Source organism: Schistocerca cancellata, chromosome 8, assembly GCF_023864275.1.
Source record: "Schistocerca cancellata isolate TAMUIC-IGC-003103 chromosome 8, iqSchCanc2.1, whole genome shotgun sequence".
Lineage (NCBI taxonomy): Eukaryota > Metazoa > Arthropoda > Insecta > Orthoptera > Acrididae > Schistocerca > Schistocerca cancellata.
The window spans coordinates 85,885,412-85,957,500 of record NC_064633.1 but is presented as its reverse complement, the minus strand read 5'-3'; the positions used below and the strand labels follow the sequence as shown (position 1 = coordinate 85,957,500).

The 72,089-nt window shown below is 45.5% G+C and overlaps 1 non-coding gene across 1 annotated transcript; it reads right to left on the bottom strand.

The window, feature by feature from the left end:
* Positions 1–5: 5 nt before the first annotated feature.
* On the bottom strand, positions 6–80 carry Trnar-gcg (transfer RNA arginine (anticodon GCG)). The gene has a single exon. It is a non-coding gene; the product is annotated as a tRNA-Arg (tRNA).
* Positions 81–72,089: the final 72,009 nt, after the last annotated feature.

The following is a 72,089-nucleotide window of genomic DNA, read 5'->3' as shown; positions in this document are numbered from 1 at the left end:
AACTGTGTGTCGGACCGAGACTCGAACTCGGGACCTTTGCTTTTCGCAGGCAAGTGCTCTACCAACTGAGCTACCCAAGCACGACTCACGCCCCGTCCTCACAGCTTTACTTCTGCCAGTACCTCGTATGGTTTGTACCACTGTGCATAGTTAGTTTTCTTACCTGAGAATGAGTTGTGGGTAGCACTTGCGATGCACCACAAATTGCTTCATCATTAATTCTGACACACCCACACACATACTATACGTATTAATACATACTCAATATCATTTTGGAAATTTGGGGTAATTTTTATTTCACCATCGATCGATTATTATTAGGAGAACAATAATATAAAGTGGAATGAAACGTGTTGCAATATATTGTTGGCACAAAGAGGTCAACAATTCCTGATGATATAAGTAGAGAAATAAACAATTAATTATGGGTTACTATTTCAGTCTAATTCATCGCCGGCCGAAGTGGTCGTGCGGTTAAAGGCGCTGCTGTCTGGAACCGCAAGACCGCTACGGTCGCAGGTTCGAATCCTGCCTCGGGCGTGGATGTTTGTGATGTCCTTAGGTTAGTTAGGTTTAAGTAGTTCTAAGTTCTAGTGGACTAATGACCTCAGCAGTTGAGTCGCGTAGTGCTCAGAGCCATTTGAACCATTTTTCTAATTCATGCACAAAATATCAGCTCAGAATAATATTAAACCACGTAAAAAACTCGCTCGTGAAGTTGTCATCATAGTCATCACATCTAGCTCACGGTTCATGAGCCCAGCGTTTTACAGCGCCGACATCTTATCTACCCAGTCTTTGCCTGCCATTTCAGACTTCGTCTTAACGATGTAGTATTATGTTGCGCTCTGCCAAACTGAATGCTAATCGCCACTGTTCATTCGCTGTAGTTCCATAAAATTGCTTTTCTACTTCAAAAATGTAATTAAGGATTTCTTACTCTTGTTCTTCACGGAACACTGCCCTTAAGCTGCCTGTAACCTTTTTACTGCCAACTGCATCTCTATTTTTCCCTGCAACTCTTCGTTTTAGCGCGTGACCTGGAGCATTGAATTGTTTTACTGATGCTGAAAAAGACATGTTATCATTCTTACTGTTTGAATATCTTTTTCATCGCAACAGGGTCTCACGTTTATTGCTCCGTTTTCTGTGTGTGTTTTCTTGGCATCTTGAAGCTCTTGCAAACCCTTGCAGAAGATCAGTATGACGGAAATTAGTTTTGTGTATAAAACGATGTTTACTGTTTTAATTTCAATTGCTATAATGCGCATAAAATATGGAATTAGCTAATTCTCACTGGGATAAACAGATTGAAAATAAATTGTCGGGACTTGTGGCCATCTGTCGCGAAAAGTGGCCGCCTTGGCCACTTTTCCCGACGTGTAGCGTGGCCAGTTTTCCCGATCGCACGCCATGTCTGTATCAGTGGCTTACACGCGAAAAAATAAAACCGAATGAAACGACAGTGACTTACATCTGTAAGCCAAATGGCATTGCGTGAACCCGATATCGCCAGAACCTATTGCTCTACATAAAAGGGAAGCAACTAAAGTAATATGTCTCACCTCACATCACACGATAGAGAGAACTAAATGTTTTCACAGAAAGATAGCAGAGAAAGATTCCTTCGTCAACTTTACTGACAACACTAATGTAGCGTCGATTGCAGCTAGGTTGGCCACTTCTCGGTAGGAAGTGCACTGCTGAAGACATCAAATAAGCGGTGGCCACTTTTCCCAACCTGGCAGCTTTACCTTCTATCCCCTACATGCTTTCGAAATACGTATATTCTTTTAGTAACACCGTTTATTTTCCAGAGTATAATTATTTTTGTAGGTGTTGCACAACCGTTATTACTACTAACACTACTGAACTCACCGAACAGAACACCGGTCACCCCCTGAGAAGAGCACACTGTTAGCTTTGGAGACCTGGTCCAGGCAGTCACGTGACCCTCCATCAGCGACGCAAACCAATCTCGCGAAGTGGTTTGCACATGCAGGTGTGACGGAAAGGCACAGAGGGCCTACCGTGTTTGGATGTGCCCACGACCTTGCCATGAATGGAGCTGAGCGATCTGTTGATGTGTGAAAGAGGCGTGTCCAAAGTCTCTACAAAGAATGATGTATCACTCACAGCCACCTGACACGTCCTGCGGAAAATAAATGTAAAAACGTTCACACTCACATGGAGCATAATACTTTCACTGCGCGGTAACACTGGTGATGTTACCGACGACAGCGCCACTAAAGATGAGTTACTAAACAGGATTTTCCGAAATTCCTTCACCAAAGAAAACGAAGTGAATATTCCAGAATTTGAACCAAGAAGAACTATCAACATGTATAACTTAGAAGCAGATTTCCTCTGTGCAGCAACGTCTCTCGTCCCGCCTGTATACCAATTAAGTTCCTTTCAGAATATGCAGATAGAATAGCTCTATACTTAGCAAATATATACAACAGCTTGCTCGTCGAAACATTCTTATCTAAAGGCTGGAAAGTTGCACAAATCACACCAGTACCCGAGAAAGGAAATAGGAGTAAAATGGCTCCGAGCACTATGGGACTTAACATCTATGGTCATCAGTACCCCAGAACTTAGAACTACTTAAACCTAACTAACCTAAGGACATCACACAACACCCAGTCATCACGAGGCAGAGAAAATCCCTGACCCCGCCGGGAATCGAACCCGGGAACCCCGGCGCGGGAAGCGAGAACGTTACCGCACGACCAAGAGCTGCGGACGGAAATGGGAGTAGTCCGCCGAATTATTACCCTCGATTTGCAGTAGGAGTTTGGAAGATACACTGTAGTCGAACATTATGAGTTACCTTGAAGGTACTGACACGAAGTCAGCATGGATTCAGAAAACACATTCTTGTGAAACACAACTAGCTGTTTATTCTCAAGAAGTAATGACTGAAATCGACAGTGGATGTAAAATTGATTCCATAAAGTTCAGATTTCCAGAAAGCTTTTGACTCTGCTCCTCAAAAGGGACTTTTAACGAAACTGCGAGTCTATGGAATATCGTCAAAGTTACGCGACTGAATTTGTGATTTCCTGTCAGACGGTCAAAGTTCGTAATATCTGACGGAAAATCATTGAGTAAAACAGAAGTAATAACAACTTGTAACCATTTGAAAAAATCTTGCAACGTTTGAATTTTAAGTGCAAAAAACAAGGTGTTCTGGGAGATTTTTGAAGCGCACCACTTGTATACCTTAAACTTGTACGAATCGGTTCAAACTTTACAAGAAGGTAGATAAATGCATAAAGTCAAAATTAAATTTCTTTATCCAGTGATCTTTATGTGTTGTCGAGATACGACGTCTTAACTTTTTTGTGGCAGGTCTTCAAAGGGCGTCACTTCTATGCTTTAAACTTGTACGAATCTGTTCAGATTTTGCACGGAGGTAGATAATTGGATAAAGTCAAAAGGAATTTTTTTGTCTAACAATGTTTATCCGATGTCGTGATACGATGGTTTCAGTTCGCGCTAAATGTAGCACGTAAAATTCGTTCTTACGTGAACTGAACGCGCGGAAGCTGTTTAAAGTGAAAAAAAAATGCATTCATACGATAAAATTGAAAACTCGCTTTCAAAACTACAGCTTCATTCGGATTTTAAGTACAAAAAACACTGTTTTTTGAGGGTTTTTTCGCCACTTGTATGTTTCAAAATTGTAAGAAGGTACACAGATACATGTGATTAGTGGCCATCCTGTTGTTTTGTGAAAGCTTTAAAAGTTATTACGACATAAGCAACTTGTTTCGAAAGACAATAAAAAAACCTATACCGAATATATTTTAAGAAAATGAAACACTTACAGCCGTCCTTACAATGTCATTTATTGTGAGGCTACCAGTTTCGGCGCTTCGAAGCACCATCTTCAGATCTTAGCTGGTGCTGAAGGGGCTAGCACTCTCTGTATACATCATGCATCCATCGGTGGTCAACGTAACTGATCTACGCAAACTGTAAATGTGATATCAGTCTTCGCGCGAGTCAATAAAAATCTACATCGGTTGCCAAGCCATGGCGGCCTAAAGTTAAAATTATGGAAGTGTAAAAGTGTAAAAACTGTGAATCAGAATGAAGAATGCTCGTGTCGTAGCGAAAGAAAAAATATAAAAAGAAAGAAAGGCGAATATGTTCTGGGTAGAGTTAGGGATGTAAAAGAAGGGAAGTATCTTTTCGAGTTGTCTGGCAGTTTCAAAGACATTTAAAGCAAAACATCTTGACAGATTGACGCTTTTTACGAGTTAACCCTACTAAGCCAGCACAGTGCACTCTCTTAGTCCCATCCCTGTTTCACGTATGGTGAGAGGTGTAAGAACATACAGACACAAATTACACAGATTTATCTGTTCTAGAGAATGAGATGCATCTATAATAGGAAGTATCTCAGAGAGGAGACGCAAGCATTCTAATCTTTAATAACACATTATATTATATTGCATGACATGACCAATGCGATGCTGGAATACACGATTGTATGTGTCATGTTACATCACATAACATCATGTAACGCAGTACTTTATTTGACACGATGCACTATAATTCACGATATGGGTACTAAAACTACACTGAAGCGCCAAAGAAACTGGTATAGGTCTGCATTTTCAAATACACAGATATGTAAACATGCAGAATAGGGTACTGCGGTCGCCAACGCCTCTATAAGACAACAAGCGTCTGGCGCAGGTGTTAGGTAGGTTACTGTTGCTGATATGGCATGTTATCAACATTTAAGTGAGTCTCAACGTGGTGTTATAGTCGGCGCAAGAGCGATGGGACACAGCATCTCCGAGGTAGCCATGAAGTGGGGATTTTCCCGCACGATCATTACACGAGTGTACCGTGCATATCAGGAATCCGGTAAAACATCAAATCTCCGACATCGCTGCGGCCGGAAAAAGATCCTGCAAGAACGGGACCAATGACGACTGAAGAGAATCCTTCAACGTGACGAAAGTGCAACTCTTGCGCATATTGCTGCAGATTTCAGCGTTGAGCTATCAACAAGTGTCAGCGTGCGAATATCATCGATATGGGCTTTCGGAACCTAAGGCCCACTCGTATACCCGTGATAACTCCCCTCCCCCGGTAGCCGAGTGGGTACCGGCACGGTAGCTCAGCGTGTTGGGTCAGAGGGCTGCGTGCTCTCCGTAATAAAAATAACTGAGTGAAGGACTCAACGGTCAACTTCAACGGACGTCTTGTGACATCCGCCCAGACCAAATGCAACGAACTATATGGAACAAAATAATGAAGAACAAGAAGAAGAAGAAGAAGAAGAAGAAGAAGAAAGGAGAAAAAAAAGTGGTCAGCGCGACAGACTGTCAATCCTAAGGGTCCAGCTTCGATTCCCGGCTGGGTCGGAGATTTTCTCCGCTCAGGGACTGGGTGTTGTGTTGTCCTAATCATCATCATTTCATCCCCATAGATGCGCAAGTCGCCGAAGTGGCGTCAAATCGAAAGACTTGCACCAGCCGAGTGGTCTACCCGACGGGAGGCCCTCGTCATACGGCAACTGCACCACCCAAAGCTTTACGCCACGTCTGGGCTCGTCAACTCCGTCATTGGACTGTTGATGACTGGAAACATGTTGCGTCGTCACACGTGTTCAAATGGTTCAAATGGCTCTGAGCACTATGGGACTTAACATCTGTGGTCATCAGTCCCCTAGAACTTAGAACTACTTAAACCTAACTAACCTAAGGACAGCACACAACACCCAGCCATCACGAGGCAGAGAAAATCCCTGACCCCGCCGGGAATCGAACCCGGGAACCCGGGCGTGGGAAGCGAGAACGCTACCGCACGACCACGAGATGCGGGCCGTCGCACGTGTCTCTTTTCAAATTATGTCGAGTGGATGAACGTGTACTGGTATGGAGACAACTTCATGAATCCACAGACCCTGCATGTCAGCTGAGGACTGTTCAAGCTGGTGGAGGCACTGTAAGGATGTGGGGCGTGTGCAGTTGGAGTGATATGAGACACTTGATACATCTAGGTACTACTCTGACAGGTGACACGTACGTAAGCAACCTGTCTGATCACCTGCATCCATTCATGTCCCTTTTGCATCCCGTCGGACTTTGGCAATTCCAGCAGGACAATGCAACACCCCTCACGTCCAGAATTGCTACAGAGTGGCTCCAGGGACACAGTTCTGAGTTTAAACACTTCCGCTGGCCGCCCCAGACATGAACATTATTGAGCATATCTGGGATGCCGTGCAACACGCTATTCGGAAGAATTTCCACCCCTTGTAGTCTTACGGATTTATGGACAGCCCTGCAGGATTGATGGTGTCATTTCCGTCCAGCACTACTTCAGACATTAGTCGAGTCCATGCCACGTCGTTGATGCGCTACTTCTGCGTGCTCGCTGGGGCCCTACACGATATTAAGCGGGTGTGCTAGTCTCTTTGGCTCTCCCGTGTGACACGTAAAAAATTTGGAAATTTGTGGTAAGTTGCTAAGGGACCGAACTGCTGAGGTCATCGGTCCCTAAACTTACACACTACTTAAACTAACGCTGAGGACAACAGACACACCCATGCCCGAGGGAGGACTCGAACCTCCGTCGTGGGGAGCTGCGCGAACCGTGCAAAGCGCCTGATAACAAGTAAAAAAGCGCCAATATATCAAGATGTTTTTGGGGACATATTTGCCTTTTTTGTGCTACTGTAGGAGCATTTTTCATTCTGGTCATTTAATACCCGTTTTGTCAAGAATATCTCCACAATATTTGAAAAAATGTTCGTGGTGTAACATTTTCCATCCCGGTCAGCGTATAAGTAAATCTGAACTGTCACTAGTGACTAATCTGAACTACACATGACACTACAAACGCTCACGAGAAGGAACACGTCGCCGCTTGCTGCTAGACTGGAAATCAATGCCTGGCGTACCTGCAGCGCTGGCGAAGCCCTCTCGGTGCAGACTCTGTCAGCACAGAGCCTTACTCGCAATCGTGGTAAACGACTGGGTTCAGTAAACGCCGACTTCTGCCGAGTCCTCGGTGTGGCCGCTACTTCGCTACCGACTGAGTCAGCAGGTGCGTGCTGCACGGTTTACAGCGTACTATTCTCCCGCCGAACGGTCTCTTCAGACTTTCCAAACCGTTTATACGTCACCCGTAGCGGTGTCTACAATAATGGCGAGGCGTACACAAACGCCGCGGGCTATTTCAGGAATGCGGAACTGCTTGCTTCCAGCGCTCCTTAGCATTCCGCTAAAGGCGTATTTCATTCGCGCCGCTCTAAACACATCCACCTGAATACATGTTATCTCTAAGTCTTATTATTGCGATATTCATGAGGTATGTAATGGTTCAAATGGCTCTGAGCACTATGGGACTTAACATCTGTGGTCATCAGTCCCCTAGAACTTAGAACTACTTAAACCTAACTAACCTAAGGACATCACACACATCCATGCCCGAGGCAGGATTCGAACCTGCGACCGTAGCAGCAGCGCGGTTCCTGACTGGAGCGCCTAGAACCGCTCGGCCACAGCGGCCGGCAGGTATGTAATGCCGAGGACTCGATAACCAAATGGTTCAAATGGCTCTGAGCACTATGGGACTCAACTGCTGTGGTCATAAGTCCCCTAGAACTTAGAACTACTTAAACCTAACTAACCTAAGGACATCACACACGTCCATGCCCGAGGCAGGATTCGAACCCGCGACCGTAGCGGTCGTGCGGTTCCAGACTGTAGCGCCTTTAACCGCTCGGCCACTTCGGTCGGCGACTCGATAACCATATGTAAATGCCCATAGCTACGGTTAATTTATTTCCTGCTTACATTCCGAAACCCAAGGAACTTAAAGATATGACACACGCAGTGAAAAACAGCCCTCGCCCCAGTGTTACAGCAGGCCGCTATTTTCTGACGAAAATATATGGATCAGCGCTTCGGGAAGGAATTTGGATGAAGAGGCTAACTAGAGAGAGTTACGAAGACATAGAAACACCATTAGAAAGAGAAGGATGAAATTTTACGGACATATCAGTAGGCTGAATAAAAGCAGGCTCACAAGACAAATCTTTGAGATAGTAAACAAGAGCAAAAACAAGACAAAGTGGATCACTGAAGCAGAAGAAGACATTAAAGAAGTGGGGATCACACATGACAACAAAAACAATATAGAACAGTTTAGAAACACCATAAAGAAACACACACTTAAACAAGAACATGCGGAGAACAGAACGGGAAAAAGATGGTCGGAAGAACGCAAGAGAGAACACGGTGAACGTGTGAAGAGAATTTGGGAAGAACGAAGAAAGAAAAAGAAATCATGACTACTCAAGTTCAATCGCTCTCTCAAAAGGGAATAATCGAAAATAATAATATAAACTGAAGAGCCAAACAAACTGGCACACCTGCCTAATATCGTGTAGGGCTTCAGCGAGCCGGCCGCTGCGTCCGAGCGGTTCTAGGACCTTCAGTCCGGAACCGCGGTGCTGTTACGGTCGCAGGTTCGAAGCCTGCCTCGGGCATGGATGTGTGTGATGTCCTTAGGTTAGTTAGGTTTAAGTAGTTCTAAGTCTACGGGACTGATGACCTCAGATGTTAAATCCCATAGTGCTTGGAGCCATTTGAATTTGAACCCGGTGTTACTGGAATGTATGAAATAAGTCTCGGTGTAATTGGAATGTATAAAATAACTTGCGAATGTGGTAACAGCTGCTTTCGTCAGTCAAAAAGATCAATTTCAGAACGCCACGTTAAATATTGCTATTTCGAGAAATCTGCTGTTGCCGAACGCAGCGTCACGAACAAAGATATGATGATATTTGGTGAAACAAAAATAATATCCGATTCATCTACCTAATGGGATTCTGTAATCAAAGATGCCATTGAGATCAGAAACTTTAACAGAAGATTTAACTGGGACAGTGAATGCACCCTTATTAGTACCTGAAAAAACGCGCTTGATGCAGGATGGCAGCAAAGAAATCAACTGGATCATCCACAATCTATGGAAATCAGAATCGTTACCTATCTCTGGTAGCATACGGAAGTTCCGTGACTTTATGACGTCGCCATGACAGAAGTCGACCAACCAGAAATTTATATTCTGAACGAGAATACTCGTTCTAATTGAAATGAATATTTCGGGTTTCATTTTCCATTTTTTCAAAAATTGCTGTACTGAGATGTAATCTCCTGACGACGAGAACGAAGGAAGTCGTCGAAAGATTTAGGCTGAAAACAAATGTGACAGTGCAAGAACTTCCTGAAGCATTTACTAAATACAACTGTGTTGGTTGTCGTGTACGAAACTTGTTTCGTCAAATATTAGTAAGTGATATTTTTCTGCAAAAACAAATTAAAGTATTCACCAAACCAACTTCATGGTACAGCTATCTCACGATTATCTGGCTGCGGATCCGATTTGTGGATTATCCTTGCGCAGTTCAGCAATTTTTGAAAAAATGAAAAACAAAGCCTAAAGTATTCTGCTACAATTAGAACGACTACACAAATTTCTGGTTGTAAAACATGTAGATAATGGAAACAGTGATGTCTATCAGAATTTGAAAGTTAAGTGTTGCGAATATTTTGAAGACAGAAGAAACCGAAGACATAGCTATCGAAGAATCCATTACCAGGCACACTGGATCTCTGAAATGTTTTCATTTGCTGCCTCTCTAAAATTGAGAACCGTCGGATGGATAAAAACAAATTAAAAACAGAAAAAGTTGAACGATTATTTCCAGAAAGTGATCTGGAAGCAAGTGATACGAAATGTGTTGCTGTGGCCTTTAGTCCGAATACTGATTTGATGCAGCTCTCTATGCTACTCTATCCTGTGCAAGCATGTTCATCTCGGAATAACTACTGCATCCTGGGTACTACATTCACCTCTTGGGCTGATTCTACGCTTTTTTCCTCCCACATTTCCCTCCAAGACTAAATTCGTGACCCATTCATGCCTCAGAACGCCCTACTGTCAATCAATCTGTGACAACTTTCTTTTCTTCCCAGTTCTATTCATTGGTTACATGATCTTTCCACCTACACCTAAGTATTCTTCTGTAGCACCACATTTCAAAATCTTCTATTATCTTCCGGTCTGAACTGTTTATTGTACCCGTTTTACTACCACACAAGGCTATACTCTAGACATTTTCAGAAAAAACTTACTGACATTTAACTCTGTATTCGATGTTAACAAATTTCTCTACTTAGGGAACGCTTTTCTTGCCTTTGCCAGTCTACATGTTATATCCTTTGTGCTTCGGCCATTATCAGTCATTTTACTGCCTAAATATCAAAACTCATCTATTACTTTTCGTGTCTCATTTTCTTATCTAATTTCCTCAACATCGGCTAATTTAATTCGATTACATTCCGTTATCCTTGTTTTGCTTACGTTGATGTTCATCGTGTATACTCCTCTGAAGACACTGTACATTTCGTTCAACTGCTGTTCCCAGTCTTTGCTCCGAGAGAATTACCATTCATCGGCAAACCTCAAAGCTTTTAATTCCTTCTCCACGTTTTTCTTTGGTTTGTTTGACTCCTTGCTCAGTGGACAGGATGAATAATATCAGGGATGGGCTACAGTCCTCTCTCACTTCCTTCTCAACCAGTGCTTCGCTTTCATGACAAGAAATGGCTCTGAGCACTACGAGACTTAACATCTGTGCTCATCAGTCTCCTAGACTTAGAACTACTTAAACCTAACTAACCTACGGACATCACACACATCCATGCCCGAGGCAGGATTCGAAACTGCGACCGTAGCCGTCGCGCGGTTCCACACTGAAGCGCCTAGAACCGCTCGGCCACTAGGCCGGCTATCAAAAGTTACAGACGATTTTATGAAATACAGATACACAAACGTGCCATGGCCATAAATCCTCGACAAGTTACATATAGTATGAAGGCAGATGAGTTACCTACTTCTTCCCCATCTAATCATCCCAGATAACAACCACAAACTTTTAAATATTTGAACAATGGACCTTATCGTTGGTGGGGAGGCTTGCGTGCCTCAGCGATACAGATAGCCGTACAGTAGGGGTATCTGGTGAGAGACCAGACAAACGTGTGGTTCCTGAAGAGGAACATCAGCCTTTTCAGTAGTTGCAGGGGAAACAGTCTGGATGATTGACTGATCTGGCCTTACAACATCAGCCAAAACAGCATTCCTGTGCTGGTACTGTCAACGGCTGAAAGCAAGGGGAAACTACAGGCGTAATTTTTCCCGAGGGCATGCAGCTTTACTGTATGGTTAATTGAAGATGGCGTCCTCTTGGGTAAAATATTCCGGAGGTAAAATAGTCCCCCATTCGGATCTCCGGGCGGAGACTACTCAGGAGGACGTCGTTATCAGGAGAAAGAAAGCTGGCGTTCTACGGATCGGAGCGTGGAATGTCGGATCCCTTAATCGGGCAGGTAGGTTAGAAGATTTAAAAAGGGAAATGGAGAGGTTAAAGTTAGATATAGTGGGAATTAGTGAAGTTCAGTGGCAGGAGGAACCGACTTCTGCTCAGGTAAATACGGGGCTATAAATACTTTATCAAATACTGGTAATGCAGGCGTAGGTTTAATAATGAATAAAACAAAAGGAACGCGGATGAGCTACTACGAACAGCACGTTGTTGTTGTTGTTGTTGTTGTTGTGGTCTTCAGTACTGAGACTGGTTTGATGCAGCGCTCCATGCTATTCTCTATCCTATGCAAGCTTCTTCATCTCCCAGAACTTACTGCAACCTACAACCTTCTGAATCTGCTTAGTGTATTCATCTCTTGCTCTCCCTCTACGATTTTTACCCTCCACGCTGCCCTCCAATGCTAAATTTGTGATCCCTTGATGCCTCAGAACATGTCCTACCAACCGGTCCCTTCTTCTTGTCAAGTTGTGCCACAAACCCCTCTTCTCCCCAATTCTATTCAATATCTCCTCATTAGTTATGTAATCTATCCATCTACAGCATTCTTCTGTAGCACCACATTGCGAAAGCTTCTATTCTCCTCTTGTCCAAACTATTTATCGTCCATGTTTCACTTCCATACATGGCTATACTCCATACAAATACTTTCAGAAACGACTTCCTGACACTTAAATCTACACTCGATGTTAACAAATTTCTGTTCTTCAGACACGTTTTCCTGGCCATTGCCAGTCTACATTTTATATCCTCTCTACTTCGACCATCATCAGTTATTTTGCTCCCCAAATAGCAAAACTCCTTTACTACTTTAAGTGTCTCATTTCCTAATCTAATTCCCTCAGCATCACCCTAGTTAACTCGACTACATTCCATTATCCTCGTTTTGCTTTTGTTGATGTTCATCTTATATCCTCCTTTCAAGACACTGTCCATTCCATTCAAGTGCTCTTACAAGTCCTTTGCTGTCTCTCACAGTATTACAATGTCATCGGCGAACCTCAAACTTTTTATTTCTTCTCCATGGAGTTTAATACGTACTCCGAATTTTTCTTTTGTTTCCTTTACTGCTCGCTCGATATACAGATTGAATAACATCGGGGAGAGGCTACAACCCTGTCTCACTCCCTTCCCAACCGCTGCTTCCCTTTCGTGGCCCTCGACTCTTATGACTGCCATCTGGTTCCTGTACAAATTGTAAATAGCCTTTCGCTCCCTGGGTTTTACCCCTGCCACCTTCAGAATTTGAAAGAGAGTATTCCAGTCAACACTGTCAAAAGCTTTCTCTAAGTCTACAAATGATAGAAACGTAGGTTTGCCTTTCCTTAATCTACTTTCTAAGATAAGTCGTAGGGTCAGTATTGCCTCACGTGTTCCAACATAGCATAGTGAACGCATTATTGTAGGCAAGATAGACGCGAAGCCCATGCCTACCATATTAGTACAAGTTTGTATGACAACTAGTTCTGCAGATGATGAAGAAATTGAAGAAATGTAAGGTGCGATAAAAGAAATTACTCAGATAGTTACGGGAGACTGTTCCGGCGTAGCGTCAAGCTCCGGCACGTCGGCCAGGAACGTTACAGCAGAGAGGGCTGTGAGGCGGCGTCAGCCATAAGCGAAGAGGATATACGCGCCGCGCCGCCCGACCGCGGCCCGAGATCCAGTCTAGGCACTCAACGGGTTCGACAGCAGCGACTTAAGGAATAAAAAAGTAAACTTTTTATTAGTTCAAAAGTAATCGCCATGACTGTTAACACTTTTTCCCCACTGTGAGACAAGAAGGTCAGTGCCACCACGGAAAATGTTTGCGGTTGCCCACGGAACAACCACGATTGTACCCAGCTGTGCATCTCTTTGTCCGAAGCAAATCGACGGCCATGAATGTCTTACTTAGAGCTCCAGAGATACAGAAATCGCATGAGTAGAGATAGGGACTGATGTGTAGCCGGCCGGGGTGGCCAAGCGGTTAAAGGCGCTACAGTCTGGAACCGCGTGACCACTACGGTCGCAGGTTCGAATCCTGCTTCGGGCATGGATGTGCGTGATGTCCGTAGGTTAGTTAGGTTTAAGTAGTTCTAAGTTCTAGGGGACTGATGACCTTAGAAGTTAAGTCCCATGGTGCTCAGAGTCATTTGAACCATTTTGAAATGATGTGTAAGGGCTTCCCATCGAAACTTCTTCACCATAGTCAAAACAACGTTGGCAACATGTAGGCGGGCAATTTCCTGCAAAAGAATGCCGCCCGCCAACATTCCTGTGCGTCTGCATTTGATGGCGCGCATTAGTTCTTGCAAAGTGTCCACGTATCGATGTGCGTTAATTGCGGTACCGTGTTTCAGAAAGTTAATGAATGTTGGAGCCTTACGATCAAAGAAAAAGGTCATCGTGACTTTCCAGGAGCTGGCAGGCCCGTTGTTTCGACTACGCTGCAGCAGTTGCGCTAGGAACCCCTTACACGTCCTCCAGACAGTGCCGATCCGGAACCATGCGATTTCCATATTTTTGGTGCCCTGAAGAAAGACATTCGATTCCTACGGACGAACAAGCTGGGTACAATCGTGGTTCCCTAGGCAACCGCAAACATTTTTCCATGAAGGCACTGACCGTCCTGTTTCGCAGTGGGATAAATGTGTTAATAATTATGACGATTACTTTTGAAATAACAAACAGTTCACTTACTTTTTCTCATTTGTCTCGTTATCATTTGAATGCACCTTATATATTAAGTATGGGGATATATAGAAAGACGTCAACAATGTTAAACTCTTGGAATTACAAGCTGAGGATGAACTGCGTTGAGAGCAGCATTCCAGTAATTTCCTAAAAGGAGTGAATAAATTATTATTTTCCATACGTAATTCGTTACAGGTAAGTGAAGCTAAGCTTTTGCCAGCTCAATAGCGTTTAGTGAGACATATTTTTAGTTAGCAGTAACACGTCCGTATAGCGGAGAACTCTAACGCCCGCGCTTGCAGCATATAGTGGAGGGAGGTGGGAGGTGACGTTGGGGAAGCAGCCAGTCAATTAAAGGCGAGGGTTGGTGAACCGGGCAAATGGGATGTCGTTTGTAGGCGTTTTACCAAATCCAACTAGACAAATATTGGGTCGGTACGTACGTCTCATCTCACATACACACTACGCAAACACTTTGAATACGGTATCTCACTTGATCATGCAAATAACACTAGGCAGTTGGGGTGCACATATCACAGATGATTTCTTCGCTGTGGGGTTGAGGGGAAAGGGGAGGAAGGGAGTGCTGGCGTCAGAAATGGATTCTGATCACGAAATGCCGCTAACACTACTAAAACATACATATAACGATGCCGACGCCATAGAGAAATGGGAAAAAGGCCAAAGGAAAAAAAAGACTGTGGTGTTTATTCAAGAACTTCCTGTAAGTGTTTGTTAATTCAACTGGGTAACCTCTGTGTCGAATAAACAGGTCTGTACAAGAAATTAACATTACGAATCTCCTACAAGGAGACTTACAATCATTTATTTGGATCCATCAAGAAGTCCAGTTTTATGAACAGATGTTTTCAGGAGCTTGACAGCAATCATAAAAAGTTTAGCTCTTAATTGAGCACAATTTAAGAGGATCTTAAAGATTTTATCAGTCGTCAACACCTTTTACTCAGCCGACGAATTTATCAGAGGAATCAGTCGAGACGTACATTGCTAAGAATATCTTATAACGCGAGTTCCGTGCAATGTCCCATTTCTGCTCGTCTTTAGCACGGAAATGCGATCTGCGAAAGTGAACCGTGTGAATTGAGCTTTCTTTTCTATGATGCTTCGCTACGGCAGACTGTGAATTATTTTATGTGCTTGGCTAGAGTAGACTCTGAATTATTTTATGTGTTTTAGTATGTGCACATCTGCATGTTTGTGATTTTCATCTTATGTGCAAAAATTACTATTATTCAATATTTGCTACTGGATATTTTTAGTATTATTTTTAATCACATACGTTGCACCTAATTCGTTTTATGCATAGTCAGTGGCTTTCAGAGAAATGAAATAAATAATTGTTTCCTTAACGACAGGTGTTTTGTGTCGAGACAAGGAGCTCTTTTAGGTTATCTTTGTATCTACATTACTTAAAAGTAAAAGGTGTGGATCGAGCACTGTCTGTTATGTGTGCTACGTTTTATGTTTCCCCCTTGGGTTCCGTGTAAGTTTGTATCCACAAGTGCTTTGCCGGTGGCAAAGAAGTTAATACCGTATAAGAATATGTCATTTCAGTTACACAGTTCTTTAGTAAAGTTCCGTTCTAATCCTAGAGGTCATATTTCATAAAATCTACATTGCACATTACCGTATTTATTTCTGAGTAGAAGAACAACAGCACTTAATTTACACACTTCCAGTATGCTGGAGTAACTGTGGATCAGCAACTTCTGTTAATCAGTGCGGCGAAAAACTAGTCCATAGTTGCAAATTTTACTTTTTTATTCACTCGATGACCATTTTCGGGCCGAGACCCATTTTCAGATCATTTGACACGGTTGTCACATCTTCGGAAATACCATTTTTGACTACGTTACGATGATTTGAGAATGGACTCGACCCGAAACTGGTCATCGAGTGAATAAAAAAAGTAAAATTTGCAACTTTGGACTGGTTTTTTGTTGTACTGAATGCCACTTACGTCACTGAACAGGCACAGTGCACGAACGCGTGCAACCCTGTGTGGGCGAACGATGTAAAAGGAGAGTGGAACATTACCGTCCGCAAGGCGGTGAGCCGATGTGCGCCACGCCGCGCTGGCAATTACCTGCAAAAAATGAAGAATGTATGAGGTCAGAGTTTTAGATCGATCTCGTCACCATTATGATACTCACACTCCTCAACGCTGAAGGCGTTTTACACCATCCTTACATATTTCTCACATTCGTGATTTGCTCACCGTGCAACACACAAAACTGATGAGGTATATCAACGGCTGAACTGCATTCTGCAACCGAGTTTGTAAGCGCTGTTTTCACGCCGATCTTTCTGGAAAACAACTGCAGCCGAGCTAATGTACCAGTTAGTACAGCTGGCAGGGAAACAAACATCAAATTGCCACGGAGTGTTCTATGTGCTCGGACAAGCATACAATTAGCATTTAAGGACAAGTGCACAACGCAGGTAGATGGCCCAGTCTGCATTTTGCATACAGCGGAAGACTAAGCAGCGGGTTTCTATTCAGAAATACCATTTTAATGTTGCTTGTTTGTGAGAAGATCGTGTTATCGCTCGAGTGAAAAGGCGAAACTTCTGCCAGGTCGTGTCGCAATGCAATTCGACAAGTGGCAGGTCTACCATGGCCCATGGAGACTGAGGTTCAGCGTTCCGCCATACCACTGCTCGCATTGTTTCGGATCCCACGACTGTAAAAAATGAATACGGAATCTATCAGTTCAGGAGTGACTTAATCAATGCTATGCAGCATCTCAATGGCCCCACTAAACTAGCGCCTGAGAGGAGAGACCTGATGTTGTGAGGTAACAGGCGAGTTGTGGCGCCCTTAAAATATTAAGTTGACTGTTGGCAGCCACCAGTCGGGCCACTCAGCAACCCGTGGCTCGTTAGCAACCGCGTGATGCCGCACAACGGCCAGACCACGTGGTCCAGGGACCGCATGGCTGGGAACTCCGTGCTGACGCTGTGTCGATGAAGGAGTCATGCCGGGAGTGCCAAAGATGGCTGACTCTGTGAAACCTTAATGGCAGACATTTCACAGTTCATATAAAAAATAATAGTAGCCAGAGGAATCAAGATACCTCAAAAAGAAACATGTACATACCATTATTTGCACGACGATTCTGATGGTGTTCAAAAATGGCTCTGAGCACTATGGGACTTAACATTTGAGGTCATCAGTCCCCCAGAACTTAGAACTACTTAAAGCTAACTAACCTAAAGACATCACACACATCCATGCCCGAGGCAGGATTCGAACCTGCGACCGTAGCGGTCGCGCGGCTCCGGACTACGCGCCTAGAACCGCTAGACCACCGCGGCCGGCACCTGCCATCGAGTGCCGTAGCATAACAAGACCATCTCGTGCCTCTACAGCAGTATTTTGGATTTACCAAAAGGAAATATTTCCGCTTAGGAGGTGTAATAGAGCAGTCTCACTTACTTCTAGTCTCTTAAACTTCAGAATGCTGTAACGATAAATCCGGAAGCCCGCTTTTAGTCCATCGACACTCTGCTCTGCGAAAATGTTAAAAATATTCTTTTCTTCCAGAACAGCGAGACAACAAGAAACCAGTGGCAGAAGGGATCGGCTTCACCCCTGCAGGAACAAACACAAGCTACAGTAGGAATGTGAATGTTTTGTGACTAACTCGACTAACGACATTATGGAATGTCTTGCTTGACTGACTTTTGGGACAACGGTTTTTCACGTCGTGACCAAACTGAAGGCTTGTTTGAGTCTTCATGTATTACATTTGAAGCACTGCGGAGGGTAATTGTAAAGTAATCACTCCTGAGTTCCAGAGCGCTAACTGTAGACCAGCTAGCACAATGGCTGAGCATTGGGTGTTGAAAAGAATAGGGTTCAATGCCGAGCAGCTCCTCACAAGCCACACCTTTACGTATCCAATGCTTGAAGTCATGTAAAGAACGACGGACCTGTACAGTGCATGACTGGAAACGAGTGACATCGAGTGACGAATCATGCTGTATCCTGAGTCTGGGTTTGGCGAGCATCGAGAAGGTCGCGTTTAGTTCCGACAGTGAAGTATGACGAAGGCTGTGTTCCGGTGTGGCCCTGTGAGGGGCTTTTCCGAGATTACGGTGTGGTCGCCTTATTGCGCTCAAGAAAATGCTGAATTCGGAAGGATACGAAGATATTTTGCATCGCTGTGTACTCCGTACAGTAGAGAAACAGTTCGGAGACAATGATCGTTTGTATGAGCATTACAATGCAACCTGTCATACAGCAACGTCTGTGAGGTAATCGTTTGTGGACGATGACATCCATGAAATGGTCTGGCCTGCTCAGAGTGCCGCCTTAAACGAATTGGATTCCTTTGGGATGAGTTATAACATCGACTTCACTCCAGACCCCAGTGTCTCACATCACTATTCTCTCTGGAGGAAGAAAGGGCTGCCATCTTATACAGACATTCAGACACCTCGTTGAAAGCGTTCCCAGTAGGGGAAGTTGAGGTATAATCGGACGTGGGGGTGAAATCGGGAACCCTTCTATTTCCCTTCACGAGTTGGAAACGTTGCTTTTCGGCCGTTAGACCATGAAGACAGCAGGCAAGTTCAGCATCGCCTTGAGACTTGGTAGTGTCAGACGCGTTGTTCTTTCGCGAAACAGTTTGCTAGATTTTTGTTGTTGTGTGTCTTACTTTGTGATATTTTGTGTTCAGTAAGCAACTTACTCTGTGGTGTTACAAGCCGGAACCTGTAATACAATAAATAATACTTTTGACAGCCTTTATGTTCATATACCATGTTCAACGATTGTTGACCTCCTTTCTTAAGTATAAGCAATTTCACACAGAAGGTACAATTGCGGTAAAACCGGTTAGAAGCAATAGGGCAAAGGCGGGACTACCTGATATTACTCCATGACTTCGTTACATATAACTTACATGTGTAACTTAACAAGTATATCCTTTTAACGGTACGCTACTAGTGTTACATGTTTTAATAATTACAATTTAATAACAACATATATAATTTACGATTACTTTGCTCCAATTATTACAATATTCTGTTACTAATGATTTGATATTTTGCGCCAATTTTTAGCTTATTTTGTCGTTAATAATTTGATTAATTATCCCTTATTGAAGAGGCATATTTTCATTTGAGATGTTACCACTAAACGCTTTATACGGTCCGGAAATTAAGACATGGCTTAACAGGCATCCCGGAAGAGTGACAACCCAGTGTCAAATAGCTTAGTTGTTCGGACTTGCATATAGTAGAACACCAACAATGCAAAATGACCTGTCTGGGTTTAAAAAGACGGGCATTTTTCCTCTCAATGTAGGTGCATTTGGCGAAGAGGAATTTCCACCATCGGATACAACAGAAATAATAGTGCCAGTTTCCCAGAACACAATAGAATCAGTTACTGCTTCTTCTCCGCATCCTGATGCGTCGACTGATGTATGAACACAGTCTTCATTCACTGTGTCACCGGAGAGTGTAAAGCCAGTTCCTCATTACGAGAGACTATCATGAACGCGGCAGGCTCAAAAAATGTCATTGGAGGATTACGGGTCTACACCATAAAGAAAGAGTCAGAAGAGTGTGAGGAAGTGTCAGACAAACAGATCTTCTGCAGATGAGAATGAAACGCCTTGCCTTCTTTGCAAAGAGACCCACTCGTCAACAAGAAAATCAGATGAAAATATATGTAAACGTAGGCTTCCGCGGCCGTTGTCACGGTCAATAAAATTCTTCTGGGTTTGAGGCCGCATTGTCATCTCCAAAATACCTACGTTTCGGCGACTGTTACAAGATGCCTTCCTCAGAGTGTGTTACTAACTGCTGAATGAGCACTAATTTGGATACTTATATACTATGGATGAGTGCTGTCATTGGATGTGATGGCGAGGAGGAAGGGTATTAGTTGATTTGATTGGTCTTTGCATTACGAGTTGTCATTGGCGGAAATTTGCGTTTTCCATTGGAGTTTGCTTTAGTGCTTGCCATTGGTGGGAATCGGCGAATCCGCCAATGACAATACGTAATGCAAAGACCAATACAATGAACTCCTAATGCGCTTCCTCCTCACCATCACATCCAATGACAGCACTCCTCCACGGTATATAAGTATCCAAGCTAGTGCTCATTCAGCAGTTAGCAACACACCCTGAGGAAGGCACCTTGCAACAGTCGCCGAAAAGTCGGTATTTTACAGATGACAATGCGGCCTCAAACTCAGAGGAATTTTATTGACAGATGAAATGAGTTATAGTGTGAGAACTGAGCCCATGAGAATTGTACAGGGTGGACTGAAGATGACTTGCAGGAGAATCAGGGTCACACACCTCACACGAAAAATGTAACATTGCCCGTTTGCGCCCCACAAAGTACCTGCTTTCATCGCGAGGTATGTGGTAGAACTGTATATCTCACAGCGCTTAATTACATTAAATACAATTCAAACTATCAAAAATAATTCCTCACAGTTCGTATACTCTGTTCATGCCTTGTTTCTCTTTCACTGAAATAAATTTGAATTCCCAGCAATGAAAATTGTCATTGTTCTCTAGCTTTCTTATTGGCTACCCCATTGCACCCCAACTTCCCCTCTAGTTCAAGGTGGCGAAGTGTGGACGCACCTCATACTAATGGTCGCTATTAGACATCCGCATACTTTTCATCACATAGTGCTTACAACGTCAGGATTGAAATCCGAATGGAATAATTACGAGGGTGAGTCAAATGAAAACCTTAAATATTTTTCTAAAATATTATCTATTGTGCAGAAGTGGTACAACGCTGTATAACTTTACAACATAATCTCCCCCACGCTCAATGCAAGTCCTCCAGCGCTTACAAAGTGCATAAATTCCTTTAGAAAAAAATTCTTTTGGTATTTCGCGCAACCAGTCATGCACCGCGTGGCGTACCTCATCATCAGAACGGAACTTTTTCCTCCCATTGCGTCTTTGAGTGGTCCAAACATATGGAAATCACTTGGGGCAAGGTCTGGTGAGTATGGTGGATGAGGAAGACACTCAAAATACAGGTCTGGCATTGTTGCAACTGTTGCACGGGCAGTGTGGGGCCTTGCATTGTCATGTTGCAAAATGACACCTGCTGACAGCAGTCCACGTCGCTTTGATTTGATTGCAGGCCACAGATGATTTTTTAGGAGACAGTTGACAGTGGCCCATCTAGGCATGTAATGTTCCAAAATAACGCCATTCTCGTCCCAAAAGAGAGTCAGCATAACCTTCCCTGCTGACGGTTCTGTTCGAAACTTCTTTGGTTTTGGTAATGAGGAATGGCGCCTTTCCTTGCTCGTTCTCTTCGTTTCCGGTTGGTGGAAGTGAACCCAGGTTTCGTCCCCAGTAACGATTCTTGCAAGGAAGCCATCACCTTCTCGTTCAAAGTGCCGAAGAAGTTCTTCACAAACATCAACACGTCGTTCTCTCATTTCAGGAGTCAGCTGCCGTGGCATCCATCTTGCAGACACTTTGTGAAACTGGAGCACATCATGCACAATGTGGTGTGCTGACCCATGACTAATCTGTAAACATACTGCAATGTCATTCAGTGTCACTCGGCGGTTTTCCTTCACTATGGTTTCAACTGCCGCAGTGTTCTGTGGAGTCACAACTCTTTGTGCCTGACCTGGAGAAGGAGCATCTTCCACTGAAGTCACACCGTTTGCAAACTTCGTACTCCATTCGTAGACTTGCTGCTGTGACAAACATGAATAACCGTACTGAACCTTCATTCGTCGATGAATTTCAATATGTTTCACACCTTCACTAGGCAAAAACCAAATAACAGAACGCTGTTCTTCTCAAGTCGCAAGTGGGGCGGCCATCTTTATACTGATACTGCGACGGTATGCGTGCATCTGCACTATGGTGCCACCTACAGGCCATTCTGGAAGCTGTTTGTAGCAGCCTTACCAACTTACAGGGTAACGGCGCGAAATTTCGATTTGTTATTAAAAATGTAAAGTTTTCATTTGATTCTCCCTCGTACTTCTGTGACTAGCTGTCTATCTCGGCGTGGGAAAGAAGCATTAAATATCGCTTTTGTAGAGCTCGGCGCATCCTCGAAACGCGGCACGTGTTTTCACTGAAAGAAACGTACGACAGTACTTGCAAAGCGTAGAGCAAATAGCTGTGCGACACGTGTCGGCTCTCACACGTGAAAGGCACCGAGGCTGCCTGAGCCGCCCACACACTCCTCGTCGTACCGGGCGCGTTCCAAGAACGACTGCGCTGCGACTGTGGCCGCCGTTTTCTCTGAACGGCGACTGCGCCTGGAACATAGCGCCGAGCAGCGCCACGGAGGCGATCTCTGTGACGTCAGCAAGCAGTGACGTGTGGCGAACGCACACCGGCGTGAACAAACTAGGTCTGTGCATTCTTTTAAAAAAATCGCGAATCCGATATATCGATATTTAAAAGAGGGCCATTATACGTCGTCGGTACATCGAATAAGATTACCGATATGTCGACGGAAAATATATCGACACAGCAGCCCATAAATATCGACTGTACATTCTTAATACACTGCCAGTTTTAGAGCTGTGTACTTAAGAATGTACATTCTTAATATACTGCCAGTTTTAGAGCTGTGTATTTAAGAATTGATTTATTATTAGATATTCTGTACCTTAACAAGATAGCAGCCTGCTTATCCCCCTCAGAGCAAGAACTGAAAGATAAACGATGCACGTTCACGCTTGGCGATAACCACTTTAATAACAATGGTAACTACAAGTAAGTGGCACAATAAAAGGTGCCCGATGGGTCTGTCGTTCGGTTTCATCACATATCGGATTTGGGCGAAGCACTTCATGCCGACTTCCCTGTTTTTTCATTTCTGCAAACGCCAGCGACTTAGCAGTTCTACTAGTGAAGTTAAACGTTACAGTTTCTGCTGGTAGCGCCGATTGCACCAGTATTTCCCCTCACACGAATCTGCCCACCGCAGAGACAAATCTGGTCGTTTGGATTCTTGTTCATCAGTTTCAGCAACTGCTTTTGAAGATGCCGATGTGAAGGAATAGCACACTAGTTGCGATAAAAATAGTTTTTAACATTGGATCTCTTGTTATTCCATTCACACCGCCACCCCCAACTGCAATAGGACTTTTCTTTGTGCCATCTATACTTGCTTCACACAATCAAAGAGAAAGACTGGACGTGATGAAAGTTCAAACAGCGGACTGTTCAAGCTGGTGGAGGCTCTGTAATGGCGTTGGTCTTGTGCAGTTGGAGTGATATGGCACCCCTGATACGCCTAGACACTACTCTGACAGGTGACACGTACGTGAGCATCCTGTCTGATCACCTACATGCATTCGTGTCCATTGTGCATTGGCACGGACTTAGCAATTCTAGCAGGACAATGCGACACCCCACACGTCCAGAATTGCTACAGAGTGGCTGCAGGAACACTCTTCTGAATTTAAACACTTCCGTTGGCCACCAAAGTCCCCAGACATGAACATTATTGAACGTATGTGGGATGCCTTGTAACGTGTTGTTCAGAAGGGATTTCCACCCCGTCGTACTTTCACGGATTTATGGACAGTCCTGCGGTATTCATGGTGTCATTTCCCTCCCGCACTACTTCAGACATTAGTCGAGTCCATGCCACGTCGCGTTGCGGCACTTATGCGTGCTCCCGGGAACCTGACACGATTTTAAGCAGGTATACCAGTTCCTTTGGCTCTTCAGTATATGTGTGGTCCAACTTTCATCGAGCTATGTTACTTGGTAGTAACACATCAAGCGATAGTTAGATTCGTTCTTATGTTTTGCAGACCACTGTACTTATCCAAACATATTTCGACAACTATGTGTCATCTTGTGTGGGCCTCGACTTGCTTCTGCAACTACCTTAGTTCTGAACGTTTATTTGTACAGGTCGACATGCCTTTTTGCCGTTTTATTGTTTTATGGCATGTCATGTTTTTCATCCTGTTGTGCATCACTTGTGTGTTTTAATGTTTGTATGTAAATACAATAAGGAAAGGCAAACCCACGTTTCTAGCATTTATTGGCTTAGAGAAAGTTTTTGACAATCTTGACTGGAATACTCTCTTTCAAATTCTGAAGGTGGCAGGGGTAAAATACAGGGAGCGAAAGGATATTTACAATTTGTACAGAAACCAGATGGCAGTTATAAGAGTCGAGGGACATGAAAGGGAAGCAGAGGTTGGGAAGGGAGTGAGACAGGGTTGTAGCCTCTCCCCAATGTTATTCAATCTGTATATTGAGCAAGCGGTAAAGGAAACAAAAGAAAAATTCGGAGTAGGTATTAAAATCCATGGAGAAGAAATAAAGACATCGAGATTCGCCGATGACATGGAAGTGCCGATGTATGGAAGTGAAGCATGTCAAATTGTCAGAGACAGCAAAGGACTTCGAAGAGGAGTTGAACGGAATGGACAGTATCTTGAAAGGAGGGTGTAAGATGAACATCAACAAAAGCAAAACGAGGATAATGGAATGTAGTCGAATAATGTCTGGTAATGCAGAGGGAATTAGATTAGGAAATGAGACATTTAATGTAGTAAAGGAGTTTTGCTATTTGAGGAGCAAAATAACTGATGATGGTCGAAGTAGAGAGGATATAAAACGTAGACGGGCAATGGCAAGGAAAGCGTTTCTGAAGAAGAGAAATTTGTTAACATCGAGTATAGATTTAAGTGTCAGGAAGTCGTTTCTGAAAGTATTCGTATGGAGTGTAGCCATGTATGGAAGTGACACATGCACGATAAATAGTTTGGACAGGAAGAGAATAGAAGCTTTCGAAATGTGGTGCTACAGGAGAATGCTGAAGATTAGATGGGTAGATCACATAACTAATGAGGAGGTATTGAATAGGATTGGGAGAAGAGAAGTTTGTGGCACAACTTGACTAGAAGAAGGGATCGGTTGGTAGGACATGTTCTGAGGCATCAAGGGATCACCAATTTAGCATTGGAGGGGAGCGTGGAGGGTAAAAATCGTAGAAGGAGACCAAGAGATGAATACACTAAGCAGATTCAGAAGGATGTAGGTTGCAGTAGGTACTGGGAGATGAAGAAACTTGCACAGGATAGGGTAGCATGGAGAGCTGCATTAAACCAGTCTCAGGACTGAAGACCACAACAACAACAACAACAACATGGAAATACATTTACGTCTTTGACACATTTTACCCACCACCCTTACTTCTCAAAACACATTCTCATGTACACAACTACACTGGAAGTACATTCGTATCGCTATGCTCAACTGACAGCCACTGTGTTCAATATATCGTCTCTCAATTGAACGAAACAACAGCGCAGGTGACAACGGCGAACGCACACTGGAAGGCTGGCAATCGGAGTTTTCAGCCTCCCCAGGAAGCGGTGCGCGACAACAAAAGCGGAGGCCAGCGGCAAAGTCACCGGCCGGTGAGCGCCGCTGTAGAGGACACCGTTACACGGCGCCGTTCTCCCACTTCCGTCTCCTGCAGTAAAGCCTTCCCGGGAAAATTATCTTTACAGCGCCACTGTTTACCTGCCGCGTGGCTCCGTGGAGTCAAGCGAAGCTGCACGCTCACTGCACGCGGTGGCCGACGGCACCGTGTGTGTGTGACCGGCACCGAGCATCTGGCCCCGAAACCGTGGCCAGCGAGGAGTACGGGCCCGACCGCACGTCTGTGACGTCGGCAGTGCAGTGTTCGTTGCCAACGACGAACACTTGTCAAAGCACACCTGCCAAATATTTGACAGTGTAGATGGGAAGCTTTTATCAAAGATAACTTTGATCAAAGATCGCCAATGCATACATGTGGCTTCGCTTGTTTTAGTGCATTTAAGGTTGTTGTTGTTGTGGTCTTCAGTCCTGAGACTGGTTTGATGCAGCTCTCCATGCTACTCTATCCTGTACAAGCTTCTTCATCTCCCAGTACCTACTGCAACCTACATCCTTCTGAATCTGCTTAGTGTATTCATCTCTTGCTCTCCCCCTACGATTTTTACCCTCCACGCTGCCCTCCAATACTAAATTGGTGATACCTTGATGCCTCAGAACGTGTCCTACCAACCGATCCTTTCTTCTGGTCAAGTTGCGCCACAAACTTCTCTTCTCCCCAATCCTATTCAATACTTCCTCATTAGTTATGTGGTCTACCCATCTAATCTTCAGCATTCTTCTGTAGCACCACATTTCGAAAGCTTCTATTCTCTTCTTGTCCAAACTATTTACCGTCCATGTTTCACTTCCATACATGGCTACACTCCATACAAATACTTTCAGAAATGACTGCCTGACACTTAAATCTATACTCGATGTTAACAAATTCCTCTTCTTCAGAAACGCTTTCCTTGCCATTGCCAGTCTACATTTTATATCCTCTCTACTTCGACCATCATCAGTTATTTTGCTCCCCAAATAGCAAAACTCCTTTACTACTTTAAGTGTGTCATTTCCTAACCTAATTCCCTCAGCATCACCCGACTTAATTCGACTACATTCTATTATCCTCGTTTTGCTTTTGTTTATGTTCATCTAATATCCTCCTTTCAAGACACTGTCCATTCCGTTCAACTGCTCTTCCAAGTCCTTTGCTGTCTCTGACAAGAGTTACAATGTCATAGGCGAACCTCAAAGTTTTTATTTCTTCTCCATGGATTTTAATACCTACTCCGACATTTTCTTTTGTTTCCTTTACTGCTTGCTCAATATACAGATTGAATAACATCGGGGAGAGGCTACAACCCTGTCTCACTCCCTTCCCAACCACTGCTTCCCTTTCATGTCCCTCGACTCTTATAACTGCCATCTGGTTTCTGTACAAACTGTAAATAGTCTTTCGCTCCCTGTATTTTACCTCTGCCACCTTTAGAATTTGAAAGAGAGTATTCCAGTCAACATTGTCAAGAGCTTTCTCTAAGTCTACAAATGCTAGAAACGTAGGTTTGCCTTTCCTTAATCTTTATTCTAAGGTATAAAATGACAAAGTATACTGAGGTGCGAAGTCATGGGACACCTCCCAGTATCGTGTTGGACCTCCTTTTGCCCGGCGTGGTGCAGCAGCTCGACGGGGCATAGACTCAACAAGCTTTTGGAAGTCCCCTGCAGAAATAGTGAGACATGTTGGCTCTACAGCCGTCCACAATTGCGAAAGTGTCGCCGGTGCAGCATTTTGTACACGACCTGGCCTCTATATTATGTCCCATAAATGTTCGCTGGGATTCATGTCAGGCGATCGGGCTGGCCGTATCACTCTACGGCGAGTTGAAAAAGGGAGGGTGAGAGACAGAGAGAGAGAGAGAGAGAGAGAGAGAGAGAGAGGGTGATACATACGTACGTATCGTAAACCCTTTCTCTCGAAAGTACAAGGTGTACAACTTTGCTTCCGCCGTTTGCCGATAGGTGGCGACAACGGTAAGTAGCGGTCGAAAGAAACAGATCACAGACGTCAGACAGTTAGCTTGGACCTCGGTCAACATAACCTCATTCAAACATCAGTCGATTTGTGTCTGCATCATAAAGTTGTTCTTGATTGAAAATGTCGGTTTACGAGCCTAGTTCTCGTCATTTGCGGGAGGTGTTACTGTTTTGCTTCAATATGAAGAAAACAGCGGCTGAGTCTCATCGAATGCTCTCAAGCACGTATGGTAAGGACGCTATTAGTGAAAGAACGTGTCGTGAGTGGTTTCAACTCTTCAAGAATGGTGATTTTAATGTCGTAGACCGGCATAGTGCTGGAAGAGAGAATCTTTTCGAAGATGCAGAATTGCAGACTTCGCTGAGTGAAGACTCGCGTCAAACTCAAGAAGAGTTCGCGCGATTAGTGGGAGTGACACAGCAAGCCATTTCAAGGCTATGGGCAAGATTCAGAAAGAAGGAACTTGGGTTCCGTGTGAGCTGAAACCAAGAGACGTTGAACGGCGTTTGTGCGTTTGTGAACAGTTGCTTCAGAGGCAAAAACGGATGGGATTTCTGCATCGCTTTGTGATCGGGGACGCAAAATGGGTTCATTAAGCTAACCCTAAACGCAAAAAATCATGGCGATATCCCGGCTATGCTTCCACGTCGACGGCCAAACCGAATATTCACGGCTCCAAAATCATCCTCTGTATTTGGTGGGAAAAGCTCGGCGTCGTGTACTACGAGGTGTTAAAGCCAAGTGAAACAGTCACAGGTGCTCGTTATCGAACGCAGTTAATGCGTTTAAGCAGATCATTAAAAGACAAACGGCCGCAATACAGCGAGAGGCACGATAAAGTGATTTTGCAACACGACAACGCTCGACCCCACGTTGCAAAAGAGGTCAAAACGTAATTGGAAATGTTAAAAGAGGAAGTCCTGCCCCACCCACCGTATTCTCCAGATATTGCTCCCTCTGGGCCTGTTTAGACCAATGGCGCATAGCCTGGCTGACCAGCACTTCCAATCCCATGAAGAAGTCACAAATTGGACAGATTCGTGGATCGCTTCAAATCATGAACAATTTTTTCGACGCGGGATTCGTACACTGCCCGAAAGATGGGAGAAAGTAGTGTCCAGCGATGGAAAATACTTTGATGATACATGTGGGAAAAAACAGCGGAAGCAAAGTTGTAACCTTGTGCTTCTATCTTTCGTACCTCCTCTGTGTTACCACAGATGACGTGTCACTGATCTCATTTGTACTAACATTGCAGTACACACGAGGTGCCTATTTGCTTCCACCGCCCTGAGTGGAATGCGTAAGATCTAATAAATCTTCTACGGTTGTCGTCCCCTGGGCAGAAAACAGGACGTACCTGCAGGTCGCGAATCCGCAATCTTGAGGCTATAAGAAACTCTTAGCGAGGAACCGTTATTTTAAAAAATAATCAAATTTCCAATCACTTTGTTTATACGGGATGCCACTTGCTTTTTATTAGCAGAACACGAGAAACTGCACTATTCCATTCCGCTTTAGAGTCAAAAATAATTTCTATTCTTCAACAAAATTATGAACTGCGTATTTCCGTAAGTACTGTCACACTGTTCTCAACTATATGTTCCAAATAACCACACATTGCTAATAAAGTCTTAACTAACACTGACGGCGGCGGACCACATATCTGTCCTCCGCGGCTTCCAAACCAGCTCTCATCTTACAGCCGAACCACTTCGCCCGCCATCCAAGTTGGGGTCCACGCGGCACCCACCGTTGGAGGTTCGAGTCCTTCCTCGGACATGTGTGTGTGTGTGTGTGTGTGTGTGTGTGTGTGTGTGTGTGTGTGGTCCTTAGCGGAAGTTTTTTAAGTTAGATTAATTAGTGTGTAAGCTTAGGGACCCATGAACTCAGCAGTTTGGTTCCATAAGACCTTACCACAGCCGGCCGGAGTGGCCGAGCGGTTCTAGGCGCTACAGTCTGGAACCACGCGACCGCTACGGTCGCAGGTTCGAATCCTGCCTCGGGGATGGCTGTGTGTGATGTCCTTAGGTTAGTTTGCTTTAAGCAGTTCTATGTTCTAGGGGACTGATGACCTCAGAAGTTGAGTCCCACAGCGCTCAGAACCATTTGAACCATTTTTGAACTTTAACACAAATTTCCAATTTTTTTCCAAGTAACGCTCGATCCGAAGATCACCGAACTGCTTCGTCTGCCTTTTCGTTTTGAAGTTGTTTATTATTCTACTGGTTATTAATACTTGTGAAATAATGGAATGATAGCACGCTATTGAGAGATGCTTTAATTTGAAATTCAAGTAAATACGCTGTTCAATTTTTCAAATACTAACCAGAGAAGAATACCATTTTGGCGCGCAACTTGCGGACGCAGCAGTCAATCGCAGCAAATTTAGGCGGTCTTTCTCACGATACCCGTATTGAAAAAACCATCTGTCATCGGTACCTCACACCGTGTTTTGTCATCTTCCCACTGCTGCTTTCTCAGTTGCTTTAAGAAGAGCTTCTTGTTCCTGAATATGATGGCTGCAAAGCCAGAAATATTACAATTCGGTCAAACTGTCCAGAATGTTCTTCAAAGCAATCACGAACAATTATGCCCCGGTGACATGGCACATTGACATGAATAAAAATTCCATCGTTGCCTGGGAACTTGAGACATACGAATGGCTGCAAATAGCCGTTTCCAGTCAATGATCGGTTCAGTTCTACAAGAAGACCCAGGCCATTCCATATAGAAACAGCCCACACCATTATGGAGTCACCACCAACCTGCACAGTACCTTGTTGACAACTCGGGTCCATGGTTTCGTGAGGTCTGCGCCATACTCGAAGCCTACCATCAACTCTGGACTCATCGGATCAGGTCACTTTTTTCAAGTGGTCTATGGTACACTCTACATGGCCACGGGCCCAGGAGAGGCGCTGGAGGTGATGTCGTCCTCGCGTCGCTCGTCTGCTGCCATAGCTTATTGAAGGCTCTCCTAACAGATACGTTCGTCGTTACATCCGACATTGATTTTTGCTGTTACACTCCTGGAAATGGAAAAAAGAACACATTGACACCGGTGTGTCAGACCCACCATACTTGCTCCGGACACTGCGAGAGGGCTGTACAAGCAATGATCACACGCACGGCACAGCGGACACACCAGGAACCGCGGTGTTGGCCGTCGAATGGCGTTAGCTGCGCAGCATTTGTGCACCGCCGCCGTCAGTGTCAGCCACTTTGCCGTGGCATACGGAGCTCCATCGCAGTCTTTAACACTGGTAGCATGCTGCGACAGCGTGGACGTGAACCGTATGTGCAGTTGACGGCCTTTGAGCGAGGGCGTATAGTGGGCATGCGGGAGGCCGGGTGGACGTACCGCCGAATTGCTCAACACGTGGGGCGTGAGGTCTCCACAGTACATCGATGTTGTCGCCAGTGGTCGGCGGAAGGTGCACGTGCCCGTCGACCTGGAACCGGACCGCAGCGACGCACGGATGCACGCCAAGACCGTAGGATCCTACGCAGTGCCGTAGGGGACCGCACCGCCACTTCCCAGCAAATTAGGGACACTGTTGCTCCTGGGGTATCGGCGAGGACCATTCGCAACCGTCTCCATGAAGCTGGGCTACGGTCCCGCACACCGTTAGGCCGTCTTCCGCTCACGCCCCAACATCGTGCAGCCCGCCTCCAGTGGTGTCGCGACAGGCGTGAATGGAGGGACGAATGGAGACGTGTCGTCTTCAGCGATGAGAGTCGCTTCTGCCTTGGTGCCAATGATGGTCGTATGCGTGTTTGGCGCCGTGCAGGTGAGCGCCACAAGCAGGACTGCATACGACCGAGGCACACAGGGCCAACACCCGGCATCATGGTGTGGGGAGCGATCTCCTACACTGGCCGTACACCACTGGTGATCGTCGAGGGGACACTGAATAGTGCACGGTACATCCAAACCGTCATCGAACCCATCGTTCTACCATTCCTAGACCGGCAAGGGAACTTGCTGTTCCAACAGGACAATGCACGTCCGCATGTATCCCGTGCCACCCAACGTGCTCTAGAAGGTGTAAGTCAACTACCCTGGCCAGCAAGATCTCCGGATCTGTCCCCCATTGAGCATGTTTGGGACTGGATGAAGCGTCGTCTCACGCGGTCTGCACGTCCAGCACGAACGCTGGTCCAACTGAGGCGCCAGGTGGAAATGGCATGGCAAGCCGTTCCACAGGACTACATCCAGCATCTCTACGATCGTCTCCATGGGAGAATAGCAGCCTGCATTGCTGCGAAAGGTGGATATACACTGTACTAGTGCCGACATTGTGCATGCTCTGTTGCCTGTGTCTATGTGCCTGTGGTTCTGTCAGTGTGATCATGTGATGTATGTGACCCCAGGAATGTGTCAATAAAGTTTCCCCTTCCTGGGACAATGAATTCACGGTGTTCTTATTTCAATTTCCAGGAGTGTATTTTACGCAGTGTTGCTTGTCGGTTAGCACTGACAACTCTACGCTAACGCCGCTGGTCTCGGTCGTTAAGTGAAATGGCTCTGAGCACTATGGGACTTAACAGCTGAGGTCATCTACAGAATTCTTGCAGCACAGCGGTACGTCGAAGATATTCTAACCCCATTTTGTTACCCTTCATGGCAAGCCATCCTGGGGTTACATTACAGGGAAATAATCCCAACTTGCACAAGGCGAGAGTTTCCACCGCTTATCTTCGCGCTTACTATACCCTGCTTTCCGCAGAAAGGTCGCCGGATCTCTCGCCAACTCATTACGTTTGGAGCACTGTGGGAAGGGCCCTACAACCAGCTCGGGATTCTGACGATCTAAAGCGCCAGTTGTAGAATTTCGCACGATACCGCTCAGGAGGAGATCCAACAAATCTATCAACCAACGCCAAGCCGAATAACTGCTTGCATGAGGACCAGAGACGGAAGAACGCGTCATTGACTTGCTCAATTCGTGAAGCTCTTTCTCTTGATTAAATCATCCAATATTTCTGAAATTGTACAATTTTTTGTCTGTACACGTACATTGCATCTCTCGATTATTTCCGTCCTATACGTATAATTCCTTCGTGGTGCGTCGATTTTTGTCTCACAGTGTATTTAAATAAATCAGAAAAAGTACAGATTTTTAACACTTTACGTTACACCTGCTACTAGGGAAATACATATAAATTTCACAATAAAAGTAAACGCATCCGTGTTCCAAAGTAAACAAGCTATTAGCATTTAATTGAAAATATATAGAATAGAAAGAAAAGTTCATTTCATGTAATTTTCCACTGTTACATTGTATTTGATGCAGCTGTCCACTCTAGACTATACCGTGCAGCCACTTCACCTTTGCATAACTACTTCAACATATACCGATTTGAGCCTGCCTCTTTTATTCAGGTCTTTGTCTGTCTCTACTGGTTTTACCCCACATACTTGCTTCCCTACCCAAAAGACGATTCCTTGATATCTGAAGATTTGTCCTGTCAACCGATCCCTCCTTTTAGTCGACTTCTGCCACGTATTTAGTTTTTACCCACTTCATTTTTAGTACCTTCTCGTTAGTTATTCCATCTTCCCATCTAATTTTTGACATTCTTCTGGGAGACCACGTTTCAAAATATTCTTTTCCACTCTTATCTGAACTGCTTATTGTCCACGTTCCACTTCCGTGCAGCACATATTCAATACAAAAATCTTCAGAAAGACTTTCTAAAGAGTTAAATTTATATCCCTAGTTTTCAGAGACACGTTTCCTTATATTGCTTGCCTGCATTTGAGATCCTCTGTACTTTTTTGGCTTTACAGTAAAACTTTTCGAGTACTTTTACTGTCTCTTTCCCAGTCTAATCCTGTCAACATCGCCTGATTTAATTCGACCATTTTCCATTACCCTTCTCTTGCTTTTGTTGATATCTTATAAACTCTTTTCAAGACACTACCGGTATCTATTCCGTTCAATTGCTTCTGCAAGTACCTTGGTCATCTCTAACAGATGTACGTCATCGACAAACTCCAGAATGTTTCCAAGAGCTTCTAAGGTTCTTTTATTTAACACACGATCCGTTTTAGGCTCTTACATTGCCATCTTCAGGTGTCGTAACTTCGAGCTCCGCGCTGGACGAGTACCAGATGCGGTGTGCTACCAGCGAGCGCAGAGCATGCACACCGGTCGGCAGTTCAATAAAACAACCTTACAAGTGTAGCGGTATTTTCAACCTCTGGTATAATCCTCAGCTGCGCATGTTCCTCCGACAGTATTGTTTGTCCAGCATTTTTATTTGTTCTCCGTGAACCTTAACTCCCTTTCAAAATATCTCTTTGGTTTCCCTTAGCGCTGCTCAGTGTACAGATTTACTAACATCAGGGATAGGCTACAACCCTGTCTCACTGCCTTCTCAACTACAGGTTTCCTTTCATGTCCTTCGACTCATAAATGCAGTCTGCTTTGTGTACAAGTTGTATACTGCCTTTATACCCTTCAATTTTACCTTTAGAACTTCAAAGAGTGTATCCTAGTCAATATTGCCAAAAGCTTTCTCTAAATCCACAAAGGTTATAAACATAGGCTTGTGTTTCTTTGGCTTACTTTACGGTCTAAGATACGTAGCAGGGTCAGTATCGTTTCACATGTTCCTGCATTTCTCCGCAATGGAATGTAGTCGAATTAAGTCGGGCGATGCTGAGGGAATTAGATTAGGCAATGAGACTTAAAGTAGTAAAGGAGTTTTGCTATTTGGGGAGCAAAATAACTGATGATGGTCGAAGTAGAGAAGATATAAAATGTAGACTGGCAATGGCAAGGAAAGCGTTTCTGAAGAAGAGAAATTTGTCAACGTCGAGTATAGATTTAAGTGTCAGGAAGTCGTTTCTGAAAGTATTCGTATGGAGTGTAGCGATGTATGGAAGTGAAACATGGACGATAAATAGTTTGGACAGGAAGAGAATAGAAGCTTTCGAAATGTGGTGCTACAGAATAATGCTGAAGACAGTATTGTTTGTCCAGCATTTTTATTTGTTCTCCGTGAACCTTAACTCCCTTTCAAAATATCTCTTTGGTTTCCCTTAGCGCTGCTCAGTGTACAGATTTACTAACATCAGGGATAGGCTACAACCCTGTCTCACTGCCTTCTCAACTACAGATTTCCTTTCATGTCCTTCGACTCATAAATGCAGTCTGCTTTGTGTACATGTTGTATACTGCCTTTATATCCTTCAATTTCACCTTTAGAACTTCAAAGAGTGTATTCTAGTCAACACTGCCAATAGCTTTCTCTAAATCCACAAAGGTTATAAACATAGGCTTGTGTTTCCTTGCCTTACTTTATGGTCTAAGATACGTAGCAGGGTCAGTATCGTTTCACATGTTCCTGCATTTCTCCGCAACTCAAAACGTTAACAGCAAATAATGTAGTCAAACAATCCAGACAGTTCCACACTGCAACGTTAGCTTTGGGAACAATAACGAAACAACGCACTGCGAGCAAGTGAAGATGGTTTGCTGTCGATTTTGCGCGATTGTAGTGTAGAGGCAATTGCGTCTGTGACGTGTGATGACAGTGATGTGTGTGCGTCTGCAGATCGTGCTTGTGTTGTTACTCGCGAGTTCGAGTGGTGGAAAAGGACAGGTGCAAGCATTCTGCCTGCTCCTCTCGAATAGCACGACGGGGGCCGCCGAGATTGAAGTCCCCATCCGACGTACGAATAGCCAACAACAGTATTACCTGTTGCGTGTGGCCTCTTTCGGTACAGTCAACTGTTGTTAAAAGCACTCGTTTCCGTAACAAAATTGTACAAGTTTTTTTTGTTTTTTGTTGTTGTGTTTTTATACACTCCTGGAAATTGAAATAAGAACACCGTGAATTCATTGTCCCAGGAAGGGGAAACTTTATTGACACATTCCTGGGGTCAGATACATCACATGATCACACTGATAGAACCACAGGCACATAGACACAGGCAACAGAGCATGCACAATGTCGGCACTAGTACAGTGTATATCCACCTTTCGCAGCAATGCAGGCTGCTATTCTCCCATGGAGACGATCGTAGAGATGCTGGATGTAGTCCTGTGGAACGGCTTGCCATGCCATTTCCACCTGGCGCCTCAGTTGGACCAGCGTTCGTGCTGGACGTGCAGACCGCGTGAGACGACGCTTCATCCAGTCCCAAACATGCTCAATGGGGGACAGATCCGGAGATCTTGCTGGCCAGGGTAGTTGACTTACACCTTCTAGAGCACGTTGGGTGGCACGGGATACATGCGGACGTGCATTGTCCTGTTGGAACAGCAAGTTCCCTTGCCGGTCTAGGAATGGTAGAACGATGGGTTCGATGACGGTTTGGATATACCGTGCACTATTCAGTGTCCCCTCGACGATCACCAGTGGTGTACGGCCAGTGTAGGAGATCGCTCCCCACACCATGATGCCGGGTGTTGGCCCTGTGTGCCTCGGTCGTATGCAGTCCTGATTGTGGCGCTCACCTGCACGGCGCCAAACACGCATACGACCATCATTGGCACCAAGGCAGAAGCGACTCTCATCGCTGAAGACGACACGTCTCCATTCGTCCCTCCATTCACGCCTGTCGCGACACCACTGGAGGCGGGCTGCACGATGTTTGGGGCGTGAGCGGAAGACGGCCTAACGGTGTGCGGGACCGTAGCCCAGCTTCATGGAGACGGTTGCGAATGGTCCTCGCCGATACCCCAGGAGCAACAGTGTCCCTAATTTGCTGGGAAGTGGCGGTGCGGTCCCCTACGGCACTGCGTAGGATCCTACGGTCTTGGCGTGCATCCGTGCGTCGCTGCGGTCCGGTCCCAGATCGACGGGCACGTGCACCTTCCGCCGACCACTGGCGACAATATCGATGTACTGTGGAGACCTCACGCCCCACGTGTTGAGCAATTCGGCGGTACGTCCACCCGGCCTCCCGCATGCCCACTATACGCCCTCGCTCAAAGTCCGTCAACTGCACATACGGTTCACGTCCACGCTGTCGCGGTATGCTACCAGTGTTAAAGACTGCGATGGAGCTCCGTATGCCACGGCAAACTGGCTGACACTGACGGCGGCGGTGCACAAATGCTGCGCAGCTAGCGCCATTCGACGGCCAACACCGCGGTTCCTGGTGTGTCCGCTGTGCCGTGCGTGTGATCATTGCTTGTACAGCCCTCACGCAGTGTCCGGAGCAAGTATGGTGGGTCTGACACACCGGTGTCAATGTGTTCTTTTTTCCATTTCCAGGAGTGTATATCAATTTTTCTATATGTTTTTAGAGGTGCTGGACCCGAGTTTCATGTTTGCTTGCTGGACCCGAGTTTCATGTTTGCTGCCTTGCAGGAAACATGTCTCCTGAGAGTCTTCTTCAGCTCAAATCTTGCAAATGCAAGTCAGATTGCGACGGGACTGTTCTGCACGAAATTGTGCAAGCAATGTGAATGGCCGTGCTTCAACATCGATGACAGTTTTGATACGGAACACGAAAATGACCTGGACCACCGACTTGCGGTATCACTGTCCGAAGTAAGTGCGGTGAGAGAAGGTATTAAATCATGTAATTATTGCAGCATTGTGCACCTTTACTAATCAACTTTTCTCCATCAAAGCGTTAATCATTCAATTACAATTTTTTTTGCAGTTGAAGAACAGCAACAACACACTGATCAGACTGAGCCTTCCACAGCTATTGACACTTCGTGTGGACCTTACATTGCGCGAGACCCTTCACCTGGAAGTTGTAGTGCCCAAAAAACAGCGACTGAGCCACCAACAGCCAAACGGAGACTAGTAAAACCAAACTGCGCACATGACATCAGTGAAGGTATTTCTTCATACATCGATAGTTCAGTATACAACTTGTCTGTCTTTTGTATCCATGTTCCGTCACTAAATGCCTTCTTTCTTTCCCAGATGTAGAACCAACTGCAAATGATGACTGAGTACTGGGCTCGACGTTCACACATTCTATGACAAACGTACATCTCTGCATGCAGTTTTCATATTCATTATCCATTTTATATGTTATATAATATGTTAATCCTTTCATTAAACATGTTTTCCCATTAATTCATTCAAAAAAAAATATTTTAAGCGTAGTGCACCAAAATAACAGCGCGGATGAGAGAGAGGCAGGCGGGGGGGGGGGGGGGGGGGTCTTTCGGCTGTAGGACGCAGAAGATGTTTTCCGTAATTTTCGCTTTGCTGCCTCCTACTTATGAGAAAATTCAATGCTAAAGACGTTTATTATAGGAAAATTAATATATTTCGTCATAGTGTACGGGTTTTGGTAATAACATGCATATTTTTCGAGTTTTCAAATAACTTCCGCGAATTCAGCCAGGTAACACTTCGGCGGTCGCTGAAAGTGTTACCTGGCTGAATTCTCGGAAGTTATTTGAAAGTTGTATACGCCAGGAGAAACTCAGGTCTCATTTTTCGAGTTGTAGGGGTGAGAGTGAGAGGTTTTGATCTTCCGCAGAAAACACAAAAAATTGCAGCTATTCAGCGCTCTCTGTCACCAACACCGCTCGTCATAAAATCAGACCTGAGTAGCGCAATTTGCTGTAAATTTTGTTTACTTCGATTTTGATAGGAGTGTTCATCTTCAAGAAACGCCTAGTTTTCGAGATGTAAGCGAAATATTGTAAAAGTGTGAAAATTTTGAGTTTTTTTGCGGCATCCCGAAAAAATACATAGAACCGTTGAGAAAAAACTACTGCAATTCTATGACAGGGGCTATTTGTCAAACATGACAGACAGATTTGGAAATCAACCCAGGTCACTGCTGCAACGTCTGTTATCCGAAATTTTAAGCTACCACTTCTCTGCATTTTGACACACAAGTATTGGTGAGCATTCCTTCCACCAGAAGGATTCAAACTCGCTACCTGCAGGTAGCACGTCGCTGGACTGGAGTACGTGCTTGGTCTCGACTGCGGGGGGCCTAAACGCGAGTGCTTCACAATTAGTAAAATTTAATTTCTTAAACCACCTTGCAAGTTTTCAGTCGTCCCCAGTGAGCACTCTGTGTCCTCTGCACACCTGAGCTGCAACAGGAAAATGCCGTATCCCGCTTCAAGTGTCTGTAACGAACGCTACCGTCATCCACTTTCAGCCGCCATTTATGGCTCCAAGCATTACTCACACCTTTACGCCGGTATTGTTCCTAACCAATTCGCTATCGCCTTCTTTCTTTGACCTCTGCACACTGCAAATGCTTTCTAGGGGCAACAATACAGTTACTACTTTTAATTTAATTGCTGCAGTCTTTCGATCAGACGTTTTACCAGCTTGGTATGAATCTCTCACAAGATACAAAAGTGAGTCAGGAGGAATGGTACATGCTATGAGAAGTGATACTATTGGCGTTTTTGAACAGAAAACTCCCAATTAACATATGCCCTTTTCTTAACCGTACCCGACATTCAGTTGTTTGAAAATAACGGGCGTCAGTCGCGCTGAAAGTACATACAACGTCGTGTTGTTGTTAGTCCGCCGCTCGTGGTCTCGGGGTAGCGTTCTCGATTCCCGAGCACGGGGTCCCGGGTTCGATTCCCGGCGGGGTCAGAGATTTTCACCTGCCTCGAGATGACAGGGTGTTTGTTTTGTCCTCATCATTTCATCATCATCCAGGAAAGTAGCGAAATTGGACTGAGCAAAGATTGGGTAATTGTACGGGCGCTGATAACCACGCAGTTGAGCGCCCCACAAACCAAACATCATCATCATCATCATCAACGTCGTGTTGGCAAAGAAACATCCTCCAATTATCCTGGTAGCACATTTTGAAGAAAATCAAGATATTACACATCATTAGGACGGTTATCCAAAACAACAAGACGTCTGAGTTGGTCATCAATAACACCGCAACACGTTCACTGAGAAACATCGCTGAAAATTTGTTTCCGCAACTGCGTGCAGATTTTCATGTGCCCACATGTGACACATGGGCGTGTTACTGATGCCGTTGCGGGTAAATGTTACTCATCACTGAACAGAATACGTGGTGTACAGCGTTCCGTGAGAATGAGCTCAGATCAGCAACACTGCAGTGGACTATTGATGGTGGACGTTTTGAACACGTTTTGTGAGGAAATGTACACGATTAAGCAAAAAATTAGGTCACAATTTTTCATTACTATCACCTGTGTTTGTCCTGTTCCCCACTGTCTTCATTAGTTTCCCCGGGAACTTTTAAGAACAGGACATGTGTTCAAATGACTTTTTTTGTTCAGAATCACTAGTACTATCAACGATACACCATGTACTCTCCTCCTGTATTTCCTACTTTCTCAGAATTAAAATAGCTTTCTGAGATATGCGCTTTTGGAGATAAGTAACATTTCTAATTACACCAAGGCGATTCAGTGTATACACAATTCTTATTAACGTTTAAAAACCTCTGAAGCGACGTACATGACAAGTAATTTGATATAAGACACGTGGGGCCGCGAATGTAGGGAAATACCCCAAAAATGAATGACGTATGCAGAGCTGTGACGTCAGCAGATGACGTACCTCGTCGGACGGGGAGCAGTTGAGCCTAATCGGCCTGTCGCACCTGATCATTCCAACCCAAGTGAAATATCGCATTCCCTTCGATATGGCTCCCGGCTAGCGTGCCAGACGCCAGCGCATGGTGCTCAGGGTTCGATTCTTGCGTCTGGCAGGGAGGTTTTATTTTCCATTGCGTTAGACAATTACGTGTTAACATGGCGGTAAGATGTATTATATTATTTACCGATCTTGTGGGCTCCGACGGTTTATTTTTAGGTACGGGCAGTCCAGTCATTTGACGAATATTCTCTCGTTCCCTCAGCTTGTCCACCTGCGCATTTCGATGGAGTATTGTACTGTCATCTATCTAATGAAGTCAGGGCCCCAAGCCAACCCCAAAAAGACGCACGCGGGGAACGAGTACAGTGCCACAATAACAGTGACCAGTGAGAGTGTCGCGTACGAAGGTTCGGAGGTCAATACCGCATATACAACATTATGCTTCCCCATACCATAACACTTGGACCACCAAAACGATCATGTCCGACTATGCTGGACGCGAGACCAGGTTACAGGTAATGCACCCAGGTACATTGTCGAATATGATCGTACTGACCTCAAAATCTTTGAAAACGGAACACTTCTTAGCACGCGTGTGGCCAGAACGCTCACACACCCTATCAACAACCATGTTCCGCCTTTTTAATGTCAATAGGAACATAAATAGTGATGACTTCACTGTAATTATTGTCTCTGAATAAGAGAGTCAATTCTATTCGTCTAAAGCGTACATCTTTCGGTTAATTTCTGCACTATGCTGTAGTAGTTCTTTCTATGTATGGTCAAGTTTCATGGAACTATGGAACTTAGCAGTGACACATCACGCGGAAGTTACTTTCGTTCTACACTTCTGCACACCAGTGTATTTCTCTCATTTACGCTAGATCTCGAATTCATATATTAATATTTTTCCTCTGTATGGACCACTTTGCAAGTACACACTGAAGCCCCAAAGAAACTGGTAGAGGCATGCATATTCAAGTACAGAGACACATAAACAGGCACAATATGACGCTGCGGTCGGCAACGGCTACATAAGACAAGTGTCTCGCGCAGTTGTTAGATCGGTTACTGCTGCTACAATGGCAGGTTATCAAGAATTAACTTACGTTTCAATGTGGTGTCATAGTCGGCGCAGGAGTGGGGATTTTCCGAACGACCATTTCATGAGTGTACCGTGAATATCAGGAATCCGGTAAAACATCAGATCTCTGACACTGCTGCGGCCGGAAAAAGATCCTGCAAGAACGGCGCCAACGACTTCTAAAAAGACTCGTTCAACGTGACCGAAGTGCAACCATTCCACAAATTACTGCAGATTTCAATACTGGGCTATCAAGAAGTAAAATTTGGAAATATGTGGTAAGTTCAATGGGACGAAACTGCTGAGGTCATCTGTCCCTAAGCTTACTCTCTACATAATCTAACTTAAGGGGCTCCGGAAAGGCTCAAAATCATGAAAAGTTCAATTTTTACTTTTTTGCGTTTTCTGAACCTGCAGACTATTACCTTTTAATAGATATATAATTTATTCAATTCTGAAGACTACAACTATTTTTAAATTTTTTTAAAATGTGTTCTACATGGGCGTGACCCACTGTGGCGCTGTTAAACTGCTGTCAAATGGTGTTATTATTAACGTCCGTGTTCATCAGGTACATTTTAGTGATGTGAGATAAAGTATGTGTTGTGGCTAACCTATTTTCAGAGACTTAGCAGTACCTGAACTGTTGAAAAAGTGTATTCACGGAAAAACTCAAAACCCCAATGAAAGTGTAAATAGTGTTATATGGTCGAGAATCCCCAAGACTGTATTTGTTGGAATAGAGACACTTCACTTTGGTGTGTATGATGCTGTTGCGACTTTCAATGATGGCAACATTGTAAGGTGCAAAGGTATTTAGAAATATGGGAATGAAGATAGGTTCTAACATGGTACGAGCGATGCTTGCTTTAGACAAGGAACGCCTTCGGGCTGCAGACAGGGCTGTAAAGAGTCTAGAAATACAAGCAAGAGTAAACAGGAGGAGGAACAAGAGGAAGCTGGAGGAGGAGTTTGCAGAGGATGAAGATAATCCATCCTATGGACCTGGAATGCATTAAAAAGTTAATCCAATCTTTGTCGCTCGATTCCCAAAACTTTTATTTTCTCATACTAATTACATGTTTTCTAAGGATCTTCCAAACACATTTGTTTCAAACTTTCAGTAAATGTTACACAGTACCTTCTGCATAATTTAACACAGCCTTTTTCCAAAAAACTGTATACTTTTGAATATATAAATAAAAAATTGCAAAAAATGTTGTGAATTTTCATTACAATTGAAAAAAATCATCTTTAATAACTGAACTAAAATTTTGTAAAATCCCTGTGTTAAGTTGTAGTCCATATTCCAATAAATAATCTCTAAAAAGTTCAACTTCCTACCTCAAATACTTTGTGAGGAAAGATGTAATTTATAAACGTTATTTTAACATTGCAAGTATAGGGCGTTCCGGAGCCCCTTAAACGAACTTACGCTAAGGACAACACAGACACACACCCATGCCCGAGGGAGGATACGAACCTCCGACGGAGGGAGCCACGCGAACCGTGACAACGCGCCTGAGACCACGCGACCCATCAACAAGTGTCAGCGTGCGAATCATTCATCGAAACACCACCGATATGGGCTATCGGCACCGAAGGCCGACTCGTGTACCCTTTATTACTGCACGACACAAAGCTTTACGCCTCGCCTGATCCCGTCAACACAGACTTTCGATGATTGCGAACGTGTCGCCTGGTCGGACGAGTCTCGTTTCAAATTGTATCGAGCGGATGGAAGTGTACGGGTATCGACACAAACCCATGAAGCCAAGGACCCCGCATATCAGCAGGGAACTGTTCGAGCTGGTGGAGGCTCTGCAATGGTGTCGGGCGCGTGCAGTTGAAGTGATAGGGGGCCCCTGATACGTCAAGTTAGGACTGTGTGACACCTTCGTAAGGATCCTGTCTAATCACTTGCATCCATTGATGTCAATTATGCATTCCTACGGACTTGGGCAATTCCGACAGGGCAATGCGACACCCCATACGTCCAGAATTGCTACAGAGTGGCCCCAGGAACACTTTTTTGAGTTTAAACACTTCCGCTGGCCACCGAACTCCCCAGACGTGAACATTATTGAGCATATCTGGGATGCCTTGCAACGTGCTGTTCAGAAGAGATCTCCACCCCCTCGTGCTCTTAGGCATTTGTGGAGAGCCCTGCAGGATTCATGGTGTCGATTCTTTCCAGCACTACTTCGGACATTAGTCGAGTGCATTCCAAGTCGTGTTGCGGCGCTTCTGCGTGCTAGCGGTGGCCCTAAACGATATTTGCAAGGTGTACCAGTTTCTTGAGTGTGGTTATAATTTCTTCTTTTTAATACCTACGGATTACGCAATTTAGCACTTAACACGTAACTGACTCAGACATAAAACACAGTGCAGCATTGATCTTTATGAAGTGCTTTTCTGTCTTCTATAACGATCGTTGCACTAGAACTGCATCTGGCTTTACCATTCCATCACGTGTTCAACAGTCATCGCAATGCCGCTTTATTTTGTATAGGGCAACGGTGTATATGAACCAAGGCAACTGATGAAGTTGTGGATACGGCTGCATAGTTGCACACCCATTAGCGTCTGCCATTCCCACTGTTTGTTGGCAGGTCACATTCCCTGCTACTAGGGGAATGTCATTTGTCCCACTTCCTGCCGATTCAACCACCACAGCTGTTCCTGCCCTGTAGCTTCTACATCTACATCTACATCCATACTCCGCAAGCCACCTGACGGTGTGTGGCGGAGGGTACCTTGAGTACCTCTATCGGTTCTCCCTTCTATTCCAGTCTCGTATTGTTCGTGGAAAGAAGGATTGTCGGTATGCCTCTGTGTGGGCTCTAATCTCTCTGATTTTATCCTCATGGTCTTTTCGCGAGATATACGTAGGAGGGAGCAATATACTGCTTGACTCTTCGGTGAAGGTATGTTCTCGAAACTTTGACAAAAGCCCATACCGAGCTACTGAGCGTCTGTCCTGCAGAGTCTTCCACTGGAGTTTATCTATCATCTCCGTAACGCTTTCGCGATTACTAAATGATCCTGTAACGAAGCGCGCTGCTCTCCGTTGGATCTTCTCTATATCTTCTATCAACCCTATCTGGTACGGATCCCACACTGCTGAGCAGTATTCAAGCAGTGGGCGAACAAGCGTACCGTAACCTACTTCCTTTGTTTTCGGATTGCATTTCCTTAGGATTCTTCCAATGATTATCAGTGTGGCATCTGCTTTACCGACGATCAACATTATATGATCATTCCATTTTAAATCACTCCTAATGCGTACTCCAAGATAATTTATGGTATTAACTGCTTCCACTTGCTGACCTGCTATTTTGTAGCTAAATGATAAAGGATCTATCTTTCTGTGTATTCGCAGCACATTACACTTGTCTACATTGAGATTCAATTGCCATTCCCTGCACCATGCGTCAATTCGCTGCAGATCCTCCTGCATTTTCCTGCATTTCAGTACAATTTTCCATTGTTACAACCTCTCGATACACCACAGCATCATCTGCAAAAAGCCTCAGTGAACTTCCGATGTCATCCACCAGGTCATTTATGTATATTGTGAATAGCAACGGTCCTATGACACTCCCCTGCGGCACACCTGAAATCACTCTTACTTCGGAAGACTTCTCTCCATTGAGTTTAAACATTTCCGCTGGCCACCGAACCCCCCAGACGTGAACATCATTGAGCATATCTGGGATGCCTTTGAACGTGCTGTTCAGAAGAAATCTCCATCCCCTCGTGCTCTTACGCATTTGTGGAGAGCCCTGCAGGATTCATAGTGTCAATTCCCTCCAGCACTACTTCGGACATTAGTCGAGTCCATGCCAAGTCCTGTTGCGGCACTTCTGCGTGCTAGCGGGGGCCCTAAACGATATTTGGAAGGTGTACCAGTTTCTTGAGTGTAGTTATAATTTCTTCTTTTTAATACCTACAGATTACGCAATTTAGCACTTAACACCTAATTGACTCAGGTATAAAACAAAGTGCAGTATTGATCTTTATGAGGTGCTTTTCTGTCTTCCACAACGATCGTTGCACTAGAACTTCATCTGGCTTTACCATTCCATCAAGTGTTCAACAGTCATCGCAATGCCGGTTGATTTCGTATAGGGCAACGGTGTATATTAACCAGGGCAACTGAGGAAGTTGCGGATACGGCTGCATGGTTGCACACCCATTATCGTCTGCCGTTCCCAGTGTTTGTTGGCATGTCACATTCCCTGCTACTAGGGGGATTTCACTTGTCGCACTTCCTGCCGATTTATCCACCACCGCTGTTCCTGCCCTGTAGCTTCCTTACATAGCCATCTTATTAATCTTATTTGTACTTGGATTAGATGCAGTCGAGGAATGACAGTTTGTGCTACCTCTGTCCACATACTTTAAACTGACCGCCGCCTCCCACCAAATGACACACACACACACACACACACACACACACACACACACACACACACAAACACACACACAAACACACACACAGGGGAGCGCGCGCACTTGTGTGTGAGTCAACACATGGACTGTACCCGCGGAAACTGGTACGTTAACTAGACTTCCACTACTCCGACCAATTCGACATACTGTGCATTACGTCATCCACTGTTTGAGACTCATTTTGTCGGATGTACATTTGACACTGACAGACTTCGTTCTGCCATCAATATGGACCCGGTCGGCGGATATCGCAGTCCTGTCCGCTGAGTCATTGAAAACGTCATCTGTGTTTCTGCTGAGGCCAAGGTGAAAGCCGGCGTTGCCTGGTACATTTCCTCGTAGTGTGGCCACGTATGCACTGCGGACTGCCAATGCAAACCGCAGGAAGGCAAAGAAGTAAAGATACATGCTTTCCCGCCACAGAGAGCCAAACTTTCTTCACTGCCGCGCGAGGCAGCCGCGCCGTCTTAGCCGCTTTGTCACGGGCCATGCGGCTACCCCTTGGAGGTTCGAGTCCTCCCTCGGGCATGGGTGTGTGTGTTGTCCATAGCGTAAGTTAAAGTTAGATTAAGTACTGTGTAGGCACAGGGACCGATGACCACAGCTGTTTGGCCCCATAAGACTTCACCACAAATTTCCAAATTTTTCTTCACTCTGCTCATAGTTTAACGTGAATCAATAAAAACAAATCTAGGAGATTTCCCTTTTTTCTTTACACAAACAAGTGTGCAACAGATCTCATTCCCGAATTGAATAAACTGTAGGAAAGTCGTGGCTGTATCACAGCTCAGGATAATCCACTGCAGTACGTTTTACTGCTTCTCACTTACTTCTGACAGAGTGACCCTCGAAGCGTAACCATCACTTTCAAATCTTGACGGCTGCTTATCATCAATGATGCCTCTCGCACATGATTCAACGTCATCTCAAATTTTGCTGAGGAAACTTTCTTTCGTACATTATAGCCGAATTCTGGGTGATTAAAAAGACAGCCGCATATTCCTCCAAGAGGTAACATTGGTCAAAACTAGAAGAAAATTTCCGATAACGATTTGTCCGGAAACCAATACCGATTGTGATATGGGTCAGTTTGTCCTGTCATTCCCGTCTGTCTGTTACGTAGAAGTAGACACTACAGGCAGAGCTGCTTGGGTTTTCCACGCACCCTGACACATCCCCCAGCCCTTCTTCGCAGCGAACCACGCACTCGTTGCCGCGCGGGATTAGCCGAGCGGTCTTAGCAGCAGCAGTCATGGACTGTGCGGCTGGTCCCGGCGGAGGTTCGAGTCCTCCCTCGGGCATGGGTGTGTGTGTTTGTCCTTAGGATAATTTAGGTTAAGTAGTGTGTAAACTTAGGGACTGATGACCTTAGCAGTTAAGTCCCATAAGATTTCACACACATTTGAACATCTGAACAACACGCACTCTTTCAAATACACCTGCCGCCATTCGCACTGCGCTATGGGCATTGCTCACATGGCCCTCTAACGTCTGCACATATCGACGAGTTGGGCATACAGCTATGTCTTCAAATGTACCCGCAACCCGAAATCCAACGGACTGAGTTCCACTGAAAGGGTAGACCGTGCTACCAGACCTACTCGGCCAGTCCAATGCCCATGAGGCGATGCAGTGAGGTACAGTCGCACGATCCTCAGGAAAAGGTCTGGCGCCCCACCGTGGACCAACCACATCAGCTGTCTATCTGTAGCGATAATGTTCTGCAGCAGCGCTGGCAATTCATCGCGTATATCGGCGATACTCAGGCACCTGCCAATCGACAATGTACAGAGCAAAGTCGATGATTTGATCGAAAGTGTACCCATGCCGCTGTCGATCGCAGCAACTTCGTTGCTCCTGGTTAAGGACTCCACACGGTGTTCATTTTACCTCCAAGATCAAATAAATTCTGCAGGAGATGAAAACATCAAACCAGTGCCGGATTAAGCCATTGCGGGGCCCGTAGCAAGTGCTAATATGAGGCGCTAATTTTGCTTTATACCTCAAAGTTTAGGATATAAAATGAAACAGCACTAAAAAAAATTTAAAAAATAAACCTTTACGCGAATTAATTTGGGAAAATTTAGAGTTAACCCTTGTTAAATCAGTGTGTCTAAGCAAATCACTTTCTGTGTTCATTAAGGTGACGTCGTTTAGACGTTCTTCTCCCATGGTGTTCCTTAACTCATTTCTCATGCTTTTTAATGTTGGAAAAGGACGTTCTCCACCGAGTCTGTGACCATGAAAGACAAGTATATGCGAAAGACTCGTTCCAATCATTATTTCCAAAAGTGAAAATAATTTTCGATTAAAAGTTTATAAAAATGCAATTTCAAGGGTTCCTGCTTTTGGCTATCAACAGCAGCAGCCACATCCATTTTGAGCAGCTCAGCAAACTGCACCAGTGCGTTACCTAGGCTTTCTTCCAAATAGTCTGAGTAACCACTCACAACCAATTTGAGTTCTTTTCAAGTTATCTTCTGCTGTTACTGACTCAAATTGCTGAAGCATTCGAAATACACTGGTCACTTGATGGTACGCTTCCATGCGTTTAGCTAATACAGACAGAACACTATCAGTAAACAGCTGAATTTTTAAAATGTTGTCTAGCTGCTTGATTTTCTCCAACTTCATCGAGTGTAGCAGACCCGCTGAAATGGTCGTACTTTGCATTTTCTTGAAGTCTGTTGCTTATACCCTGCATAGCGGGTCAGTACTCTGGGTTCTGCTTCATCTGGAAAGATGGAGTGCATTGTCGGACGTACCCGTGCACCGACTTATGAAGAGCGTATCCCGTGTTAAGGCCTTGATCAGACGATTGCAGCGAATCGCTAGCAGCTAGCAAATGCTCTACGATTTCGCTTCAACCGGTAGTCGTTATAACTTTAATCAGAAGTAAGTAATTTATGGCGATACCATTTTATTATCAGATCGAACACCGGTAATTGATACCTGCAAAGGAAAACGAAGTAATAAGCTTACCCAATTCTTCAGCGTTTCTCGTTTTTCTGTCGGCAAATTTCGCAATCAGTGGATAAAATTACATTTCACAATTCTAACAACTCCAATTGCTGTTAAACATTCATATTTACGTCCTATTAGTTCACAGCGACCAGCGAAGAAATAAAGACAACAAAGAACGGCAAGAACCGCAAAACTACAACGCTTTATACAGTGAAGAGTCAAAGATACTGCTACACCTGCCTAATGTCGTGTAGGACCACCGCGAGCACGCAGAAGTCCTACAACACGACGTGGCATGGACTTGACTAATGCCTGAACTAGTCCTGGAGGGAACTGACACCATGAATCCTGCAGGGCTGTTCATAAATCCGTAAGAGTACGTAGAGGTGGATATCCCTTTTGAGATCGGCTCCGAAAGCCCATATCGATGATGTTTCGTTGGGTGGTTCGGACGCTGACACTTGTTGATGGCCCAGCATTTAAATCTTCAGCAATTTGCGGAAGCGTTGCACTTCTGTTGCGTTGAACGATTCTCTTCAGTCGTCGTTGGTCCCGTTCTTGCTGGATCTTTTTGCGGCCGAAGCGACGTCGGCGATTTTATGTTTTACCGGATTCCTAATATTCACAGTACACTCGTGAAATGCTAGTACGGGACAATCTCCACTTCATCGCTACCCCGGAAATGCTGTGTCCCATCGTTTTTGCGCCGGCTATAACACCGTGTTCAAACTCACTAAAATCTTGATAACCTGCCATTGTAGCAGCAGTACCCTATCTAATAATTGCGCCTGGCCTTTCGTGTCTTATACAGCCGTTGCCGACCACAGTGCGGTATTCTGCCTGTTTACGTATCTCTGTATTTGAATACTCATGTCTATACCAGTTTCCTTGTCGCTTCAGTGTACAAGAATAGTCCATCAACAAGAAAGCAGCTTTCATTCTAGACAACTGGTATGGAAAGCACTGTAATTAAACGTGGTGTAGAAGGTATGAACTATTGTCATAGTAGACTTACAAAAATAAATATGGTATCTATTAATTACTTTCTTATTGCATATTCAATAGAACCTTCAGGTTGCCCTCCGTGGGGTGGGTGCACGCAACGACTGTGGTTACACTGGGTTAGATAGAGCAGGAATCAGTCGTGGAATTAAGTTGCTTTAATATGACATTTATAGTCACACCGCAGATCAGATTTCGACCTGTGTCAGGTCATATTAAAACAACTTAATTCCACGACTGGTTGCTGCTCTATCTAACCCAATAGAACCTTGTTCAACCTGATCGAGTTATTGCGACTAGCTAGGACAGCGTTAGGGAATTCCCCTGTAAGCTTTGCGCTGTTGCCGAGGCCCAGGAGAAAGACAACACGTGACACAGCACGTCTTAAGAGCGCCGTCAGCCGTCTCCGGCGGTGATCGAGTAACTATTTCAGACGAATTTAATAATTCTGGACGGCGTATTTCAACGCATATAAGTTCTCGATAGCACACGGCAAAATTAAGACCTTCAGTGAGTACCTTTTCAATTAAATATTGAATTTCCGCCAGCCCTGCACGGAGACGAGGGTTCGCCAAGAGTGCCGGACATGCCGATTCGTGTGACGTCACCAGTTCGTCGAAAGGCCCGGGTATTGTCAACTCGTTACACGTAATGTATGGCGTGGTTAGTACTCACTTTTAGAATCGAGCTAAAATTGTTAATATTCATTGTAGATTTGGACAGCAACGTCTTTTTATTGCACCGTCGGCAGAATACCATTCAGTGTAACTTGACAGATTTTTATTTACGCCCAGGCGCACCGCCGCCTAACGCACGAGGCCCGCAGCACATGGCTAACTCTTTCTACGTGGCTAATCAGGAAAGGCAAACCTACATTTCTAGCATTTGTAGATTTAGAGAAAGCTTTTGACTGGAATACTCTCTTTCAAATTCTGAAGATGCAAGGGGTAAAATACAGGGAGCGAAAGGCTATTTACAATTTGTACAGAAACCAGATGGCAGTTATAAGAGTCGAGGGGCATGGAAGGGAAGCAGTGGTTGAGAAAGGAGTGAGACATGGTTGTAGCCTATCCCCAGTGTTATTGAATCTGTATATTGAGCAAGCAGTATAGGAAACAAAAGAATAAATCGCAGTAGGAATTAAAATCCATGGAGAAGAAATAAAACCTTTGAGGTTCGCCCATGACATTGTAATTCTGTCAGAAACAGCAAAGCACCTGGAAGAGCAGCTGAACCGAATGGACAGTGTCTTGAAAGGAAGATATAAGATGAACATCAACAAAAGAAAAACGAGGATGATGGAATGTAGTCGAATTAAGTCAGGTGATGCTGAGGGAATTAGATTAGGAAATGAGGCACTTAAAGTAGTAAAGGAGTTTTGCTATTTGGGGGGCAAAATAACTGATGATGGTCGAAGTAGAGAGGATATAAAATGTAGACTGGAAATTTCAAGGAAAGCGTTTCTGAAGAAGAGAAATTTGTTAACATCGAGTATAGATTTAAATGTCAGGAACTCGTTTCTGAAAGTATTTGTATGGAGTATAGCCGTGTATGGAAGTGAAACATGAACGATAAATAGTTTGGACAAGAGGAAAATAGAAGCTTTCGAAATGTGGTGCTGCAGAAGAATGCTGAAGATTAGATGGGTAGATTACATAACTAATGAGGAGGTATTGAATAGAATTGGGGAGAAGAGGAGTTTGTGGCACAACTTGACAAGAAGAAGGGACCGGTTGGTAGGACATGTTCTGAGGCATCAAGGGAACACAAATTTAGCATTGGAGGGCAGCGTGGAGGGTAAAAATCGTAGAGGGAGACCAAGAGATGAATACACTAAGCAGATTCAGAAGGTTGTAGGTTGCAGTAGGTACTGGGAGATGAAGCAGCTTGCACAGGATAGAGTAGCATGGAGAGCTGCATCAAACCAGTCTCAGGACTGAAGACCACAACAACAGGAGAGGGCGCGCGAACATGCAGCCGGCGGTGGTGCTAGTTTCGGCGGCGCAGCTGCGCGACAAACATGGCGTCAGCAGAGGTGTCGGGTGTTGCTTGACAACGGACGCCTGTCCCGTCCTCGCGTTGCGGCTTGTCCACCGCATCCCGCATCGTAAGCGCGGCGTCGGCGCATTCCGCAGCTCTCCTCGGGTGGAGCAGACACAGTAGCCAGCAAGCAGGGCGCACACCTCGCAGCCGTCCGTCCAGTGGCGTTCAGCTGTGACGTAGTACTGTTGAGCCGGGTAACATTCGCACATCAAACATTATCTTCGGTTGTTTTAGTAACGAGAGAAGACAGTGGTTACAATTCACATGAATTTGGAATTATTTAAGAATTCATTTTCCATTGGAATATAAAATTCTTGCGTCACGTGCTATATGCTTTGAGATATGGAGGCTGAGTTTGTTTGCTGTAGTGATGTTAATCTATTAATCCTTTGTGTGAATCTTCAGGTTTTCGCGGCGCAAAGACTGCTCCATTAAGTTTCGGGAATGCAGCCGCATGAATTCTGCTTCTTCTTCTAATATTTCGGCTGTATACCTTTCAGCCATCTTCAGAGAGAGCCGTACGACTGACGCTCCAGCGCTCGCTCCATCCTTTTAAACTCGCGGACCGCGCCACTGCGCATGCGGCCACAGATAAACAAGGCGCCAGTGATGTTGATCGGCGGCAAAGACGTACAATATGCATGAGTTACGTCTGTGGCTGCGCAATCGATCCATGCTGGGAGGTCGATGTATTACTGGGAGCTGAACTGTAGCGACGTCTTTGTAAGTTCAATATTGAAAGTGCCGGATTCCATGATTTATCTAATGTGAAACCGCTGTCTCTATTAATTAAATTCTTCGTTAAGCGGATTTCAATGGCCTCTTTTACTACGGAGTCCCAGAAAGATGAAACAGAAGTCAGAATTTCGACATTTTCATATACCATAGAGTGACCAGAATCAATACAATGCTCTGCCACAGCTGATTTACTGGGTTGTAAGAGCCGAGTGTACCTGCGATGTTCAGTACACCTCTCTTGGACTGTACGATTCGTTTGTCCGATATATGAAAGGCCACATTCACATGGTATCTTATAAACTCCAGGCTTGCGGAATAGTAAGTCATCTTTAACGGAACCCAGGAGAGCAGCCGTCTTCGCCGGTGGACGAAAAATCACTTTTACTATATGTTTAGTGAGGATCCGTCCTATTTTGGATGAAAGGCTTCCCACGTACGGCAGGAAAGCCATGGATTTAAATGTTTTCTCGTCATCTTCTGCATTCCTTACGGACACCTTAGGTTTTATTTGTAGTGCCTTACGTATCTGTTGAGGAGAATACCCGTTGTCCTGAAAAACTCTCTTCAGATGTAAAAGTTCGTCTTTTAAACTACTTTCATCAGATATGACGTGTGCTCGGTGTACCAAAGTTCTTAGAACACTACTCGTCTGCGAAGGATGGTGACAGCTATTTCCATGTAAATATAAGTCCGTATGGGTCGGTTTCCGATATACTGCATGACCCAAAGTGCCATCTTCTTTGCGCCGGACCAAGACATCCAAAAATGGAAGACATCCCTCCTTTTCCACTTCCATTGTAAACTGAATTTGTCCATGGATGGAATTCAGATGGTTTAATCCTTTGTTTTCTTTCCACTCACTGTTTCGTTGTTTGCTGCCATTTCCGGCTACTTGTTCTGGAATCGCTTTTAGGCCTTTCTTTTACTACTGTCGGTTTTTGAACTTTTGCAATGGTGTCAGTGTCAGCCCCGGCATTAGCTGGCTCGGGGCCATGTTCAAAACTTCCGCGGGGGCTCTCCCGCATCCCTCCCTCCTCCCCGTCCCTCCTTAAACGTAAGTTACACACCTTCGTCACGTACGGAAGAATTCTGCGAGGGCTGTTCGGAAAGTAAGGTCCGATCTGTCGCGAAATGCAAACCACACTGAAAATCAAAAATTTTTTTATTCGCAACAGTTGCCGCACCTTCGAGCTACTTCTCTAAATAGTCGCCGCTTTGACGTAAGACATTTGTCGTGGCGTTGTACCAACTTTCCAGAACCCTCGACACAGACGGCAGCCGCCTGTCCTTTCCGCAAATTCTCTACGCTTGTATGCCTTTCGTTGTTCGTGCCAAACGTCTTCGTAGCCAGCGGTCCAAGTGAGCAGAGATTGACAACGGAGGAAGCCAATTAAGGGCTGTATTGTGAGTGATCAAACACTTCCCATTGACAACGCGTAGGAGCGCCTTCACTGCCTCTCCAGAATGCGGTTGAAAATTGCCTTAAAGAAAGAAATGCATGACATATATGTTACACAGGCTGCATAGCTTCAGGCAAAATCTCTTACCAGATCCATATACTCGGCGGGAAACACTGTTGTTTTAGGAATTTCCACGTGATCACTTTGCGTTCTGAACTGAAAAGGGCGACGTGAAGCGATCGATAGGCACACTACCCAACACATCTGTGCAACGTTACATCAGAGTTTCACAGTGGTTTCCATTTCGCGTCTAGTCGGACCTTGCATTCCGAGTACGCCTCGTACGTTCCGCCATTGACACACTACCTATACATCAAAAGACTGTTACTACAGCAGAGCTACTGTTGTGATAGGAAAATTGTGGTGTCACCGCCAGACACCACACTTGCTAGGTGGTAGCCTTTAAATCGGCCGCGGTCCGCTAGTATACGTCGAACCCGCGTGTCGCCACTATCAGTGATTGCAGACCGAGCGCCGCCACACGGCAGGTCTAGAGAGACTTCCTAGCACTCGCCCCAGTGGTACAACCGACTTTGCTAGCGATGGTTCACTGACAAAATACGCTCTCATTTGCCGAGACGATAGTTAGCATAGCCTTCAGCTACGTCATTTGCTACGACCTAGCAAGGCGCCATTACCAGTTACTATTGATATTGTAAATAATGTACAGTCAAGAGCGACGTTCACCAATTATGGATTAAAGTTAAGTATTCCAGCAGCTACGTACGTTTTTTGCTAAAGTCTAATTTCCTTGACCTGTTCCAGACCTCACGCCAGCCTGCGTGAGCTAAAACGCGTGCCTTTCGGCTTCCTCTCAAAACCTGTGTTGGCTCTCCTGCCAACCCACAGCAAAAATAATTAATCGGAGAAGGAATCTCAACAGGTATGGTAATTACTAAAATGTTAATAACAAAAACTAACTTAGCTGTGGGCATCTTTCCTATTTAATGAAATTCAAATTCAAACAAGGTTCACAGGTGTTGTTCAGGATAGGTATGCACTTAAATGTTTTTATTACTTGACTGTGCTCTGTTCTTGACCTCTTCAGCCCCTGCATCGTAGTTTCCAAATCTGTCCCCATTGACATTAACGATTCCTTTACGCATGGTAATGGGTGGCTTACTGTAGCTATTATACGAGGAGGTACAGGAGTACCTAATGTTCCTGGACTTGAAAGTTTTGTAGACAGAGACATTATTGCCTATCGTACCTACCATATGGCAGAACTTGCAAATAAAGACTTTGGTAAATCTGCCTATATGTCTACCTCTGCGTTGTCTTTGTATACTCGTAACAGAAGAAAAATATCTGTTAATGAGTCTGTATTCATTTGGGTTAAAGGTAAAGGAGTATGTGAATATGTAACGAGACACTTCCCTGTTGGCACTCTGAACTTCACAGGACAGGCAAAAACACTCTATTATAACACAGAGTGCACACACAACATATGAAACGGCGTTAACTGGAACAGCTCCGTACGTTTAGACTGACGACAATGAACAAATCATCCCGTGGGAAACACCAGCTGACGGAAGAATGTAAAACTTGATTGTTAGTCACTAAAATGAGTACGAAGGTCGCGGAGAGACTCTGAGAAACAATGGATCGCATACCTCTTAGTTTACGCATCAGCAATAGTCATGCGCTGACAATAGATATAACTACAGTGCATTAGTATCATAGCCCCTGGTTCCCTCCACTCCGATGCAGGCACAGCTGTCTGAGACGTACTACAGTGGCCATAGTCGTGTCACAGTGGGTATATAACTGAATTAAATTACATTAAAGGTAGTTTCATAAATACCTCACTTTCTGTTTTCACTTTATCTGTAATAAGAAAGTTACGGCTGTCAGTTTTCAAATTATCTTCTAATGTTTTGCTCAGGGCCACTAGAAGCGCGGTGCGCGGTGGGGTTGCACGGTTTACACATGCCTTAAGGCCGGCCCTGATATGTCATCGACAAATCCCCATGTTTTTATTTCTGCCCTCGTCCAGTTCCTTCTTTGTTTCCTTTACAGCTCGAGCTCGTTGAATAACATGGAGGATAGATTACAAAACTGTCTCACCCCGTCCTCAACGACAGCTCCCCTCTGGTGCCTTCCAATCTTGTAACTGCAGCCTGGTTTCTGTTAAGTTGCAAAAAACCTTCTCTCCCTATATTCCAACCATGCTATCATCAGAATTATAAAGAATCTATTCCCCTCTATGTCCCTACATTTCTCCGAAACCCAAACTGCTCTTCCCTGAGGCGTTTTTCCAGTCTTCTGTAAACAGCTCGTATCTCTATTTTGCAAGCATGATGAGCTGAAAGTTCGGAAACATTCACACCTGTCAGTACGCGCCTTTTTATAAGTGGTTCGGGATTGGAAATCGTGGAGATGCGCTTCAAAGCCAATGTGCCGGCCGGTGTGGGCGAGCGGTTCTAGGCGCTTCAGTTTGGAACCGCGCGACCGCTACGGTCGCAGGTTCGAATCCTGCCTCGGGCATGGATGTTTGTGATGTCCTTAGGTTAGTTAGGTTTAAGTAGTTCTAGGGGACTGATGACCTCAGCTGTTAAGTCCCATAGTGCTCAGAGCCATTTGAACCGTTTTTGAAAGCCAATTTAGAACGCTGACGACCCAAATTTTCGTCTACATCAATACTTCGCAAACCACTGTGTGATGCATGGCAGAGGGTACGCCCCAATGTACCAGTTATTAGAGTTCCTTCCTACTCCATTCACGTATGGAGCGCGGAAAGAATGATTGTCTGACTGCCTCACTGCCTGCAGTAACTGTTCCAGTCTTATACTCACGATCACTTGTGAGTGATGCGTAGGGGGCTGCAGTACCGGGTGATCAAAAAGTCAGTATAAATTTGAAAACCTAATAAACCACGGAATAATGTAGATAGAGAGGTAACAATTGACACACATGCTTGGAATGGCATGGAGTTTTATTAGAACCAAAAACAAAACAAAGTTCACAAAATGTCCAACAGATGGCGCTTAACAGCAAAACGTCAGTGACTGTGCATGACAAGCGTGCATAAAAGGAGTTGCAATGAGAGAGAGAATCAGATGCGCCAGCAGTCGCAGCATGTTGACGTTACCTGAAAAGGCACTTTTAGTGAAGCTGTATAATCAGAATGGGGAATGTGTTAGTTCAGCGATACGATCCTATCGCCATAGGAAGGGGATTCGGCGGGTAACGGTCCGTTGACAAATACAGCTGTGGCGAGAATGATTTCGAAGTTAGAAACCACGGGTTGTTTAGACGATAGACCCCGTAGTGGCCGGCCGAGCACAAGGCGTAATGCTGCTGAGACAGTTCAGGAAGAAATGGAGACTGTAGCGAGTTCGTCTGTGCACGGGGAAGTCAGCGCTCGTGCAGTCGCACGTCGCACCGGCATTCCATACACTACTGTTTTGTTGGCACTGAGGCGTACCCTCCGATGCTATCCGTACAAAATCCATCAGCATCATGAACAGTTACCTGGCGATTTAGTGAAGCGGAGGGAATTTGCGGTGTGGGCGTTTCAAAAGATGGCGGAAGATGACGATTGGTTGAGCAACGTGTTGTGGACCGACGAAGCTCATTTCACGCTCCGAGGATCTGTGACGTCCACACTGCAGGATTTGGGCTACCGAAAATCCTAGAACTGTCCTGGAAACTCCATTGCACGACGAGAAAGTCACGGTATGGGTTGGATTTACCACATCTACCGTTATCGGGCCTTTTTTCTTCGAGGTTTTGTAACTGATACCGTGACGGGTGAGAGGTACGCCAATATGTTACAGGACCGCATCATCCCCAGCCTGGCTGATAAACTCCTGCTGGAACGTACGACGTTTATCCAGGATGGCGCTCCACCCCATATTGCTAGACGCATGAAAGATCCCTTGCGCGCGTCGTTTGGTGATGATCGTGTGCTCAGCCGCCACTTTTGTCATGCTTGGCCTCCCAGGTCCCCAGACCTCAGTCCGTGCGATTATTGGCTTTGCGGTTACCTGAAGTCGCAAGTGTATCGTGATCGACCGACATCTCTAGGGATGCTGAAAGACAACATCCGACGCCAGTGCCTCACCATAACTCCGGACATATTTTACAGTGCTGTTCACAACATTATTCCTCGACTGCAGCTATTGTTGAGGAATGATGGTGGTCATTTTGAGCATTTCCTGTAAAGAACATCATCTTTGCTTTGTCTTACTTTGTTATGCTAATTATTGCTATTCTGATCAGATGAAGCGCCATCTGTTGGACCATTTTTGAACTTTTGTATCTTTTTGGTTCTAATAAAACCCTATGTCATTCCAAGCATGTGTGTCAATTTGTACCTCTCTACTTGCATTATTCCGTGATTTATTCAGTTTTTAAATTTATACTGGCTTTTTGATCACCCTGTATATCCCTTGAGTAATCGTTTCAAGCCGGTTCTTGAAACGCTGTTAATAGACTTCCTCGGGATAGTTTACGTTTAATTTCAAGAGTCTGCCATTTCAGTTCCTTCAGTATCTCCGTGACATTCTCCCATGTATTTAACAGACCTGTGACCATTCGTTCTGCCCTTGTCTGTATACGTTCAATATCCCCCGTTAATGTTATCTGGTACAGGCCCCACAGACTTGAGCAATATTCTAGGATGGGTCGCACAAGTGATTTGTAAGCAATCTCTTTTGTAGACTGATTGCACTTCCCCAGTATTCTACCAATAAGCCGAAATCTACCACCTGCTTTAACCAAGACTGAACCTATTGGACCATTCCATTTCATATCCCCACAAAGTGTTACGCCCAGCAACTTGTAAAAGTTAGCCGATTCTAACAGTACTTCGTTGATATTATAGTAATAGGATACTACCTTTTTTTCGTTTTGTGAAGTGCAAACTCTTACATTTCTGAATATTTAGAGCAAGTTGCCAATCTCTGCACCATGTTAAAATCGTATGAAGATATGACTGAATATTTATACGGCTTCCCTCAGATAGCACTGCATTACAGATAACGGCATCGTCTGCAAAAAGCCTTGTTGTTGTTGTAGCCTTCAGTCCTGCGACTGGTTTGATGCAGCTCTCCATGCTACTCTATCTTGTGCAAGCTTCTTCATCTCCCAATACTTACTGAAACCTACATCCCTCTGAATCTGCTTAGTGTATTCATCTCTTGGTCTCCCTCTACGATTTTTACCCTCCACGCTGCCCTCCAATGCTAAATTTATGATCCCTTGATGCCTCAGAACATGTCCTACCAACCGGTCCCTTCTTCTTGTCAAGTTGTGCCACAAACTCCTCTTCTCCCCAATTCTATTCAATACCTCCTCATTAGTTACGTGATCCATCCATCTTATCTTCAGCATTCTTCTGTAGCACCACATTTCGAAAGCTTCTATTCTCGTATTGTCTACACTATTTATCGTCCATGTTTCACTTCCATACATGGCTACACTCCATACAAATACTTTCAGAAACGACTTCCTGACATTTAAATCTATACTCGATGTTAACAAATTTCTCTTCTTCAGAAACGCTTTCCTTACCATTGCCAGTCTACATTTTATATCCTCTCTACTTCGACCATCATCAGTTATTTTGCTCCTCAAATAGCAAAACTCCTTTACTACATTAAGTGTCTCATTTCCTAATCTAATTCCCTCAGCATCACCCGACATAATTCGACTACATTCCATTATCCTCGTTTTGCTTTTGTTTATGTTCATCTAATATCCTCCTTTTAAGACACTCTCCATTCCGTTCAACTGCTCTTCCAAGCCCTTTGCTGTCTCTGACAAGAGTTACAATGTCATAGGCGAACTTCAAAGTTTTTATTTCTTCTCCATGGATTTTAATACCTACTCCGACATTTTCTTTTGTTTCCCTTACTGCTTGCTCAATATACAGATTGAATAACATCGGGGAGAGGCTACAACCCTGTCTCACTCCCTTCCCAACCACTGCTTCCCTTTCATGTCTCTCGACTCTTATAAATGCCGTCTGGTTTCTGTGCAAATTGTAAATAGCCTTTCGCTCCCTGTATTTTATCCTTGCCACCTTTAGAATTTGAAAGAGAGTATTCCAGTCAATATTGTCAAAAGCTTTCTCTAAGTCTATAAATGCTAGAAACGTAGGTTTGCCTTTCCTTAATCTTTCTTCTAAGATAAATCGTAAGGTCAGTATTGCCTCACGTGTTCCTACATTTCTACGGAATCCAAACTGATCTTCCCCGAGGTCAGCTTCTACCAGTTTTTCCATTCGTCTGTAAAGAATTCGTGTTAGTATTTTGCAGCTGTGACTTATTAAACTGATTGTTCGGTAATTTTCACATCTGTCAACACCTGCTTTCTTTGGGATTGGAATTATTATATTCTTCTTGAAGTCTGAGGGTATTTCGCCTGTTTCATACATCTTGCTCACCAGATGGTAGAGTTTTGTCAGGACTGGCTCTCCCAAAGCAGTTAGTAGTTCTAATGAAATGTTGTCTACTCCCGGGGCCTTGTTTCAACTCAGGTCTTTCAGTGCTCTGTCAAACTCTTCACGCAGTATCGTATCTCCCATTTCATCTTCATCTACATTCTCTTCCATTTCCATAATATTGACCTCACGAACATCGCCCTTGTATAGACCCCCTATATACTCCTCCCACCTTTCTGCTTTCCCTTCTTTGCTTAGAACTGGGTTTCCATCTGAGCTCTTGATATTCATACAAGTGGTTCTCTTTTCTCCACAGGTCTCTTTAATTTTCCTGTAGGCAGTATCTATCTTACCCCTAGTCAGCCGTATTTTACTATTAGTATTGTCTGCAAGGTCATTAACATACAACATGGAGAGCAAGAGTCCCAACATATTTTCCTGGGGCACATGCGAAGTTACTTCTACATTTGACGATGACTCTCCGTCCAAGATAACGTGCTGCGTCCTCCCTACCACGAAGTCCTCAGTCCAGTCACAAATTTCACTTGATACCCCATATGATCGTAGTTTTGGCAATAAGCGTAGATGCGGTACTGAGTCAACTGCTTTTTGGGAAATCAAGAAACAGTGCATCTACATGGTCGCCCTGATCCAAAGCTTTCAGTACGTCATGTGAAAAAAGTGCGAGTTGGACTTCACGTGATCGATGTATTCGGAAACCACGCTGTTGGCAGTGAGGAGGTCATTCTGTTCAAGATACCTCATTATGTTTGAGCTCAGAATGTATTCTAAGATTCTACAACAAGCCGATGTCAAGGAAACCGGACGGTAGTTTTGTGGATCACTTCTAATACCCTACTTGTAGATGGGTGTGACCTGTGAATTTTTCGAAGAATTGGCGGGGAGCTACGATAAATTATAGTGAGAACAGGTGCTAACTTAGCCGCAAAAACGGACAAATGTGTGTGATATATGTTAAAAAATGACGAAATTCCTCCAGCTGTATTAAGGTGTTGGTTTTATTGGAAACTAGTTTCGATGTTAATATAATTGCGTAGGCTTCCGCGGCCAGAGTCAGTCGACATAAAAGTTTTCTGGGTTTGGTGCCGCGTCATAATGTAAAAACTACTGCTGCTATGGAAAAGCCAACGTTTCGGCCACCATTGCAGCGGCCTTCTTCTGGGTCATTAGAAAAAACTACTGCTGCTATAGAAAAGCCAACGTAGACCCAGAAGAAGGCCGCTGCAATCGTGGCCGAAACGTTGGCTTTTCTATAGCAGCAGTAGTTTTTTCATTATGACGCGGTACCAAACCCATAAAACTTTTATGTCGACTAGTTTCGATGTTGTTACAACATCATCTTCAGGCCCATACTTGTTGACAGCAACCGTAAGTGTCTAACAGTAGTAGTCAGTGGTGAGATAGGCGTGTTCCATGCGGAAGGCAGGTAGTATGTTAATTCGTAAGAGACCGAACTGCTGGGGTCATCGGCCCCTAGTCTTGTAAACTAACTTATGCTAAGAACAACACACACCCCCACGCCCCAGGGAGGACTCGAACCTCCCGTGACATGGCGCCTCAAACCACGCGGCCGCGCGGCTCAGCCGCAAATTCAGTACAGAATCTGACAGGGGTCCATCGGGGCCTGGAGGTTCATTCAATTTTAACGATTTCAGCTGTTTCTCAACTCCACTGACAATAATACTTATTTCAGTCATCTTTGCAGTTGCTGCCTCTGGATCACGGGGCCCCAGGTTGGATTCTCGGAAAGGTTGGGGATGTTCTCTGCCCGAGAACTGGGTGTTTGTGTTGTCGTCATCATTTCATCATCGTCATCATCATTTGTGACAGTGGTCAGATTGAACTGTGTAAGAACTGGGACTTCGTTCAAATGGCTCTAAGTGCTATGGGACTTGACATCTGAAGTCATCCGTCCCCAAGACTTAGAACTAATTAAACCTAACGACATCACACACATCCACGCCCGAGGCAGAATTCGAACCTTCAACCATAGCGGTCGCGGACTGAAGCGCCTAGAACCGCTCGGCCACAGCGGCCGGATGGGACTTCGCACGGGCGTTAATTACCGCGCAGTTGAGTGCCCCATAAACCAAACATCATCATCATTTTTCCAGTGGTACGAGGATTTAGAAAAACTGAAAACTAAACTCCCGCCCGAACAGGTCTAGAAGGCGCAACCGTACCGACCGGCCGCCCTATCGTCCTCATACCACAGGCGTCGCTGGATGCAGATATGGAGGTGCACGTGGTCAACACACCGCTCTCCCGGCCGTATGTCAGTTTACGAGACCGGAGCCGCTACTTCGCAGTCAAGTAGGTCCTCAGTTTGCCTCGAAAGGGCTGAGTGCACCCCGCTTGCCAATAGCGCTCGGCGGACCGGACGGTCAGCCATCCGAGTGCTAGCCCAGCTGGACAGCGCTTAACGTCGGTGATCTCACGGGAACCGGTGTTACCACTGCGGCAATTCTCCTGGGTTTTCCATTGTAGAGGAACATTTGAAAACGGAGTTGAGCTTTCCAGCTATCGCTTTGCTACCGTCAATATCACTTCCCGTGTCATTGGCTAGGGACTGGACATTAACTTCGGTGCCACTGGCAGCCTTTAGATACGCGGCGGCAGAGCGCGGACTGCGGCAGGGGCGGCGGCCGCGTGCCGCTGCGACCCTGGCAGGGGCAGGCGGCGGGTGGCGCCCTTCCTGCGCCGCATCCGGCGCGCCGCACAGTGCCGGAACCCCGGCCCCCGGCTCAGCAGAGCGTGCACGGGGACACGCCGCGCAGCTCCGTTCTGCCCACCTGCCACCTGCCACCGAGGTCGCAACGCCGGCTGGCCCGCGCCCGGCTCCTAGGCGAACGCTGTACGGCGCGGAGCCGACACAGAATTTATTATACAGGGTGATTCAAAAAGAATACCACACCTTTAGGAATTTAAAACTCTGCAACGACAAAAGGCAGAGCTAAGCACTATCTGTCGGCGAATTAAGGGAGCTATAAAGTTTCATTTAGTTGTACATTTGTTCGCTTGAGGCGCTGTTGACTAGGCGTCAGCGTCAGTTGATGCTAAGATGGCGACCGCTCAACAGAAAGCTTTTTGTGTTATTGAGTACGGCAGAAGTGAATCGACGACAGTTGTTCAGCGTGCATCTCGAACGAAGTATGGTGTTAAACCTGCTGATAGGTGGTGTATTAAACGTTGGTATAAACAGTTTACAGAGAATGGGTGTTTGTGCAAAGGGAAAAGTTCTGGACGGCCGAGAACGGGTGATGAAAATGTAGCACGCATCCAGCAAGCATTTGTTCGCAGCCCAGGAAAATCGACTCGCAGAGCTAGCAGAGAGCTGCAAATTCCACAATCAACTGTATGGAGAGTCCTACGAAAAAGGTTACTTATGAAACCTGAACGTCAACTACCCGAGGCGATGGATCGGCCGCCAGGCAGCCCGTGACAGAGCACTTCATCACTGGCCTGCAAGAGGCCCTCATCTTACCCCCTGCGATTTTTATTATGGGGGTATGTTAAGGATATGGTGTTTCGGCCACCTCTCCCAGCCACCATTGATGATTTGAAACGAGGAATAACAACAGCTATCCAAACTGTTACGCCTGATATGCTACAGAGAGTGTGGAACGAGTTGGAGTATCGGGTTGATATTGCTCGAGTGTCTGGAGGGGGCCATATTGAACATCTCTGAACTTGTTTTTGAGTGAAAAAAAACCTCTTTAAATACTCTTTGTAATGATGTATAACAGAAGGTTATATTATGTTTCTTTCATTAAATACACATTTTTAAAGTTGTGGTATTCTTTTTGAATCACCCTGTATTATACCGAAATACGGGGCGAAGAGCAAATGCCGCACTTCGAGATCGGCATGCGATTCCCCATCCAGATTCAAGACAAAAAAGCCTGTCTAGCAAGCTCAGATCGTGTGCTTTTTGAAAACACATGTATAAAAAAGAGGAAATAGTAACACTGTCAAATTGTGTAGTACATCGGAATGTTCAGAGGATCGTGTATCATGCCGCACTAACGTAAAAGCTATAGCAGCTCACTGAGTAGACTTCTGTGTCATCAGACCCACATTCACGACAGAGCTATTGTTGGAATCCCCGCCAGGTCCTGCTTTTTTTTTATTTCTTTATCTTTTAGAAGTCCGTTTCCTAGTTCTCGTCCTTTATGAGCAGATCATCATTCTGTCACATGATAATACACTACCGCCCATTGAAATTGCTACACCAAGAAGTAATGCAGGTGATAAACGGGTATTCATTGGACAAGTACACTCCTGGAAATGGAAAAAAGAACACATTGACACCGGTGTGTCAGACGCACCATACTTGCTCCGGACACTGCGAGAGGGGTGTACAAGCAATGATCACACATCACGGCACAGCGGACACACCAGGAACCGCGGTGTTGGCCGTCGAATGGCGCTAGCTGCGCAGCATTTGTGCACCGCCGCCGTCAGTGTCAGCCAGTTTGCCGTGGCATACGGAGCTCCATCGCAGTCTTTAACACTGGTAGCATGCCGCGACAGCGTGGACGTGAACCGTATGTGCAGTTGACGGACTTTGAGCGAGGGCGTATAGTGGGCATGCGGAAGCCCGGGTGGACGTACCGCCGAATTGCTCAACACGTGGGGCGTGAGGTCTCCACAGTACATCGATGTTGTCGCCAGTGGTCGGCGGAAGGTGCACGTGCCCGTCGACCTGGGACCGGACCGCAGCGACGCACGGATGCACGCCAAGACCGTAGGATCCTACGCAGTGCCGTAGGGGACCGCACCGCCACTTTCCAGCAAATTAGGGACACTGTTGCTCCTGGTGTATCGGCGAGGACCATTCGCAACCGTCTCCATGAAGCTGGGCTACGGTCCCGCAAACCGTTAGGCCGTCTTCCGCTCACGCCCCAACATCGTGCAGCCCGCCTCGTGTCGCGACAGGCGTGAATGGAGGGACGAATGGAAACGTGTCGTCTTCAGCGATGAGAGTCGCTTCTGCCTTGGTGCCAATGATGGTCGTATGCGTGTTTGGCGCCGTGCAGGTGAGCGCCACAATCAGGACTGCATACGACCGAGGCACACAGGGCCAACACCCGGCATCATGGTGTGGGGAGCGATCTCCTACACTGGCCGTACACCACTGGTGATCGTCGAGGGGACACTGAATAGTGCACGGTACATCCAAACCGTCATCGAACCCATCGTTCTACCATTCCTAGACCGGCAAGGGAACTTGCTGTTCCAACAGGACAATGCACGTCCGCATGTATCCCGTGCCACCCAACGTGCTCTAGAAGGTGTAAGTCAACTACCCTGGCCAGCAAGATCTCCGGATCTGTCCCCCATTGAGCATGTTTGGGACTGGATGAAGCGTCGTCTCACGCGGTCTGCACGTCCAGCACGAACGCTGGTCCAACTGAGGCGCCAGGTGGAAATGGCATGGCAAGCCGTTCCACAGGACTACATCCAGCATCTCTACGATCGTCTCCATGGGAGAATAGCAGCCTGCATTGCTGCGAAAGGTGGATATACACTGTACTAGTGCCGACATTGTGCATGCTCTGTTGCCTGTGTCTATGTGCCTGTGGTTCTGTCAATGTGATCATGTGATGTATCTGACCCCAGGAATGTGTCAATAAAGTTTCCCCTTCCTGGGACAATGAATTCACGGTGTTCTTATTTCAATTTCCAGGAGTGTATATTATACTATATCTGACATGTGATTACATTTTCACGCAGTTTGGGTGCATAGATCCTGAGAAATCAGTACCCAGAACAACCACCTCTGGCCGTAATAATGGCCTTGATACGCCTGGGCGATGAGTCAAACAGAGCTTGGATGGTGTCTACAGGTACAGCTGCCCATGCAGCTTCAACAGTATACCACAGTTCATCAAGAGTAGTGACTGCAGAGCCAGTTGCTCGGCCACCATTGACCAGACGTTTTCAATTGGTGAGAATGTGCTGGCCAGGGCAGCACTCGAACATTTTCTGTATCCAGAAAGGCCCGTATAGGACCTGCAACATGCGTCGTGCATTATCCTGCTGAAATGTAGGGTTTCGCAGGGATCGAATGAAGGGCAGAGCCACGGGTCGTAAAACATCTGAAATGAAACGTCCACTGTTCAAAGTGCCGTTAATGCGAACAAGAGGTGACCGAGACGTGTAACCAATGGCACCCCACACCATCACGCCGGGTGATACGCCAATATGGCGATGACGAATGCACGCTTCCAATGTACGTTCAGCGCGATGTCGCCAAACATGAATGCTACCATCATGATGATGCAAACAGAACCTGGATTCAACCGAAAAAATGACGTTTTGCCATTCGTGCACCCAGGTTCGTCGTCGAGTACACCATCGCAGGCGCTCCTGTCTGTGATGCAGCGTCAAAGGTAACCGCAGCCATGGTCTCCGAGCTGATAGTCCATGCTGCTGCAAACGTCGTCGAACTGCTTGTGCAGATGGTTGTTGTCTTGCAAACGTCCCCATCTGTTGACTCAGGGATCGAGACTTGGCTGCACGATCCGTTACAGTCATGCGGATAAGATGCCTGTCATCTCGACTGCTAGTGATACGAGGCCGTTGGGATCCAACACGGCGTTCCGTATTACCCTCCTGAACCCACCGATTCCATATTCTGCTAACAGTCATTGGATCGCGACCAACGCGAGCAGCAATGTCGCGATGCGATAAACCGCATACGCGATAGGCTACAACCCGACCTTTATCAAAGTCGGAAACGTGATGGTACGCATTTCTCCTCCTTACACGAGCATCACAACAACGTTTCACCAGGCAACGCCGGTCAACTGCTGTTTGTGTATGAGAAATCGGTTGGAAAGTTTCCTCATGTCAGCACGTTGTAGGTGTTTCCACCGGCGCCAACCTTGTGTAAATGCTCTGAAAAGCTAATCATTTGCATATCACAGCATCTTCTTCCTGTAGGTTAAACTTCGCGCCTGTAGCACGTCGTCTTCGTGGTGTAGCAATTTTAATGACCAATAGTGTAGTGCCTGAAATGACTGTGGGATCCATTAAGCAGTATGCATGTGTCTAATTACCGCGGACGGATTCCCGATGGAGCACATAAACGATGACTACGTCGATATGCGCTTGTGTTGGTTGTATCTTACAACCAAGCTGCTGTCGCTTCTAGTGCGCATGATACGCGGTGCCCTCAAAGGCGGCACCCCGATAAGAATGATTTTTGTCGGCTGGAGCAACGCCTTCGCCAATCCGATAATCTTCGTGCACGAGTAATGGACAGACGTCGTCCATGCACTTGACATACTCCACAAAGAGAGGACGCCATTCTTGACACGGATCACCAATCAACTCGGCGAAGTACCCTCGACATTGCGAGACAGCTCCGGATACGACGAAGATTGGTTGTGAAAGTGTTGCACGATGAAGTGCATCCTTATGATTATACTTTAACTCGGCACTATCGACCGATCGAAGTGGCGCAGTGGTTAGCACACTGGAGTCGCATGCGGGAGGACGACGGTTCAAACCCGCGCCCGGTTCAAAAATGGTTCAAATGGCTCTGAGCACTATGGGACTCAACTGCTGTGGTCATAAGTCACCTAGAACTTAGAACTACTTAAACCTAACTAACCTAAGGACAGCACACAACACCCAGCCATCACGAGGCAGAGAAAATCCCTGACCCCGCCGGGAATCGAACCCGGGAACCCGGGCGTGGGAAGCGAGAACGCTACCGCACGACCACGAGATGCGGGCCCCGCGCCCGGCCATTCTGATTTAGGTTTTCCGTGATTTTCCTATATCGGTTCAGGCAAATGCCGGGGTGGTTCCTGTGAAAGGGCACGGCCGATTTCCTTCCCCATCCATCCCTAATCCGATGGGACTGATGATCTCGCTGTTCGGTCCCGTCCCCCAAACCAACCAGCACCAGTGACCAGAACATTGCATTCTACGAGTATAGTTTTATTAATGGCTTTCCTACCAAGTGGGAGGTAACGAACATTTTGTAAATAACGTAATATGGTAGCTTGAAACGTGAAGGTATTTTTAACCTCCACAACAGCCATTATCGGTCAGAACACGACTCACAAGTCACGCGTGTACGTGGCTTTCACGCACACTTTCGCATAAACCTGTGGGCTGGCTTAGTGGGAGGAATCCTTTTCGGCCCTAGCCTGTTGCCGGACAAGTTGATTGTGCCCCTGTGTCTTACCTTTATTTGTAGTACTTTGCCTCGTACATTAGAAAACGTTTCTGTGGTGTCACCGCCAGACACCACACTTGCTAGGTGGTAGCTTTTAAATCGGCCGCGGTCCGCTAGTATACGTAGGACCCGCGTTTAAGCGCGTGCCTTTCGGCTTCCTCGCATTGTGTCTAGGCTGTCTTGTCTAGACACAACAGTTTCATCTGGTGTTCAGCGACAGCTATGGTCTCGGCAATAGCGGATGCAAGTGTGTTGCGTATGATCCAGGCAGTGGCGAAGTGTTTGCAAATGCAAGGTGCGAACTTTCAACATCTTCTCTAAAGTGAACTTAGCTCTTGCGTGTACGTACCAGCTCTGAAGAGAAGCCTTAACGTCAAACGTACAGAATGGAATTATTGCGCGTAGCATAATGTGCAATCTAGTGTAGCCTACCTACTGTGTTTTTTGCAATTCACTGGATACAGCCGATGTTACTATATCCACTATTATCTTCTATTGGCATCATTTGTGTCATGGACGAAACAAAGTGGTCGTTTACGTTTTTAAGAATGGTTCAAATGGCTCTGAGCACTATGGGACTTAACATCTGAGGTCATCAGTCCCCTAGAACTTAGAACTACTTAAACGTAACTAACCTAAGGGCATCACACACATCCATGCCCGAGGCAGGATTCTAACCTCCGACCGTAGCGGTCGCGTGGTTCCAGACTGAAGTGCCTAGAACCGCTCGCCACACAGGCCGGCTGTAAGAAGTTCAACTTACTCTGAGCACTATGGGACTTAACATCTGAGGTCATCAGTCCCCTAGACTTAGAACTACTTAACTAACCTAAGGGCATCACACACATCCATGCCCGAGGCAGGATTCGAACCTGCGACCGTAGCGGTTGCGCGGTTCCAGACTGAAGTGTCTAGAACCGCTCGGTCACACCGGCCGGATGTAAGAAGTACAACTTACATTTTAATGTTTAAATAAAAGCAACAGCAGCAGAAACAAATTCACAACATATAGCACTGTGAAGGTGTAAATTGGATACAGTTTAACGCTTTAACAGAAAACGATGTTTGGCGCGAAAGCGACTCGAACATTGGAGCCTGTATATGCGTTCCCCACGTCATTGTCTCGTCTCACTGAGCTAATGGGACAGCTCCGGGACAGCACAGAGTTCATGCTACCCCGTCCTGGCCATGCTGCACGTCATTACAGCGTTGCCAGAGCCTCATATTTCTGAACACATTTCTCCTAAGCCTATTGGCAAGACTAGGTTTTGTTAGATACACTTCTTTCTTGAAGTGGCATGACGAATCGCATGGCAGCCGCCAAGCGTGGCTTGTGGTTATTTTTTCCGCCCTGGGTATTACCGACCCTGTATTCTCCCACAGGGATTGAAATAATGATAGTCAGCGGTTTTGGAACAGTGATGTTTTTCTTAGAGCAAGCAGCTACTCTTAAGGCAACATCTTGAAATGCATGTTACCTCCATGTAGCAGAGGTTAAGCGGTTTGGCTTCTACGGAGTGCAGCTCTCATGGACTCCGTTTAGCCTAAAGCCTTGTTTACACGACGACATTGGGCTGCGCCACTCGTTGCGTGGAATGAGTTGGAAGCAAGTGGTTTCATATATGACTGTAGACACGGCGACACCAGTATATACTTCAGTTTCGACGTTCTGTGGGTCCCTGAGTCGTGTCTGAAATGAAAGTTTTGGCAGCTGCACGTCGCACGAGTTGTGATGGAGTTAAAGTTTGTTGCGTGGAATCGCTGCATAAGAAAAAAATAAGAAACGTATTTCGATTCGTGACTGGATGAAAAAAAGACGTCAGTTCGGTTGCTCAGCATCCAAGAAGTTCTTTTTATTACCTTAGAATATAACCAGAACTGTTCAAGTTTCTTCTAAATAGAGTTAATTACGGGATAAGGAATGTAGGTACTGTAATGCATGAAACACTATCGCCAGAACTGAAAGTACATGTTATATTGCGTGCATTACAATCGAGAACACTAGGCATGCTATAAGATACGGTTTTAGTTGGAGAATGGTTTGCAAACTACTCTCTTGAATATAGATCTGTACAGTGGCAATATTTCAAAATTCTAACGTATGTGAATAGGGAGCACTGCAGCGACGTTGTAAATAGGTGAATATTGAATAAAGAATGCATCTTCTTGAATTTGTATAGCCTTCCCTCCTGTCAACGATATTCCTTGACAGAGAGTTGCCAACTTGGCCAGACGAGAGCATTGCCACAGCTAGAATTATACTTTCTTGTATTTTTCTTAATTCAGTTGTATATGTGCTCCTAACTCAATGAATTTTGCCCTGCACGTCAGATATTGTCAAAAATGGTTCAAATGGCTCTGAGCACTATGGGACTCAACACCTTAGGTCATAAGTCCCCTAGAACTTAGAACTACTTAAACCTAACTAACCTAAGGACATCACACACACCCATGCCCGTGGCAGGATTCGAACCTGAGACCGTAGCAGTCCCGCGGTTCCGGACTGCAGCGCCAGAACCGCTAGACCACCGCAGCCGGCAGATATTGTCAAAGCATCTACACTCCTGGAAATTGAAATAAGAACACCGTGAATTCATTGTCCCAGGAAGGGGAAACTTTATTGACACATTCCTGGGGTCAGATACATCACATGATCACACTGACAGAACCACAGGCACATAGACACAGGCAACAGAGCATGCACAATGTCGGCACTAGTACAGTGTATATCCACCTTTCGCAGCAATGCAGGCTGCTATTCTCCCATGGAGACGATCGTAGAGATGCTGGATGTAGTCCTGTGGAACGGCTTGCCATGCCATTTCCACCTGGCGCCTCAGTTGGACCAGCGTTCGTGCTGGACGTGCAGACCGCGTGAGACGACGCTTCATCCAGTCCCAAACATGCTCAATGGGGGACAGATCCGGAGATCTTGCTGGCCAGGGTAGTTGACTTACACCTTCTAGAGCACGTTGGGTGGCACGGGATACATGCGGACGTGCATTGTCCTGTTGGAACAGCAAGTTCCCTTGCCGGTCTAGGAATGGTAGAACGATGGGTTCGATGACGGTTTGGATGTACCGTGCACTATTCAGCGTCCCCTCGACGATCACCAGTGGTGTACGGCCAGTGTAGGAGATCGCTTCCCACACCATGATGCCGGCTGTTGGGCCTGTGTGCCTCGGTCGTATGCAGTCCTGATTGTGGCGCTCACCTGCACGGCGCCAAACACGCATACGACCATCATTGACACCAAGGCAGAAGCGACTCTCATCGCTGAAGACGACACGTCTCCGTTCGTCCCTCCATTCACGCCTGTCTCGACACCACTGGAGGCGGGCTGCACGATGTTGGGGCGTGAGCGGAAGACGGCCTAACGGTGTGCGGGACCGTAGCCCAGATTCATGGAGACGGTTGCGAATAGCCCTCGCCGATACCCCAGGAGCAACAGTGTCCCTAATTTGCTGGGAAGTGGCGGTGCGGTCCCCTACGGCACTGCGTAGGATCCTACGGTCTTGGCGTGCATCCGTGCGTCGCTGCGGTCCGGTCCCAGGTCGACGGGCACGTGCACCTTCCGCCGACCACTGGCGACAACATCGATGTACTGTGGAGACCTCACGCCCCACGTGTTGAGCAATTCGGCAGTACGTCCACCCGGCCTCCCGCATGCC